Source organism: Lolium perenne, chromosome 2 (assembly GCF_019359855.2).
Source record: "Lolium perenne isolate Kyuss_39 chromosome 2, Kyuss_2.0, whole genome shotgun sequence".
Taxonomy (NCBI): domain Eukaryota; kingdom Viridiplantae; phylum Streptophyta; class Magnoliopsida; order Poales; family Poaceae; genus Lolium; species Lolium perenne.
The window spans coordinates 296,317,974-296,390,062 of NC_067245.2; the positions used below are offsets into that span (position 1 = coordinate 296,317,974).

Below are 72,089 nucleotides of genomic sequence, written 5' to 3' on the forward strand. Positions count from 1 at the left end.
ATGTGCCTAGCTCCTCTACTCCTTCATGTGATCATGCAAATGTTATTGAGGAAAATGCTAGGTTGAAAGATGAACTTGCTAGGACCTCCTCTCCCCAAAGTAAACTTTCGTTGGATGATCTTTTGAGTAAGCAAAGATCAAACAATGGGAAGGAGGGACTTGGTTTTAATTCCAAGGCTAAAAAGGCAAGCAAGAAAAAGACCAAGCCCGCACATGAGAAAGCTAATGGTGAACCCCGAAAGGGCAACACCATTAATGATGATGGTGCGGGAATAGATAATCCTCACTATGTTCTCTTTAAAGATTATTATGGTGATGTTTATGCTAAGTATGTTGGTCCATATGATGGTTATGTTGCTTGGTCTATTTGGGTCCCAAAGACCCTTGTTGCTAACAAAAGAGGACCCATTGAAAAATGGGTACCTAAATCCAAGAATTGATCTCATGTAGGACTATGCCACGGAGGTTCAAAATGGGTACTTGATAGTGGATGTACAAGTCATATGACCGGCGGCAAGAACCTCGTCAAGGAGTTGAGGCCTAACATAAATGATATCACCGTCTCCTTTGGCGATAATTCTACATCCGAGGTATTGGGTTTTGGCAAGGTTGTGGTTGCACACAACATTACTCTTGTGGATGTCATGCTTGTCAAAACCCTTGGTTACAATTTGCTTTCCGTTTCCGCCCTTGGCAAGATGGGTTTCGCCGTCTTTATTGATAATGATATTGTGGTCCTCTTGTGGAGCAAGACTCTAAAAGTCGCATTCGTTGGGTATCGCGAACACAACTTGTATGTGGTGGACTTTTCGGGGACCACCACGTCAAGTGCGATGTGCCTATTCGGAAAGGCGGACGTGGGTTGGTTGTGGCATCGCCGCCTAGCCCATGTCAACATGAGAACTTTGCAAAGTCTTCACAAGGGGAACCATATTGTGGGACTAATGGAAAATGTGTCTTTTGCCAAAGATCGTGTTTGTAGGGCTTGTGTTGAAGGCAAAATGCATGACTCTCCGCATCCAAGCAAGACCATCATCTCTTCCAAGAGGATCTTGGAGCTCCTTCATGTGGATCTCTTTGGTCCCGTTACTCATGCAAGTCTTGGTGCGAAGAAACATTGCTTGGTGATTGTCGATGACTACTCAAGATACACTTGGGTCTACTTTCTCAAGACAAAAGATGAGACTCAACAAATATTCATTGACTTTGCTACCGAGGTGCAACGCCAACACAACCTCCTCATTATGGCAATAAGAAGTGACAACGGCTCCGAGTTCAAGAACTACACACTCAATGATTTTCTTAGTGATGAGGGGATTCGTCATCAATATTCCGCTGCTTACACCCCTCAACAAAATGGTGTTGCGGAGAGGAAGAACCGGACTCTTATGGATATGGCAAGGTCTATGATGGCGGAGTATAAATCCCGCTATAACTTTTGGGCCGAAGCCATCTCCACCGCATGTCACTCCTCCAACCGGCTCTATCTCCGCAAGGGCTTGAACAAGACTCCTTATGAAATACTCACCGGCAACAAGCCCAACATCTCATACTTCAAGGTGTTCGGTTGTAAGTGTTTCTACAAAATCAAAGGAGTTCGTTTGTCTAAATTTGCTCCTAAAGCTTTGGAGGGTATATTTGTTGGTTACGGTGCCGAATCTCACACTTATAGAATCTTTGATGTATCCTCCGGGATTATCATTGAATCTTGTAGTGTGAAGTTCGAAGAAAATGATGGCTCCCAAGTGGGGCAAGTTGATGTTTGTGCAGGTGATGAAATACCTCAAGATGCCATAGTAAGAATGGGTGTGGGATTTTTCCGCCCCATTGAGGGACACGGTGTGGCGTCTCGGGAAGAACTATGCTCTACCACGGTGGAGCCCTCATCTTCTCAACCTCAACAAACCCCATCAAGTGAAGCAAATGATGCACCAACCCAAGAACAAGAACAAAACCCTCCCCCTTGTGTGCAAGATCAAGGACAAGATCAAGGACAAGACCAAGAACAAGATCAACCACGGGTTCATGATGGATCCGATGAGTATCCTTTCAACATTCAAGATCAAGCACATGAGGATGAGCAACCTCAAATAATTGAGGAAGCTCATGTTGAAGGTCAAGACGGGGACCCAAATGGTCAAGATGATCAAGTGACACCTCCAAGGCCAAGAAGAACCAAGGAGGAGATCGAGGCCCGTCGTTTAGCAAGAAGAGATAGGACCCTTGAAATTCGTGGACACACTCATGATAAGGTCCTCGGTGATGTTCGAGCAAAAGTCTCCACAAGAAGGCAATTGGCTAACTTTAGCAATCATCATGCCTATATCTCCGTAGTGGAACCCAAGAAAGTGTTTGAAGCTCTTGAAGATTCGGATTGGGTGGAAGCTATGCATGAGGAACTCAACAACTTCAAGCGCAACAAAGTGTGGACCTTAGTAGAGAAGCCAAAGGAGTGCCGCAATGTTATAGGCACTAAATGGATATTCAAGAACAAGCAAGATGAGTTTGGAAATATTGTGAGGAACAAGGCAAGATTGGTGGCTCAAGGTTTCTCTCAAGTTGAAGGAATTGACTTTGGAGAGACCTATGCTCCCGTGGCTCGTCTTGAGTCCATCCGTATCCTTCTTGCTTATGCATCGCATCATAACTTTAAGCTTCAACAAATGGATGTGAAAAGTGCTTTTCTTAATGGTCCTTTGCATGAAGAGGTGTATGTTAAGCAACCCCGGGGTTCGAGGATCTCAACTTTCCTAACCATGTCTACAAGCTTGATAAAGCACTTTATGGTCTCAAGCAAGCTCCTAGAGCTTGGTATGAGCACCTTAAGGAATTGTTGGTAGACCGTGGGTTTGATGTTGGGCTAATCGACCCCACTCTTTTTACTAAGAGGGTCAATGGGGAGCTTTTCGTTTGCCAATTATATGTTGATGATATTATTTTTGGCTCTACTAACAAAGCTTTCAATGATGAATTCTCAAAGCTTATGACCGATAGGTTCGAGATGTCTATGATGGGAGAGATGAAGTTTTTCCTTGGTTTTGAGATCAAGCAATTGAGAGAAGGAACCTTCATCAACCAAGCAAAATATCTCCAAGACATGCTCAAGAGGTTCAAGATGACCGAGTTGAAGGGTGTGGCCACTCCTATGGTTACCAAATGTCATCTTGCTCTTGATCCCAATGGTAAAGAAGTGGATCAAAAGGTATATCGCTCCATGATTGGATCCTTGCTTTACCTTTGCGCATCTAGACCGGACATAGTGTTGAGTGTTGGTGTGTGTGCAAGGTATCAAGCTTCTCCTAAGGAGAGTCACATGATGGCTCTCAAAAGAATCTTTCGATATTTAGTTGATACCCCAAGATATGGTATTTGGTACCCCAAAGGCTCAAGTTTTATTCTCAATGGATATACCGATGCGGATTGGGCGGGTGACAAGGATGATAGGAAATCAACTTCCGGGGCTTGCCAATTCCTTGGTAGGTCCTTGGTGTGTTGGTCTTCTAAGAAGCAAAATTGCATATCTCTCTCCACCGCCGAAGCCGAATATGTTGCCGCCGCAAGTGGATGCACTCAATTGTTATGGATGAGGCAAACTTTAAAGGAATACGGTGTCATTTGTGACAAAGTGCCTCTATTATGTGACAATGAAAGTGCTATCAAGATTGCCTATAATCCGGTGCAACATTCAAGAACGAAGCATATTGAGATCCGGAATCATTTCATTAGGGATCATGTTGCCCGGTGATATTGAGCTTATCTATGTTCCTACCAAGGATCAACTTGCCGATATATTCACAAAGCCTCTTGATGAAGCAAGGTTCACTTATTTGAGGAATGAGCTAAATATCATTGATTCAAGGAGTATAGCTTGACCATCTTGCAAACACACCTTCTGTCTCAAAACTTTATTTGGTTTAGATGTGGGCATGGAAATAGGGGAGTGCGGTTTAAATTATTGAGCTATTCCTCCCCATAATGCCAACATTAAAGATTTCATTCTCGTTATATCATATTTTGATATGTGAGCTTAAATGATGAGTATTGGTTTGGACCCAAGATATATCTTCGCGGTGCCATACCATAACACTCATATATGGTGGCCTAGGCCACCACACTCTTCTTTGTGAAGAGTTGGAGTTGTTTGGTTTTTCATTGGATTTTATTGACATCTCCATGTTCTTATGGGAAATCACTCTAGTTTGGCCTTATTTGCTCATATCTTGCAAACTTGAGTGACCATGTACCATTAACAGTTTGTATCTTCTAAAACCTAAGCCTACTCTCCCCTATAAGCCATTTCCATCTTGCTCATTTGTCATGTTTGGTAAAAAACTTGGAGTTTGAGGTTTTTCGGTCGGATGATCTAGGGTGCTCCATCTTATTGGTAAATTTGTACCTTATATGTGACGTGATACTTTATTACATCATATATGGGACTTGCAAATAACCAACGAAAGATGGGCTGGATTTCCGGTGATTCCGGAATTTTCCGTAACCCCTGGATAATCCGGCCCCTGTGCCACCCCGGAATATCCGGCCCGGCCGGATTATCCGCCCTAAGCTAGGGCCGGATTATCCGGCCCGGGCAGATCTTGAAAGGGTTGAGTCGAGGGCGCAGGGGCAAAACGGTTCAGACCTTCCCCCACGCGCCTCTCTCCTCTTTCTCCTCTCAAGGCCGCCGGATCTCCTCCTCCTCGCCGGAGACGCTCCATCCGCCCCCTCTCGGAGTTCTTGGGTGGATCGGGTGCACCTCCTCCCTAGCTACCTTCTCCACCAAGCGGTTTCCACAATGGATGTGGGTATGATTCACAATCTCTAACCCTAGATGTTGTGTTTTATATGTGCTATTTTCTTGGTGGAATTGGTGTCTAGTTGTTCCAAATCATGAGTAGTGTACTCCTCTTGCATGCTATGAGGCCGATCTAGTCTTAGACATGTTTTTGATTGGAAATCTGCACATCTCGCAGTGGCCGGATTATCCGCCTCGAGCAGGCCGGAATATCCGGCCGGGCCGGATTATCCGCCCCCAGGGGCACCGGATTATCCGGCTCGGAGCTTCATCGCCGCTGCAGTTTTGCTTCAATCTATCATGTTTAGACTTGTACCAACTTATAGCATGCTTCTCGAGTATTTTACTATATCTTACATGACTTATGAGCATTACCTTCTCTTTGCTACCCGCCTTTGCTTCTCACAGGTGGTGCTTCTCGGGGTGGTCGGAGACGCCGGAGGCATGATCGATCTAGTGACGAGTTTGCACCCAATGCTCCTCGCAAGTCTGGTCACTTCAAGAAGGAAGAACAAGGAAGTGAGGGAGAACTACAAGGCCATGGATCCGAAGTGTCTTATTCCGCTCTCCGCTTGAAGAACTGGTATGAAGATTTGCCAAGAGATGAAGAGATAGAGGGCAGGAGATATTGGTGCATGGAGCAAATGTACATCTACAAGGACATCTATGAGCCAATGAAGAATCTCGAGACCCATGCAAGCCATTGATGTGGACATTCTAGCTGAAAACGATCACTTTGAAGATGCTATCTCGGGTTGTTGGAAGAATGGGCTTGAAAGATATCATGAAGATTCAATGTGACTATAGCCCAGAGTTGGTGAAGCAATTCTTTGCCACTTTGGCAATCAAGACCGATGAGGAACGCACTATGGAATGGATGTCCGGCTCCACACATCGCAGTTGCCACTCGCACCGCTTTGCCGTATTCTTGGAGTCTCTATTGATGAGGGTCGTCGTCTTCATGGACCACAACGAGCAGATAAGAATGCTCTTGCAAATCTCTATACCTCGTAGGGAAGGATTGGTTTTACAAAGGGGCTGCTTCTCATATACGATCGGTTGCTTCGGTTCTTTCGGGCAACCATTTGCCCAAGTGGTGGTAACAATGATGCTATCCGGGGAGTTCTTGTAGATCTTATGCACCTCAGCTATAAGTGTGCTCGTGATGGTGATGAAGTGAGGGACTACACTCTTGATATCATGGACTTTATCTTCCATGAGATCCGTGATGCCATGGTCTCCCGGGACCACCATACCTTATGCACCCTACATCCAGCCTTCTCATCAACAACTACGTGTCCGTGAGTGAAGATTTGGGTGGGTATCCGTTGGTGAAGCACCATGTCAAGAAGGCCTACAAGCTCAAGCCGGTCTCTTCGCTGTTCCCGCACCCGACTCTTTCATGGGTGATGCTCGTTCTAGTGGTGTTGCTCCTGGTCGTCATCCCGATGTCCCGGCTATGAGGAAGCAAGTGACCCGGCTTAGTTGGTTTCAAGGCGTCACATCCTTTGCATGAACATTGAGATCCATAAGGAGAACTATGCAGCTAGCCGTGAGCGTTACGAGATTAAGCATACTCGGGCGGTTATTCTTCACAAGCTCGGTGGTGAACAAGGTCCCCGCCTCAGCCTCCACCTCACCCGGGTTACACTAGGTGGCACTCGCACAGGTTCCATGGAGTGATCTTGATGATTGCCTTCAAAGGTCCAACACCTCTCGTCGCTCTCCGGATGCTCCCGACATCGATGAAGAGGAAGAAGAAGAAGAAGAGGTGCAAGAGTCCGATGATGATTATGCCTCCGAGTGATTCCCATGGGACGTGTAGCATCGCGCTTGTCCCCTTTTTGGCGTCTCGATGCCAAAGGGGGAGAAGTGTTCTATTAGGATTCTCGGGGATTTGCATGGTTTGGGCACAAGCATAGGCGTTTATCATTCTTATATTGCTTGTGTTCCCGCTTATTTGAACTATTTGGTTTATTTGTGTGCCGTTCAAAACTATGTGCTATGTGGTGTGAGACATTGTTATGGTTTTCGGATTTCTATTTGTTGAGATCAAGGATATTTCATTATGTGTGATGCTATATCTCCGTATTATATATCTACACATGGGTATGACTTCCTTCATCCTATCTCAACTTCATATGTGTCAATGTCTTTTGTTAGAGCTCATGTTGGATATCTCTTGTGTTGAGGCACCATACTTCTATGTGTTGTGTATTTGTATTCAAATGCAAATTACTTATATGCACACATGTAGGGGGAGTGCCTCTATGTTTTGCCATCATGCTTGTCTCTATAGTGATTCTATTGCAAATCCATATATTGTCATCAAACACCAAAAAGGGGGAGATTGAAAGAACATCTCTCACATTATGTTTTGTGTGTTTGATGTCAATATATATGATACACTAATGTTTGTTTAAGTGGTACAGGATTACATAGATATTTATTCATGTGTGTTGGATTTGATCGTGTGTCAAAAAGGTTTCAGAAAAAGTTTGGCCAGGCCGGATAATCCGGGCCGGATATTGTCGAAATATCCGGCCCCCCTGTTTTTGGCTAAGTGTTTCAGGAATTTTGGCTCTGGAAGGGGGCCGGACATTTGGCCGGATAATGTCCCGGTATTGTACCAGGGCCGGATTATCCGGGCCGGATATTTTGGAAATATCCGGCCCCCGTTTTTCGCTAAGGACCGGAAGAAAATCAACTACGGAAGGTGGCCGGACATTTGGCCGGACTTTGTCACTCTTTTGCCCCGAAGACCGGATTATCCGGGGGGGGCGGATTATCCGGCCCTTACTTAGGCCGGATTATCCGGCCCCCCGGAAACTGCAACGGCTCCATTTTGAGTGGGGGTATAAATACCCCCCTTCTTCCTCCTTGCCTCTTTGCTCAATCATTGCACAAGAATTCTGCCAAGCCACCTCCATTAGAGCCAACTCAAAGAAAGTCAAGATTTGCAAGATCTCCTTCCTCCCCCAACCAAATCTCTTGATCTTTGGAGATTCGAAGGAGAAGACACCGATCTACATCCTCACCGAAGCGTTCTTCATTTCCCCCTCTCTTGTTTGAGGGATCTCATGCTAGTGTTCCTATTTGGTTCCCTAGTTGATTCGTGTTGATGTATTGTTGTTGTTGATTGTTGTGTTGTAACAGATTTGGGAGCCTCCAATTTGGTTGTGGATGTGTGCCCCAAGAACCTTGTAAAGGCCCGGTTTCCGCCTCGAGGAAATCCCTTAGTGGAAGTGGGCTAGGCCTTCGTGGCGTTGCTCACCGGAGATCTGAGTGAAGCCTTCGTGGCTGTTGGTTTGGCTTTCGTAGCAACCACACTCCTCCAAACGTAGACGTACCTTCTTGCAAAGGAAGGGAACTACGGGAATCATCTCCGTGTCATCGCGTGCTCCACTCTCGGTTACCTCTATCCTATTCTCTCTCTATTGCTTAGTTATCTTGCTTAGTTGGTAGCCTTGTCATAGGTAAATTCACTTAGTTGCATATCTAGAGAATTTACCATTTGTGTCAAGCCTAAATTGAAAAAGAACTAAAAATTGGTTAGCACCTATTCACCCCCCCCCCTCTAGGTGCGGCATACGATCCTTTCACCAGGGATGGGCTTTGTCCAAGGAGGGCTCATAGACCGTGTTGGGGCAACACTGGGCTGTACCGAAGTCACACATGGTCTCTTTCCCTTTGATTATTTCTATTACCGACTGTTTATTTCTTTTAACTAAATAGAATTTAGTTGATGCAGCTAGAATGGTAGTAAACCATATATGCATTGGGTGATCGACTATGAAACATCTCCTTAGTACAACTTCATCGGTGTGGCAGTTTTAATAGTTCAAATTGCATTTAGTTAAATCCTTCCTAAATTAATCACACATATGTTTGGTAATTAGTTACACGAGATCTGCTGTGGAAGATACACGCACTATGTTGGCCAATTTGGTTCTTTTATAAGAAAAGAAGTTCAAATCCTTTCAGGTTATGTTCATTATGAACTGGTTGGAGTCTTGGTCCACGTTGCAACATAAGGAGCTCCAAGAGCACATATTTGGCGAGCGGTGCCATACTAGATCAAATTATCAACATCAGTGCGGCTTTATCAATAGAATTTGTAAATAACTAAGTTGTCAATGTTTTGATTTGTTGGGCTTAAGTCTTTACGCCAAGGTTTGTAGTAAACGAGTGGCGATGTTTGTCAGGCTTTATTTTCTAAAGATTTTTTCACTATGAATTGTGACGCAACATTCCCACATCAATTTATTCCTTCTCCAAAACAAAGTCTTATGTACAAAAAACAAAGGAAATAAAATAACGAACTACTTACATAATTACAAACCAAAATCTGATCACTCAAGGCAGCAGATTGTCTCTATGCTTTAATTTGATTTTATGCTGCAAATATGAAATGTCATGCACAAACTTGCGCTTCCACCTAGTGAAAGAGGGCCTTTCTTGTCGATTTTTTCCATTTCGCATGAGCCAAATATTCCAACATGCAATGATTAGAACCTCCATAAAGAACGGTTGTCTGAAGTTTCTAAAGAAATTTGGAGCTACATGGATCAATAATTTGATGAAAACATAACTTAAGTTATCAATGTGTTAGTATATTGTTGCTTTTTCATTTTCGTTAACTAAGACCTTCCAATCTTGCATGAGGATGAAATACCCTGAGGAAGAAGTGAACTATAATTTCTCGGAAGACCCTGGCCAGTTTACTACACAACTTGGCTTCATTATACAAAGCATTATAGAAATAGACAAAGAAGTTGCATTGGATGATGGCGACAAGGAAACTAGGGTTCCATTTTTGATAGATGAGACTACTGTCCAGAAGAAGGGTTCTGAATTGGATGGATCCAAGATGGATACAGCTAACAAGAGCCAATGTAAAGCACATGAGATAATTAAAAAGGAAAAATCTAAGGAAGATATTGAGAAGTAGCTATCATTAAGGAATAAGAAGAATGAAGATCAACATGCAATGGATAGGTGTGAAGATATGGGGAAAAAACTTGGAGACTCTTCCATGTATCGAACTTCCCCACTATTTTTAATACTAAATATAGTTTCTTGTCTCATATTAATAATTGTATAGGTGTTAGCTTATTAAACAATTGTAATTAAGTACCTAGATATAATATGTATCTAGCGAATATTAGAAATGAGATGAGTAATAAGACTTACAGTGGTTAAAAAATTGATAGTTTTGACCCTAGGATTGTTTAGGATTTAGATTTTGATGATGTTGAGGAGGAAATATTGAATGATGAAGATGATGATTTTGATTCTACTATTAAACTCATGGCTTATTGCATAGAAATAGATCTAGTAGAGCCTCACCTTCTGCTTTTAGTGCGAGTTCTGAAATAAGATCTAGGAATGACCCCCCCCCCCCCCCTAAAGAAAAACTAGTAATGGTTATTTTCCCATGCTTATATCATGTTTGTTTATTAGGAACAATATTAATGAATATATAATAGATTTTATTTTCATTTAAGAAACCACGAATTCCGAGTTTGATGATTCTTAGCTTAATAGTGTAGGAGGTAATTTCTGTTATATTTGGCTATGTGAACCATCTAGAGGCGCATCTGGTGGGCTCCTTATTGGTGTTAGAGAAGACATAGTTGGTGTCGATACATGCATATATTTTTACCAAAATGGTTTTAGTGGATAAGGAGACACCATTCAAGTGGAACCTTGTCCATGTGAATGGTGCTTCTTGTGCTAAGGAAAAGCTTCAATTTTTAGTTGAGTTGGTTCACATCCTCGATAGTAACTCCCTTCTGTTTATGCTTGCCGGTGACTTTAATATAATTAGAAGAGCATCAGATCGTAATAAGAAAATGTGAGTCACTTCATTGCCGAATGCGCATTTGAGAAAAAAAGAAGGAGAAATGATGGCCAACGCGTCTGCAAAGGACAGGTCCAAGTACTCCCCCATCAAAAACTTCGGCAACGAGAACTTCCTTAACAACAAGATCCCAACAAGGGTGTTGTTGGTTCAAGAGTATGGGCCCGGAGTTGAAGAAGAGGAGCAACCAGGTGAGGTAGTGGGAGCGGCCACCATCACCACCACATCCACTCCCTCCGGCCCTAAATAATTGTCGCAGGTTGAATGAATCTGGATATACTTTAACATATTTTTTTGCCTAAAAATGTGACAAGTGTTCAGAGCCAGAGAGAGTATTAGAAAGACTAATCCAGAAGCCTAAACAAATTCGAGAGACGGACGTCAGAAGTTGTGGGAGGCATACAAAAAAAAAGTTTGCATCATTTCGATGTAAAGGCCAGAGAATGTTTCCCTTTTTTATTAGAGAGAAAGAAAGGCATGGAGAAAATAGCTTCGTGGGGAAACCCTCCTATAAGTCGAAAAGAAGTGGGTCTTGTTCTTTTACTGTCTTACAAAAAGTGTGTCGAAGACACTTTCCGATGCTAGGTTCAATAATTTTACTGTCGCTATCTTTTCTTTCTTTGTTTGTTTGTTTTCTTGTTGATCCTTCCTACCAAATACTTCCACTTGGTCCTTTTCTGGTAGAGGTTCGATGTTAAAATGTGAACTCGAGAAAAGCTCATGCGGAAACGATTTTTGTTTCATGATGAGTAGAACCAAGGAGCGCAAACACCCACTTGCGACATGCTAGCACAGTTGAAAAATTGGATTGCGACGTACACCTGAATATTCTGTTGGTTGATCGAGAGCCCAAGTTGCCTAATAATTAGCATTCGTATTACTAGTCTCTTCACGGGGCAAACCCATCATCATGATCTCTCACGAGAAATAACACTTTCTCAGGTACGGAGGCCAAACAGCTAGCTGATAATGCGACCTGCAAAGATAGCACTAACTTAAGCCTCTGCAGGCTCGCACCATGGGACAGGCAGGTGCTAGACGCTGAAAGACTGTGGGTCAATGGCTTTTGTTCTGTTTCGAGGGACGCCATGATTTGTAGCTAGATACATACGGCAACATCGATCGTGGTGGTACAGCGCCGGCCAGTTGGAGCGGACGCGGATGAGACGATATAGGAGGAGGAGGACGAAGACGGCGCCAGTGCCTTTGTCGCAGGAAAACGGCCAAAACCCGGCGTGCTCACGTGCGTGTGATCGCATTGCTGGCCACGCGACGAAAACCAGCGGCCGCCGCAACGTTTGCGGTGAGCTCTGCTGATTTCGATCGATCCTTGGCACGGGCTGGCCGGGACCCTGGAGCCGGGATTTTCTGCTACGAACCGATGAAGCCTAGTGGAGGAACCACCTGAAGATTAGATCAGTTTTGACCAGTGCGTGCTCCACGAAAACCAACCAGGGGCTGCATGCTAGTCGTCCACACTACACACGCTCGCACTGGACAAATCGCCGTTCAACCCCAGGCGCCACCTCGCTTGACGAGTGGGTTCTATCTCTAATGTGGGCTGCTATTTCGTGCTGGACATCATTCCCAGTTTACAAGCCCATGACATTTTCTTGCCGCTTTGACCAGGCCACTTTTCCCTTCTTCATGTGGGGTCACTCCCACTGTACAGCTTCAGAAAACATAAAATGCATTTCAACGAATCTTCAAAATACAGAGTATTCCTACTATCCAATTGCACCGCACAGCATTTACTCACCGACTTCTGATCAATTCACGCGAGACAAGTAACTCACCAACTTCTGATCAACTCAATGTGGTATATACATCACACTGACGGATGGTCACAAAACTTTCTCTGCCTTCTTTTTATTCATGATGATGCACAATGGTCTATACAAATCTAATAATCTGGTATCCATTTTTCTATCCACTAGACTTTACTCGCTAGCATCTTCTCTAGTAACGCTCTAAACTTTTTTTGCCTTTGTTCAAAAAAAAAACTTCTTTTTGTCCAATGGGACAAATCCGTCTCTCTTGACGGCAACAGGGGGGGTCAGAGGAGATCAATTGGTATGAGGAAACACAAGGAAAAAACTTCATCCCAACCAGCCAACTACTTTAGCTCATTTCTCTAACAAAACTATGCCTCAACACACCGAAGAATCATCCCACCATCTTAGAATCAAATTCTTCCATAAAAAAGGAAGAACGCTAATTGCGGATATAGAGCACCTTTCCCTACAGTGATAGAATCTTATCTTGGATCCACTCGAATAGCCTGAGAATCTTTTTCGTCATTTCAGTGTTCTTCGAAAAGTAAGACTCGGCATTTTCAAGCATCACAGTGGCATCATGTTGGACAGCCTCCACAGTTCTATAGTAGTTGTTATGCAGTCTTGCCCTGATCACCTCAATGGAAAACTGGACAGGAAACCTAAAGAAGAAATTGTGCAGGAAAACAACTTTTAAGACATATATTATTTTCATAAACAAAAAAGCAACTAATAGATTCCATACGAAATAGTTCTCCAAACCAACAATGGTGAGGCAAGGAGTCAGATCTTAAAAAGGTACTCGGTGATATTTTTGGAGTGTATGTAATGCAACAGAACCTTCCAGGACAGGTACAATGAAAGTTCGTTATGAAATAAAGATGCACACAAATACACACGGCCTCCTGATATTCTAGATACACCTACGAGCATATATGGATGAAAGGAGTAAATAGCGAAAAATTTAATGCAAAGACACCATGTACAAAACAGAACGGTATGTTCACCAATCTTGTTTTAAAGAATTATCAACAAATCTGTTCTAACAATAACAACCATGACTCGTACTTGAAGTGGAAAACATGCCTTGTAGAGGTAGGTACACCTAGCAACTACTGATGTCAATTTGCAAAATCTGATATCCACGGTTGCTACAAAATTCACCAACCATAAAGGTAGTTTGACAACGTTTACCCTTAAATTAGAGATGCAAGTGGGTCAACATTAGGGTGGTCAACCCTATTATTGACCAACTTGCATCTCTACTTTAAATTATATACCGTATGGGGATTAATTTCCATTAGTCATTATTTACACTTGTCTTTGCTAAATGAAATAAGCACATCCAAATTTATCGCACTAAATGCATTTATGCAAGAGTTACCTGTTTATGAAATCTGATTTCCCTGTGACAGTATCTAACTTCAGAACGCCATAGTGATCCTGAACATCCATTAAGAAATAATGTAGGAAGTTAAAACAACAACAAAAAGTAGCCAAAAAGCATGAAAATATATTAACTTTACCTTGTTTGTGTGAGACATTTTCTGTAAAGTGGTCACTGCTGATAACAATTTATTCCTGATACTGGAATCAATATGTGGATGTTTCCATGGAACCATCGGGTTATCAGCATCATGGAGCTCCCAGGGGCTATGCAGATGTTCAGAACCATCATTCTCGTATTGTATGACATATTTCTCCCATGGACTCTCAGGAAAATCAGTTGACTTAGCTCTTATTGCCGACACCCCTCCCTCCCACCAGCTTCCTCCTTCCTCCCCATCATCCGCCCACCAAACTCTGCACCTATCTCTGACAACCCAGTTCGGCACAATAGCAGCTTCAAACCGTGTTCTTTCCACAAGAAAATCAGGGAAATCAACCGGCTCAAGCAGTGTGATGGTAAATTCTTTCCCAAATCCGCTTGAAGTGTCATCGATGAATTTAAGTTTTAACTTACAGCAGCTTTCACCAGACCCTCCATAAGTTGTATACAAAAGACCCTGAATTTTGCAAAGCTCTACAGCTTTGAGGCCTTTAATCCGATTCCATGGGCAAATACCCGATAATCGCATTCTACTAAGATATTCTTCATGGCCCTGCAAGAAAGAACAAGCACACAGAAAATATCATAAGAATACCTCATAAATATTACTTTGGGAGTCACAATGGCCTGTGTGTTTAAATGTAATTCACTACGCATGCTTTTCCTTACCATAAACTAGTTAACTTACAACCGGGGTGCTTAGAAGTGGGAACTTGTGGGGACACATGATCTCTTTTTTTTTAGCTTTTTTGCAGTTCAAAGTAGTTTCAGACCATAAAATAAAACATAAAATAACATTACCTGGCGCAAGTACATAACCTCATCGTCATGTTGAGGAATATAACGGTAAATATCTTCATGCTCCAGCAACATCAACCAACATTTCAAGGATGCTTGTTGCTTATTATCCAATTGATGTGTATCAGGAGAGTTGCAACCCCCTCTTTTGTTCCTAGTAGACCTTAAACTAGCAGTCTTTGATGTTGATCCCCACTCACGCCCATCTGTAACAATTCGTCTCCCGCTAGTTGATGCTTCATGGGACGAATTTTTCACATGAGAGATAGTATCCCTTGCTCTACCATTATCAGTGTATGCACATGACCTCCTTACGCTTCTTCGTAAACTACCTGTAACAGTTGCAACAGGGCTGCAGTCTGGAGGTTGATGCCCACCATAATCGTTGGAGACGTTGGAGACGGAAGTACTATCTCCATTTCCATGAGAATCTGAATCCAAGCTTTTCTTTTGCTTACTTAGATTTTTCCTTCTGTACACTGCACCGTACGTCTTTGCAGATTCGAAGTGCAATCTTCTTGAATCATGCAAACCAGTACTTTTACCTGTGAATTCCTGGAAATTTCTAGACGCACTAGGGAAGGCAGTGCTATTTTTATCGGTGGCAGAAGCCTGATCATGCTGCATGGAAACTTTATGATGTGGAAAGTTCATGTCACTCCCTACTGCAGTAGCCTTTGACTTGTCTGATGAACTTGTTCCATCTGTAAAGCCTCTTGAACTGACCAACTTCAGTTTAGAGGCAGGCTGAGAAGTACTGTCGAACTGTTGGTTGCATTCTTTGTTATTTACTTCCTCTGCATAGGTATCATCATTGTTAGTTATCCTTTCTTCACCAGGAAAATTACCTTCACTATGAACATCAGTGTCGTGGTTTTCATGGATGCTATCCAGACAAATTGCATGTTGACTCCTTTGTACATTCTGCTCAACTGTTTGCTGGCTGTCATTACCATATTCATGAGGTGTCTTCTGACTACAAGACTCGCCAACATCCTGTGAAACTGCATTATTTGAAGAGGGTCGTGTGTCTCCAGTAGAAGAATCACCAAACCTGCAGCGCTTTGATCGCAGCTTAACCTCGCCCCACTTGATTGTGTTGTAACTATGAACAGAAGATAGAGAGGTTGCAGTTTGACCTCCATCTGCTGGTAGTTCAGCCTTGCAAGCAGAGGAACCTCCAGGCTCAAAAGCTGGTTCCGGCTCAACTGCTCCGTGTCCAGTCGCCGCAAGTGGCACCATTGAAGGATATTGGATTTCTGAATCGCGGCGTGGTATCCTCAGGACCAGTTTTCTATTATTTCCACAACTTTCCTGAGTTTCAGGGAAATGAGAAGGCTGTGCAACATCTGAATCATGTTGGTTACTCTCTCTACCAAGTCTTGGCTGACTATACCATGCTGACTGCTCAGCTTCAGTGCTTTCTGTGTTAAATTCAGTGTCTGAGAGACTGTTCTCTGAGTCATCTTCATAATCTACTGTTGAAGCTCCTACCTTTGTGAAAAAACTGAGCGCATTGCGAGCAGCACGTCTTTGTGGCCGCAATCCCCTAAATTCAGGTGATCTTTTCCTTTTACTAAGGCGCCCAGTCTTAGATTTGCTACTTCTATGTGGCCTTGACACATTAGCCACATCATGCTCATCCAAATTTCTTTTCTTAACTCGCCGACCAGATGAAGTAACAAGATCAGCCTGTAAAGGTGAAACAAAAGGAAAACAAGTTGAAAGGTTAGAATGTAACATAAAGGAAGTTGAAATGATCTTGACTGTTGCTTCTTACATCAGATTTTTTCTTCTTTCTTCTAGATCTGCGAAGATTAGCATTATTTCTAAGGTTATTCTCATCAATCTCTGCACTTGAGTATGAAGCATCAGAGGAATCCCCACTCAAAATTTCCTGTTCCCCTTCACTAGACTTGTCATCCAAGCCATCGTACTCAGAATCAGTATCATCAGAGATAACTTCATTTTCTGGTTCAAGATCAATGAAGTCTGTTATCTCTGGAAGTGGTTCCCACCTATCTGGATCAATAACTGGGATCATTTGGTATTCGCCAGTGCTTGCATTATAAGTGGGGCCAACAGCAAAATTTACAGAGGGAGGTCGCCACTCTATACCCAGGGTACCTAACCGACGTTTCTGGTACATGCTTTGAAAAGGCTCTGGGTATGGTATCATACCTGCAATTAGCAAATAACAATTATAAGCACGTGCAACCAGTAAGATTACTATACTGTAAGGAGAATAAGAACATAGAGAAGTTAGATACCAGAGTCACACAAAAGGTCTTGAATATTTCTCCTATAAGGTGTGAGCTGTGTTTCCTGGATACATTAAGCAAAAGCAGCATAAAGAAAACCTGGTAGCTCATGATGCACTTAAATAACAGAGGAAAAACAGTTTCACAGAGGCACATGTGATCAGGACTCAATACCCCTTTTTTGGGAATAACTAGTATGCAATAACAGAACTTGAATGTCGTATACTTTGATGATTGCCATCAAATTCAAACTTTCAGCCAATCAGCAGTGCAGTTCTCACACAAGAAACAAGATTTGACAGTTTTCATAATCCACCTTGCTTAGCTGTTGAGATGGCAACACTTCACAAGTAGACTGTCATGGCAGTAGGATGTGGTATTCTTAATAACATAGCTGAGAACTGAGTTCTAGCTCAGTGGCAAGGCAAGCGAGTGCGCAGCTAGCCCACCCAGGTTCGAATCCCCATCCGCGGTAATTTCGCAGGAGGGGTGAATAAACCGGGTTATCATCCATCCGCGTCCATCCGCGGGGAGAGTCTCATCCTACCTAACAACGTATAGCCAAGGGAGGGATCATTCCCCCGTTGGTCAACGTTAATAACATAGCTGGCACTCACAAAGAGGCTACCAAATAGCAAGGAGTCGAAATCAAATCATTTAGTATAATGTTACTTCACTAACAAGCAAAAATGAATACTATCACGAAAGCATGAGTCTAAGAATTTTGTAGAACGCAGTACCCGATGAAAACTTCATGCGTCAGATCTTCAGAACATAACAAAATGATTTTTGTTCTGTTTTAGAAACAGATATTTGAAACAGCTATCAAATTTAAAAAGAAATCTACATTTCAAATACACGAAACAACTCAACCATCTATTGAGAATGCAAAGGACAGATGATTCATATTGGACGAACCTGATCAATAGCATTTCCATTTGTATCTTGAATAAGGGGTCGATAGTCTCCAAGAAAGAACTATTGGAAAAAAAAAAGAATAGTAAGCATCAATGAATGAATAAAAGGTGGCATATTTCTTCAAACAGGGAGAGTATCCAGTGTAAACATATCTGGGTACACTCATGCAAACTCTGAATATGAGCTGCTGGATGAGCTTCCGGTGGACTAAGTGTAGGGGATTAAAGCACCACAGGGATGGATAATTATGTAAATAACCCCTAAGGATCTAACAGATTATAAAGCTAAACCATGATGAAACTGATTTAAGTCGAATCTAGCCGTGCTTCATCCAACCGTAACACATGATCAAAAGATGGTGATAATTTGCATGCTTGTAACCAACATTAGTTTGCACTAGGCATTGTCCCCAATAAAGTGATCAGTAACAATTTGTGTACCTGATCACATTGCGCATCCTTCTGGGACTCACCCTGTCCTGTACCAATAATGAATATTTGCCCGATTTCATCAGTGAGGATAAGTGACGTTCCATCCCTAAATGACCATTCAGCAACACATCAGGACAACATGACAGATAAATAAAATTCAGAAATCTATGGTAATTGATAAATGGTTGGCATAGTAACGATGTCTGTTTCTATGTCAAGTTGTTAACATTCCAACACTACACAGAAATAAGTCAAGTCAGATCATGAAAAAAGAAGGCATCTATGATGGCTAAAGGATCATGGCTTCCAAAAGTGATAACTGCGACTCTCAAGAAACTTTGATATTGAAGAACAGTCAACTACGACTCAAACTGTATCCATAGATATTCCTCAATCAAAGGTCCATTTTCATTCAATTAATTTATTTCCACCTCTACGCGATTGATATATTGAATACTGCACTTCTCTGGCTGATCAACGCAATCTGATCAAGTTATTTGTGGAAACGAAAATAGAATATGTAAAAAAAAACAGCAGAATAAAAAAGGGGGATTACTTCTGAACAGACCTGTTTCTCACACCACAAAACATTCTCAAAAGTTTTACTAGGAAAGCATCCCAATATTACTAAACTTGCATGGAACATACATAAAATTTAGAAGTAATCCTCTCGTGTGCTATTACAAAACTTAACACCAATAATTTCAATCATATGTCATAGTTAAGAATTTACATTTTCTCAAGGGCCAAAAGAAAAGGTTCCTTTTCTGAGAATGCGAAGAAATTTTGCAGTGACACTTACGGAGAGAACTTCCCATCTACTAGCTTAAAATGGCCAGTTTCATAGATCTGTACAGGTTTTCCTTCCCATATCTGGATAGGGAAAAAACATGTTTTTCAAGATTGAAATAGTGGTTAAAATTAAAAAGATATTATTAGGAACTTACATCCCAGATGATTGTCTTTCCATCATACCCAGCACTCATTGCTATACGGGGGTTGAATGGATGCACATCAAGAACAAATGTCTGTTAAAAACAAATTTAATGAGAAAAATACTTTATGAAGAGGTGGATCATTCGAGAAAAAATAAGTTAAATAATTAAGAGCAGACAAAATTATTAAACAGAAGAGAAATCACAACGTAGTTTAATGCATGCAAAATATTAGAAATGTACATGGAATTTATGCAACTTTGACAGAACTACACCAACAGAGGCATTTCTATACCTACAATGCTCATTACAAAGATCAACAGTGACATAGGACAAAGAGTTAGTACATCATCACGAGAAAAATAGGTTTTTAATGATTCATGTCAAATGGACAGATCAAATATAAATCAAAACATCATTGAGGTTAAGGGCGATACTATTACAACTAGTCAATGGAAACCTTTACACGGCAAGAGTTTACAATGCGACTTAGATTTTCATATTCTTCATATAATTTTAAGTTTAACACCTCCAAAACCACCATGTCCCCAAGTTTTTCTGTTCCACTTATGCTTATAATATTTAATCCTAGTTTTTCTGTTCCACTTATGTTTTATTATCATTAATCCATGCCAAGAAAACACAAGTTACTTCACTGTATTTCATTAGTTATATGATGAATGTAGGGTGGCAGTAATGAGTTGCCAGCAAAAAAGTTTCACACATACTTCATACAATTTTAAGTTTAGCACCTCCAAAACCACCATGTCCTAGTTTTTCTGTTCCAAATATGTTTTATTATCTTTAATCCATGCTAAGAAAACACAAGTTTACTTCATTGTATTTTCATTAGTATATGATGAATAAGGTGCCAGTTATGAGTTGCCAGCGAAAAAGTTCACACATATGCACCTAGCTTGTACAAAAATGTCATGTGCGAAAACCATACTGTGTCAACATGCAATAACAAGTCATTGAACAGAAGTTACATTAATGCATAAACTCATGGTGCACGCTTACCGATTCCTTATGGCCAATCAGTGAATGTACCAAGCTCCCATCAGAAGCATTCCAAACACAAATTCTGCAATCTGCACAATGTAAGGTATTTTTTAACGGGGTAGATACAAATGAGAACGATGAGACAAAAATTAATCATGCAATGACAAGATCAAGTGTCCACACGTGCTAGGAATACTAGGAGCCACAATGGCAACATATACAAACACTGGAATAAAGAAAGGTCATATCACTATGATCACAGTGAAAATACACGAAGTAGAGGAAAGATACCCATGATAGCAGCAAGCACAAAGCGGTTGTCCAAACTCCAAACAATCATATTGACACCACGAGGAGTTGGCTGATATCTCTGACGTGGACCACCACGAAGCAGTTGAGGAGCCATTGGAGGAGGGGGAACCTTGAGATGGTAAGCACGTGTCCAGCGTCCAATCTTTCCCTAGGGTTAGTGCAGGGAACAAGTTATGCAATCGATTATATCGAATGGAACTACAAGATAAAATAATAATACTATATAACGGCTACATTTCTACCAGGGCACATGGTAATACAATTGACCAGCCATAAAACCTGCAATAACCATTTTACAAAGGCACATAATTTAGCTAGCTGCTGTAGCAAGTTGCTTTTATACCACCTCTTACCATACAAGATCTAGTGCTTCGACATGTGACACAATGGGAAAACATAATGTTTCAGAAAATAATGGGTATTATTACTGAAGAGAAAATATGTATTACTGTAGTAAAAGCCAGAATGGCCAGTTATGCAAATCACCATATATACAGAATGTATTGAAACAATGTTTGTCAGATGCAACACCATAGAGCTTTAGGTCCCATTAGCTTACATGTGATCTCCGAGATCGTGGAACCCATATAATTGCGCTGCCGTCACGAGAACAGGTAACAATATTGTGTGTGAACCTGACAAAAGGAGACAAACTAACTGCTGAGGCCAACAACATCCACCAGTTGGAGATGAGATTAGAAAAACTGAATGAACTACCAAACCACTAAAAACGTGTAAGGCATGAAGTGAATAAACTGAAGGATTGACTACTACATGACTAAAAAAAATACTTACCATGAATTTCTTAGCTTAAGGTTATTTTCTTCCTTAGTGGTGTGACTGCTGTCAGATGAAAAGGATCTAGATACGACACATCCACTAAACTGCACGTAGTTTACATCATTTTCGTGACCCGATAATACATCCATCTCATGATTTGGTTGGTCATTTTGCTCAGAAAAACTCTTGCAGGCATTCCACACCTGAAATAAACACTTCTGATGAAAAAAAAAAGGCAACTCACCTTCTAGTACTTAAATCAGAAGATCACAGGTAACAAGAACACATACCCTTGCAAAGGTGTCTGAGCTTCCAGTAACAAACACAGTTCCATTAGCATTGAATGCACAACATAAGATTTGGTGATTTGTTGGTTGAACTTGAACAGCACTGGAAGATGCATCACCACTCTTTCCTAACATCAACACCATGTGGTTGGAATAAATAAATGTAGGCATTACCCATGCAAATGAAATAGACACGCTTCAATGAACTAACCAGGGACAACATCAGGAGGTTTTGGTGTATATATTCGTGGAGATTGTTGAGAATATCTAGCATCCCAAATTCTACATGTCCCGTCATCTGACGACCTGCTCCTCAATATTATGTGGCAAGTCAGGGGGAGCAAATAACTTAAATAGGACACAAAACCATATAAAAATATTAAGTACATCGAGCAAACCATTGGTGAGGTTTTAACACAAGAACATGAGAAGAAAATATAACTTTCACACATCTGATAAAATGTAGGCAGAATGAAAATGAAAGAAAAAACATCAAATAACTTATCTAAGATTCGTTCGGTTTGTTCCTGTGTAACTTGGCAAACCTAGCTTTGAACTTCATACAAATAAGCATTTGTTCCAGTGAAACTAATGCAGAGTGGACATGACATATAGTACCAGGTTCACTTTTTTTTCCTTTGTATACAGCTGTTGCCATCCAGTTAAGTATGTAACTATGTATAATCATAAACTAAAATAATTTTAAAAAACAAAATAACTACACTATCAGGAAAAACCTTCCGTTAAAATACTACCATAGAAAAGAAGGAAAAAAAAAAAGAAACACTCACGACAATAGCTGGAAAGCAGCACCTGTCCTTGGACTAAATGCAATGGCAGTTACAACCCCTGTATGCCCCTTCAATACTGAGATCGGTTGGCCATCAGGTATACGCCACTACATTAGTGGACAATCATTAAACATAAAAATAAGAAAAACGATGTCATGACTTCTTTGAAAGTACAGAACCTAGCAATCTTACCACTCTAATAATAAAATCATTGGACGAAGATGCTACCACAGCATTGTTGGAACTCACCGCGAGGTCAGTAATATCACCCTAAATTTGGAAAATGGAAGGTAATTGAATGAAAGGTTGTGAATATTTATATGTTTCATTGCAATAAGAAAAACTTACTTCATGACCTCGGCAGCTAGCCAGACAAAATGCTGTTTCTATTGCCCAAATTTTAACAAGGCGGTCATCAGAACCAGTAATAACATAATGCCCTGTGCGATCAAAAGTAGCTGCAGGGAAACAGGAACAGTGTGAAAAACATTGCAGCAGATAAAGGGGGAAATATACAGATGGGTAACTATGATTGTTTGGACCAAAACAACAAAGCAGCAGCTTGAAAATAAGTTGGGGCAACAATATGATCTTTCGAACAAGCGGGCATTTTTGTTGGGTGAACCCTAAAACATAAGCTCTGTAGAAACTTCCCAAAAATATTAAATTAGCTTGCATATTCAATTCATACAAAGCATGGACAGACATATCAATGTCATTAAGAGTATCAACTCAGATATGAGCAGAACTCCAAATATTAAAGGAAAACTTGGCTCATGAACACTTTGGCATTCCATAGAGCAACAACTTTACTCACAGGTACTACAAAAATGGTGGTATTGCGATGAAGCACAGTGCACTATTTAGAATTTTAAGAGTAAAGAGGGGTAAACAGTTTGATTTTTACCCTTGGCATCAAACATTTGAGTGCCCTCTACCACAGGCACAGCTAGAGGATTCATGTACAGTGTGTTTGTGTGGTATGCAAGATGGCAATAACAAGTAGGCTCACTAAGGTTACACTTCTCTCATATAACTCGTAAAGTTATTATTGTATTGGCCAGTGTGTTCCACAGATGATCACAATTCTGTAGTGTACCTGAGACAAATCAGATTTTTTATTTTTTTAAACAAGGCAAAAGACTTATCATTTTCATTAATTTAAGAAGAAAATAATTATCCAGTTAATTTTGGAAAATTGGATGAAAACCGTTATAAACACGCCCACAAGATAACCGTCATTGAACACGACAGCACATGGATCACCAGCCAACCTGGCTACAAACTTATACTATAGTTTCAGCAAGCATTTGTTTGTTGTTTCAGAAAATGTTGCCGGAATGGAGTTTCCAGGAGACAGTTTTGCCAATATTCAATATTTTACTTCAACATGATTAAATTTGGAAAACGAGAAATTTCAACGAACCACAATACACAGCATTTTGATGTCCCCTCAATCTCTTTATAATCTGCATCTTTTCAGCAAGCGTAGCTGGCTTCGCAATGGCATAGCATGACGCACGGACAGATGGAGCTCGATGATTCTTAGTGAAACCACCAATCTCTCTCAAACTCAAACCATGAACTTGATCAGCCTGTATGTGCGGCCAACGGAGATACCTCGGCAAGCTGGGAGTTTCCTTGTCTTTCCTGGCCCTGTCAGCTGAAGGATCCAAAAATGCATCAGCACACTAAAGTAATAACACTAAATTTGCTAAACACAAACCAAATTTTTAAACTTCAAAACCGAAACACAAAGTTGTGACTAATGGTCTTATACTAGCTCAAGAGACAGGGAGAACAGACATACATGCAAGAAGGGAAAATGAGTTGGAGCCAAGAAGGGTTGGAACATCAGCAGCATTTGAAGACACATCTCCAATCAAGCTGCCTGGGCGGCAGGAACTAACCATGAGTTGATTTAAAAGCTTCAGCAAGTGGTCTTTACCGATGTGGGGATATCTACAAAATAAGCAACATAAAACATTAAAACAAGCAAAAAACCTCAATTGTATGCGATGGTTAAGGGGGAAAAGGCAGATAGAGTTAACTGTTCTGTAAAGGTGATATCATTTTAATTTGTGTGTTTACCCACTATTCTAATTATTATATACCTTATATATCTGGCCTCTATAAAGTAACTAGATTCAGAATCACAAGTTCCATCAGCTCTAGATTAGTCCCACAAGGTACTGAGTGAGGAACGTCATTAACAAATTAGAAATACTGGAGGAAATATGAACTCCACAAGAGAAAACAAATTGAGATATCTCCATTATATACTAAATAAATATTTATCTGTTTCCCAAATCAATTCTAAACAACTTGGAAGCATCTCCAGTTCTTCATTACATGCAGAATCTACTAGAGTTCATCACTGTCATAAATGTTTAGTGGCAACAAAAATGATTCAGATTGACAATGAATAATAATGGATGCAAACTGAACAAAAAGTAGAGTAACATATTTCTACCTCTCAACTAACTTTAGGTAACCCAAAGGAAGTGATACACCATCATCTTTTTCTTCGCCACTATGAAAACCACCACGAGAATACCAAGCATGATATCTTCTAGGTAGCAGCTGATGCTCCTGGAGTTCATTGCACAGTTCTCCAGCAGTCCGCTTGAATGGACCATGTGATAAAAAGTGTATGATGAGGAAGTAAAGTTCCCTCATATCAATATCAACGGGAGTCTCACATGGTACAGCTTCTGAAATCACTTGATTCACAGAATTAACCATCTCAAGTGCCTGGCTTGGAAAATCCAGGGGCACCATACCAATAGTGGTTGCATTACCAGAAGGTTGGTGCTTTCTAAAATCCATGTCTACAACCTCACCTGGAGTTAGAAACAATAATGCATAAATACAAGAATAATATTGGTGGAGAGAAATTGCGTTCTGGATGAACTTAAGAAACAAATAATCAAAGAGGTCATGAAAAACACAAGTAGAGAGAATCAATGCTGAATGGACATAGAAGGTGCAGAATATTATACTTCTCAAAAGTAATGGAGGAGAATACATAATCCGTGGTAACAACACACACACACACACACACACACACACACACACACACACATAAAGACGCTTACAGGGAAAATTTGGAGAACTAGGAGCGAACTAATCTGAAATATTTTTTCTAGTGAAGTGGTATGGGTGAACCATAGTTAACAAAATTGTGCTACGACTGGTTTGTGATATATGGTACGGCACTGCACAAAAGGTACATCTGAGAAAAGCCTCTTCAGAACTGCAGACGCGCTATGATGTGGCAATATAACCATTTTGACCAAGGTAGGACTATATCCTGATATTTCATCATGCATTTCGGTTCAATGGGATATGGTGTAAAACTTCATTTGTACTATACCACTAAACCATTTGCATTTCTTGGTGGAGTTTCTATTTGTTGTTCAATGGGAATCAAGTGATGTTAACTGTAATTTGTTGATAGCCTTACTGATAACCTAGTTTTGCGCACTAGAATTTCAAACTTTACATGCATGTATGCCTAGGAGTTACCTGGTGTTACTGTTCAGGAAAGCAAGAGACAATACAATATTCTAATCAGTTCTAATCAGTTAGCACATTCTACTTGGATGATCAGCCTTTACCAAATAGACATATTCTTCAGATGCAGCTATGCAGGTTTCACATGTTATCTCGAGTTTTGTTTGTTATCTCAAACTTTGCATGCTGGCGTTCCTCTGTTCTGACCTATAAGCATCAAAAGAATGGTTTCACAAGGCAGCATCTGACAGCCATGGTCAAACACCATATCCTGATATTTAAACAACAACAAAGCCAAGAGCAGATGTCTGACATAATATGTGGCTGTGTTAAGGTTTACATATATATATCAATTCTGTTAAATTTACAATCCTATAATAATCAGCAATATATTTCGATATTATATGCATCGGTAAACAGCCTAAATACGGAGTCTAAACTCTCTTACACATAATCACCCTTAAAATAATCCCAGGATTCCTCAATAGAGCTAGCCGTACGGAACTTAACTGGAGAACTAAGGAATAATCACTTGTTCTCACGGGCCCTACACAGATCTAAGAAAATTGTAATAGAAGAGGCCATATACCTCGAGGTGGTTTCATGGAAGATGGTGCCTCAGGAGGGGTTCTGTAGGGTGCTTCAGGGGAGGACATCGGCCATAGCGTACGCCGCCGGCCTCTTCCCCTGGGGCAGCAGGCCCTGCTATGGGAGGGGCCGGCCGCCGGCGGGTTCGTTTGGAGTCGATCGCGGTTGTCAGAGGCGTGCGGGGCGACGAAGATCTGAACTGTCAGGAATTAGGATCAAATCCCCGACAATTTGGGGGAAATTGGGAGATAATAAAAGAATGAATTGGGATAATAAGAGCGAAACAGCTAACCCTAGAACAGAACGAACAACATTGGGGATTAGAGACGCCACGAAACGGTAAATTAGAAGAAAAATAGTTTTAAATGATAAAATATAATTTAAAATAAAAAAAATATACGCGTGGATGCTTATATGTCTTTTATGCTGCTTGTGGTATTAATATGTTCTTATATATATACTATAATAACTTATATTAAGGTGGTTAAATTGCAATCTAAAGATACGTGTAAGACTAATAAACCGGAACAAAGGGAGTATAAAAACATTGCAAAAAACAAATATTGATGTTTTAAATGTATCATATTTTCTACACTAAATATTGAATATAAATGAAAAAATAAAAGAAAACTAAGGGGGGAATAATGAAGAGGTGTAAATAAGAAAGGATGACAAATGAATAGGAAAGGAAGAAGAAAAATAAGAAAAAAGAGAGATAAAAAAGAATATTGCAAGAATAGTTATCATCGCAAATTGCATCTGAAGGTTGTCAACAATATCCTATGTATGTGTTAGTTTGTCCGTTATGATGTGTTGTTCTTACCTATTAAATCAAGTTGGATTATTCCTTTAAAAAGAATACAACACAAATATGTCTTCTGGTGGAATATAGTAACTATATAGTAGTACTATATTTTAGAGCAAAGAGTTCCAAAACATCCATTTTTTTGCTTCCCTCTTTTTGAGTCGGCTAATTTTATTTAATGTTTGTAAGTTACACATGTAACACACCCACATCAGCATTGGTCCACCTTCACTAAACATTGAACATACAAGTTTGTTACCTCGGGAATCTCCTCTCGCTTAAGGATGGAACAAATTGGCAAGAGCTTCAATTAAATCAATTCCACCAAGGAATTCTCATACTAATTTTTTTCTAAAATTTCTCTACTTCAAGGATTTCTTTCTATTGTGTTGGCTAGGTTTCGTTTTTTGTCACCTATAATGCATATAGTGCTTTTTTCAACAACAATTCAAGCATGCATGTTGCTCAACTTCACGGGCAAGAGATTATACAGCCTTTGGCTGCATTTTTCCCTCTCTTATTTTTGTTACACTATTTTTTATCTGCCATGATGTGGTTTTCACCCTTGTTACTTGTATGATGCAGTTAGAGGCCTGAGTATATGTGGTAGATAACAAAATAAACATGTTGAATTTTGACCGGTCTTGATTAGTAATGCTCCATGTTAGTTCTTTACTTCTATTCAAGTCTTGGCATGCAACTTCATCACTTACATTTCTTCGCAAGGAGTTTTTGCAGTGCTTTGCAGTGCTTTCCTAATTACCTTCTCTACGTTAGGGACGTCTCAGTTAAGTGAGTTTTAAGGAGTGTGTTTTAGGTTGTTACATGGATTGGTATTTTGGATTGCATTTGTGGAGAAACTATCTGGTTAAACTTTTATGTTCTATTGAAATGACAATACCATGGTTCAATATTTGCATCTTCTGATTAATTATTGTGTCAATGGCTACTGGCTACATTATATGAGATTGTTTCTTTATCAAGTTTCTGCACTATTTCTCTATCACTACTATTCCGGGCCCCGTTTGACAAGGCAATTTAGTTTGACTAAGTGCATGAATAGTTAGACATGACTTAATATTTTTTCATAACAAGGTTGAACCCTCAGCATCTACACCGAAAAGATGCATACAAACTAATTTATATTTTATTCAACAAAAGGTCTGGCAAGAGTATACATCAAATAACCCAAAGGCACCACACAACACCTACAAACCTGACAATGGGGGAAGATCATGTCATGGGGCCTTATGCCCTGAATACACACAAAAAAGCCCCACCAGTGAGGTGTTGGGGGCATCACTGAGTCATTCTATGGCGAACCTGATACGGGCTGAGCCCGTGTGGGTTGCCCGATCTCACGAATTGACCCGGGTGAGTGTGATTGCGGAGGGGGATTCGTGGGAAGTGGATGAACGCGAAGAACACGGTACAAACACACGCACACAACACAAATCGGTTATCCTCGTTGGCCCGAACCACCAACTCGATAGAGGTTGCGAGAAAATACCCTTCGGTAGAAGTCCCACAAAGAGATCGACGAGTCGAATCCGAGAGATCTAGAAGGGTGAAAAGACCGAGGTTGATAGAAGTGCAAGCAAAAGACCAAACGGTAGAAGTGCAAGCAAAAGACCAACAATCGATAGAAGTCACCAAAGAGATCACAAGGATTCAACAAGGAGGGATACAATAGATGTGTAATCTAAGGTGGGGGTTTCCCAAATCCACTAAGGGATAATAGAGGCATAAGTCAATTCATCTAAACATCATCTCTCCCTCATGAAGGTGGGGGTAGGTTCCTATTTATAGGTAAGGGGCCGAAGGGGTAAGTTACAAGCCAAAGGGGGCTGAGATCTGGCTGAGGTTCGATGGGGCGGAAGTTCCGGCCCCTGGGGGCGGAAGTTCTGGCCCATGGGGGCGGAAGTTCCGGCCATCAGGGGCGGAAGTTCCGGCCGCAGCTCTTCTGTGTGAGCACCTTTGGTCTTGAAAGCATCTGGGCGGAAGTTCCGGTGAGGTTGGGCGGAAGTTCCGGCCTGGAGCGTCCAGCGCTTCTTCCTCCTTCTCTTCCATGCTTCCGTGACATCGGCCTTGCATCCTCGGTGTAAGGGTACATTGCCCCTATGTGTGGTTTTGGTAATTAATGACAACCCCTATGGACTAATGTTTTCATTGAGTTTATATGAAGGAATATTCCATAGGTACTGCTTGTTCTCCATGTGTTGGATTCAAGTATGGATGCCATGAAGATAAAGGTATACCTTGTGTATTGGCATCAAGATCATCGGTATGAAGATATATATGTGATATGATCAAGAAGAAGAAATGAAGATGGAGTTCTTATGTGGAACTCAATATTAGCCATGCTCTATCTTATGTGAGTATGAGAAGATACAAGGTTGAGTTGGGCAAGTTCAAGATGAGCATCTTGAGTGAATCACATGCTTGAAGCTTGCCGTCCATTTGGTGATAATGGACATGTGAAGATGTGCATCAATGGGGCTTTCCCATCATAGCCTATGGGGGAGCGTTTGTGAGTATACACGAAGCGACAATGATCAAGTGATGGGATGCGCAAGGCAAAGGTATGGCCTTGCTAGGTTTTCCTTTTACCGGTCTCAAGGTGGATGTTGGGAGACCGGATTATAGGATAGATAGCCGCACTATCAAGAGGGGCTTTCGGTTGAGTAACTTGATCACATCGTCTTAGGGAGCTCAACCCTTTGCATACTTTGCATATCCTTATTGCTTCTTGGTGTTTCTCTATGTGAGGTTCTTGAGCTTGTTGCTAGCTTTACAACAAGCCCAAGTTCATCGAAAACGGAGTTCACATGCATCTTCTATTGCGTTTTCGAGGTTGGGTGATTTTACCGGTTATTCATGATATAAGGTTCTACCTTTTATATTCATGATAAAATCCCCTCCTACAGATTCTTGGGTTTTCACTTTCTATTAGATAGCATTCGTTGTTATCTTCCAAACAAAATTGGTTTCATGCGATTCGGAGTTCGGGAGCATTTGTTATTAAAGAAAAGATAAAAAGGGAAAAGAATAAAAAGGAAAAAGAATAAAAAAAGGAAAAAGAAAAAGAAAGGGGAGGGGCAGCCGGCCGGGCGTCCGGCCTGCCGGCCCACCCGGCCAAAACCGGCTTGGGCGCTTGTGCCTGCCGGGCGGGGTCCAGTGGGCCTCGCGGCCTAGTCCGGCCCACGCGCCGGTTCCCACCGGGCCGGCCGGCCACCACCGCCCGGCCGGGTTTTGAGCGGACCGAGCGCCGCCTCCTTATCCGCCGCCCGCGTGCGCTGTGGGCCTCGCCCGGCTGCTGGGCCGGTCCGGCCGGACGGGCCACCGGCCGCCTCAGCGCCAAATCCGGCCGGCCGGCCTGGCAGCCGGCTGGGGCGTTTTTCTGGCCCGTTTTTCTGCCCGATTTTCTGTCTTTTTCCCCCAACAGCTATTTTTCCCCTTTAGCTATAAATAGGCTTCTTCCACCTTGAGCCAAATTAGTTCTTCCCATTCTCTCTCCTCCATTGCTACTATTTGAAGAACTTGCTCTTCCCCTTGAATCCTTCAACCATTCTTGCTCATATTTGAGGATTTGAGAGAGGGGATCTAGATCTACACTTCCACCAAACCGTTTCTTCTCTAAGTGAGGGAATCTCTTGGGATCTAGATCTTGGAGTCTTTGGTTGACTTTCCCCCTTGTTCTTCCTCTCCAATCTCATCATAGCATTCGTTGCTTTGGTGGGATTTGAGTGTGAAGGACTTGAACACCTCCGGTGTTCTTGCTTTGCATCATTGCATAGTGTTGAGCTCTCCACCACGATTTGTTCGAGTGAGAGACCGTGAGCTTGTTACTCTTGGAGGGTGACCTCCTAGTTGGCTTGGTGATTGGTGCTCCGGTGATCTCTTCAAGAAGATTGTGAAGAGGCCCGGGCTTCTCCTTCGTGGAGCTTGTGAAGTGGTTGTGGAGCTTGCCATCTCCGGAGCGGAGGAAAAGCTAACCATAAGGAAAGGGCCATTATCCTTCGTGGGTGTGGTTCGGAGAATAGGGTGAGCCTTCGTGGCGCGGGGAATCCTTCGTGGGACCTCCACTCCTCCAAACGTGACGTACCTTGTTGCAAAGCAAGGGAACACGGGAATACATCCTCGTCTCCGCGTGCCTCGGTTATTTCTATACCCGAGCTCTCTTTCCTTGTGATAGCCATCGTGCTTGAAGTACATATATCTTGCTATCACTTGTGCTACATATATCTTGTGCCTATCTTGCTTAGCTCTAGTTGCTATTGTTACACTTAGTTGAGCTTAGCATATTTAGGGTTTGTGCTTGTAAACTAAACGATAGTTTAATTCCGCATTCATACAAGACAAATCCGCAAGAGTTTGTAATTGCCTATTCACCCCCCCTCTAGGCGACATCTCGATCTTTCAATTGGTATCAGAGCAAGGTCTCTCCTTGTTTAAGGCTTCACCGCCTTGAGAGTAAAGATGTCGGCTAGTATAGTGCACAATGACACAATTGTCTTTAATGGCACAAATTATCTTTTGTGGAGAAATTGCTTGCTTTGTAAGCTTCGGACCTTGTGTCCACATATAGAGCAATTTCTAGATGTCGGTTTTTCTCCTCCGATGGATTCTCAAAATCTATCTTTAGAGGATGAGAAAAACTTACATCTTGAAGCTCAAGTATCTAATGAGCTTTTATTCTCTTTGAGACCCGATTTTCGTAGGTTCTTGATATATATAAAGCGAAAATCGTCTCATGAGATGTGGATCAAGCTTAAGGAAATGTTTGGTGGATCCACTTCTCAATTGGTCGGTGGTGACTCAGGAGCTCTCTTCCCCTTCACATCATGAAGAGCTCCAAGTTGCTTCCACCTGGGTCGTGATGAGTTATCATCTTCTTTCACTTCACCAACGTGTAGCAAGACACGAGGTAATGATATGGTGAGTGGTGAGGAAAATTGCAATGTTGATATTATGCTCAATAGTGATGATTCTTCATCTCTATCCCATTGTAATGCTTCCTCTTTGGACTTAAACACATCTAGCATTGAAAATGACCTACATGCTTGTGTTGTTAGTCCTTGCATATCATGTGTAAATTGCTTACATAGATCTCATGAAGATATGCTTACCTTGTCTTGCCCCCATAATCAAAATGCTTATATTTCCTCTAGTTGTTTGTTGACTAACAATGTAGAGGAAACCGAACACTATATGGATCAAGACATGTTTTCAAATGAGGATTCAAGAATATCTTCATCTTCATTCTCCGGTATGCACATGTGCCTTATGGCAAATGGATCAAAGGTATCTCCTACTTTGACTCCTAACACTTCCTCTAATGATGAGAGTGATGATGATGATAATGATGAAGAATATAATACCTTGGTGCATAATATGGCAATGATATATGCTTCTCTTCATGGTAATAAAGAAGCTCGTGCTAATCTCGAATACTCTATGAATATCTTGAATAAATATAAGGAAACCATAGTGAAGTTGGAATCCCATGTTGAAAATGAGGAAATGAGATTCACTCTCCTCAAGCATGAGCTAAAAGATGAGAAGCATGCTAATTTCATGCTTACACAAAAAGTTGAATCCTATATGCATGAAAATGAGAAAACTATTGTTGATGCTTGTGCTACTAACTCTAATTCTTGTGAAGCATCTACCTTAGAGGAGAATGTTGAGCTAAGGGCTCAACTTGAGTTGCTAACTAGCAATTATAGGGAATTGGAAGAAAGTCATAAAAAACTCTCAAGCTCTCATGATGATCTTCTAATTTCCTATGATGGGCTAAAGTTAGCTCATGAGGCAAGTATCACTAAGGTAACATCTTGTGAGCCTCATATGGATGTTAGCACAATCTCTACTACAAATGTTATATTGCCATGTGCTAGTCCTTGTAATCCATCTAGTCAAACTAGTGATACACCTTGTGTTGGATTACTCACTTTGCCTTGTTGCTCTAACAATGAAGCTTCTACTTCCTCTAGTACTTGTATTTCTACTAACCATGTAGAGGAAATAAAAGAGCTCGAGGCTCAAGTCCTTTCTTTGAAGAAAGACTTGGAAAAGCGTCATGAAGGGAAATCCGCACTTGACAAGATGCTAAGTGTGCAACAATCCCCCAATGACAAAAGTGGACTTGGATTCAACTCCAATAACAAGAACAAGTCCAAGAGCAAGAGCAACAAGAAGAAGGGCCAAGACAAAGTCAAGGATCCGGCCAAGTTGGTTTGCTTCAAGTGCAAGGTTGAAGGGCATCATGTTAGATCATTCCCATTGAAGAAGAAGAAGCACTTGAGTGAGAAACAACAAGGGAAACGGCCACAAGGTCAAGGTCAAGCTCATGCTCGACCTCAAGTTGAAGATAGAGCACCTCCCAAGAAGAATCAAGATATTGTTCCCCAAGAGAAGAAATCAATAAAGAAGAGAAAGGGGAACACTTGCTACTTATGTCGTGAGAAGGGGCACTTTGCTTCTTCTTGCTTAGGTGGTACCTTATCTAACCCTATAATTGTTGATAATGATTATTCTCTAGGGAAGGATAAGGATGGCAATGTGTTTGCCAAGTTTGTTGGAACTCAAAGTGGTTTCAAGAAAAGAACCATTTGGGTTGCCAAGCCTATTGTGACTAATCTCTTAGGACCCAACTTGGTTGGGGACCAACAATCTCAAACTTGATCAATAGGTGCATGTGGAGGTCATTGGAGACTTGGCTACTTCATGAAGAATTAAGGGATCTTCATATATTATATTTTTACCAAGCCAAGTCATATGGATTATCATCTATATCTTATATCCAATGTTCCTCTTTGCGGTAACTTATACTTCAACTCTTCATGTTTATTGTAAGTTACTTGCCCCTTCGCATGTCTGGTTTTGTACCAAATATGTGTATGTATGTGTTGTGTCTTACTTGCCTATATTGTGCATTCAAGTATGTTTGTTTGACTCATCATATACTTGTGTATTGCTTTGAGCCTAATGCATCTTGATGATATCTTTTTTGGCTCTCTTTTAAGTGATTAATGGAACATCCCATTTTGGGGGAGTGATATGCTTTGTGCATCTCTCTTTCTTTAAAATGTGTGTATATGAGTACCACCACTTAGTATTGATATTGCAAGATTATCTAGTCACTATGTGGTGTGTCATACTCATGAGAAATTCAAATTCTAAATATCCATTAATCATCTCTAGTTGAATTTTAGTTGCCTCTTATTTAGAAGATATGTTTTATCACATTATGGGGGAGTAATATGTTTTGTACATATCACAAGCCTAGAAAATGTGAACATATGAGGTTATGCCACTTAGAGTTGATGCTCTTAATTATCTTGTTCCTAGGTGGCATGTTTGCTCAAACAAGCTCCATTCCTAATAAAAATATTTTATTACTCACCTTGTGGGCTTTTGTTTGAATATGAAATTCTTGGTGCGGTTTTTTCCTCAAAATATATCTTATTTGGGACACCGTTTGCTTCAAGTTATTCTAATCATTGCCGTGCGTGATTGTGTGACTAGTTGAAGCTATCAAGAATCTTCATCCGTGCATAGTGCTCAATTCTATATACTTATCCTATGCCTTTTATTGTGAAGTTGATCCTTTCTAACATTGTCAATACTCCACCGGAAATTATTTTCAATATACTCATTGTCTTTGACAATTGATAACCTTGTATGTGGTTGAATTTTTGGATCATCTTCACCTTGGATTGTTTCTTATTGCCTTATTTTACTTCCAACAAATCTTTGTTGCTCCCATGTGTCTTCCTTGTCCCTTTGAAAAATGTTTTGATAAATTCTCTTGATTCATATCAAGTGTTTGTTTTGGAAGACAAACCTTTTCCTTACGGTACATTGTGCCATTGTGAAAAGTGTATAGGGTTTGGTTTATTTTGTTTGAACCTTGCTCTTTTGGGGAGTTTGCTATCTCATTCCTTCTTACATATTTTATTAGCTTGAATGAGATAAATCTTTGAGCATGTTTGCTTTATTTCATCCTCTATGCTCAATGGTTTCTTCTTAGTTCATTTGTTGAACTTTGTTGAACAAATCTTTTGAGATTTGCTTCTTAGATATAACTTGGACAACAAATTTGTTTTGTGGCACCTCTATGCCTTATCTAATTCTTTTGGTGTTTTGTCCAAAGTATATCTTTCTTGGATCTTTAAAGGTTTTGGTGCATGCTTATATGTAATTTGTTTATACTTGTAGCATGATTGCTTTCTTTTGATCCATTATGTAGGATATACTCCATCAAATCCTAAATGGCTAAGATGTGCATGAAATTCAAACTTCATCTAAATATGCACATGTTTATGTGGAGTGTGTCCTATATATTGTGGTTAGTCTAACCATGTTGGACCCAATGAGTTTGGGGACCAAGATGTACTTGAATGATGTTTTAGGTACATTGGAGATGCAATGGAGGCTTGTCTCATCTATAAGGAAGGTGTTGTCACCGTATGAGGATTGGAGTCAAGCTAGGATGATCGATGAACTCTTATCCACTACATCAAGCCATTGCCATCTCGGTAACAAGTATCTTATTCATGCACTCTCATATAGCATCCAATCTCTTGTAGGTTGTATCTTGGCATGAAATTATTTATTTCGAAAATATTGCGGTTCTTGAAAAACCCATTTAAAGTAAAACTTCTTATTGAACATTTGAGTAATTTGAGAAGATGCATATGATAGGTTATATATATATATATCATATTTTATGATTCACCTATCACAAATATGCCTTCCAGCAATTTATTGCGTATCAATTCCTCAAAGAGCTCTTGTGTGCAATATTGATGAATTTGTGAAATAAATCCGTATTTGTGATACTTGTTGCCTTTCTCAAAACACTCCAACTAGCTCTACTTCCCTTATTGTTAGTTGTAATGTTTTTGAGGTTTAACTTAGTTGAAGTTCATTCATATATACCATAAGTGAAAATTGGAGCCATAGGCTATATATGCTTCTTAAGCAAACATCCTTTGGTATATTTTATGACTTCATCTTGGATATCTTGTTTTATCTATTTTGTTAACCTCTTGTGTGTGTATGTCTCTTTATGGATCACTTTGTCCACTTTAGAAACTCATATACATAAGAGCGTTAATCCATCATCTTGATATCCTTGTTCTTTGCCGACCATCTTTTACCCCTTTTGTTTTTAGTGGGTTGGTAAAGAAAATTTATGAGTGCTTGGTTTATTTATTTTCTTCATGCACTCATATCTCGTAATTGTTGGACTAAAGTTGTTCTTGATAAGCATACCCTCTTTATCTTAGTTGTGTTCTAAATGATATATAGGGAGTGAGGATTCCATGTTTGTGCATATTGTATTCAAATGCAAACATTATAAATTGTGCACGAACCTTGGGGAGCTTTCTTATTTTTAGAAGCACTATATCTCTCTTATCATGATATCTTTGTTTGTCCAATTGGATCTTTGATTGCTTGCTTTATTTGTTGAAGCTCACTTCACCATGTTATCTTTATGCAATCTTTGATCCTCAATATAGTTTGATTTCCTTCAAGTATTCATCATTGGATATGTGCACTTGATTCCACTCAAATTATGAGAAGTGCACACTTTGGGGAGGAACTCACATTATATTGGCCTTCTAAATTTTTCACCCATTTTGACAATCGATGCCAATGGGGGAGAAGTTTAGAGGGTTTAAGGGAATGGTTTTATACTTAAGCTTGGTTTGTGCTTAAGTGTTTTGCCTCTCATGCATTCCATATTTATATGTCTTGCATGGTTGTATATATATAGTGGAAACTATCCCAAAGGTTAATCTTGACAATGTATGCAATGAATTCATGTTCATCACACGTGCATACATTGTGGGGGGGTTTTCTCTATATATATTGGTTCTACTCACATCCATTGCATTTGTTGTAGTTGTGTGAGTAGAGCCGGTTTTGATATGGACTAGTTGCTTTGTGTTACCTGACCATATCAAATACAACCTCTTGTATACAACTTATTCTCGGATAAGTTGCGTACTTGTCACTAATATTCATTATATAAACCCTCTTATTGTGGTTGTCATCAATTACCAAAATGGGGGAGATTGTAAGGGTACATTGCCCCTATGTGTGGTTTTGGTAATTAATGACAACCCCTATGGACTAATGTTTTCATTGAGTTTATATGAAGGAATATTCCATAGGTACTGCTTGCTCTCCATGTGTTGGATTCAAGTATGGATGCCATGAAGATAAAGATATACCTTGTGTATTGGCATCAAGATCATCGGTATGAAGATATATATGTGATATGATCAAGAAGAAGAAATGAAGATGGAGTTCTTATGTGGAACTCAATATTAGCCATGCTCTATCTTATGTGAGTATGAGAAGATACAAGGTTGAGTTGGGCAAGTTCAAGATGAGCATCTTGAGTGAATCACATGCTTGAAGCTTGCCGTCCATTTGGTGATAATGGACATGTGAAGATGTGCATCAATGGGGCTTTCCCATCATAGCCTATGGGGGAGCGTTTGTGAGTATACACGAAGCGACAATGATCAAGTGATGGGATGCGCAAGGCAAAGGTATGGCCTTGCTAGGTTTTCCTTTTACCGGTCTCAAGGTGGATGTTGGGAGACCGGATTATAGGATAGATAGCCGCACTATCAAGAGGGGCTTTCGGTTGAGTAACTTGATCACATCGTCTTAGGGAGCTCAACCCTTTGCATACTTTGCATATCCTTATTGCTTCTTGGTGTTTCTCTATGTGAGGTTCTTGAGCTTGTTGCTAGCTTTACAACAAGCCCAAGTTCATCGAAAACGGAGTTCACATGCATCTTCTATTGGGTTTTCGAGGTTGGGTGATTTTACCGGTTATTCATGATATAAGGTTCTACCTTTTATATTCATGATAAAATCCCCTCCTACAGATTCTTGGGTTTTCACTTTCTATTAGATAGCATTCGTTGTTATCTTCCAAACAAAATTGGTTTCATGCGATTCGGAGTTCGGGAGCATTTGTTATTAAAGAAAAGATAAAAAGGGAAAAGAATAAAAAGGAAAAAGAATAAAAAAAGGAAAAAGAAAAAGAAAGGGGAGGGGCAGCCGGCCGGGCGTCCGGCCTCTTGCCGACCCTAAGCCGGCCCACCCGGCCAAAACCGGCTTAGGCGCTTGTGCACCGGGGGCGGGTCCGGTGGGCCTCGCGGCCTAGTCCGGCCCACGCGCCGGTTCCCACCGGCCGGCCGGCCACCACCCCGGCCCAGCCGGGTTTTGAGCCGGACCGAGCGCCGCCTCCCTTATCCGCCGCCCGCGTGCGCTGTGGGCCTCGCCGGCTGCTGGGCCGGTCCGGCCGGACGGGCCACCGGCCGCCTCGAGCTTCGGCCCGGCCAAACACTGGCCGGGCAGGCGTTTTCGGCCCGTTTTTCGCCGATTTTCTGTCTTTTTCCCCCAACAGCTATTTTTCCCCTTTAGCTATAAATAGGCTTCTTCCACCTTGAGCCAAATTAGTTCTTCCCATTCTCTCTCCTCCATTGCTACTATTTGAAGAACTTGCTCTTCCCCTTGAATCTTTCAACCATTCTTGCTCATATTTGAGGATTTGAGAGAGGGGATCTAGATCTACACTTCCACCAAACCGTTTCTTCTCTAAGTGAGGGAATCTCTTGGGATCTAGATCTTGGAGTCTTTGGTTGACTTTCCCCCTTGTTCTTCCTCTCCAATCTCATCCTAGCATTCGTTGCTTTGGTGGGATTTGAGTGTGAAGGACTTGAACACCTCCGGTGTTCTTGCTTTGCATCATTGCATAGTGTTGAGCTCTCCACCACGATTTGTTCGAGTGAGAGACCGTGAGCTTGTTACTCTTGGAGGGTGACCTCCTAGTTGGCTTGGTGATTGGTGCTCCGGTGATCTCTTCAAGAAGATTGTGAAGAGGCCCGGGCTTCTCCTTCGTGGAGCTTGTGAAGTGGTTGTGGAGCTTGCCATCTCCGGAGCGGAGGAAAAGCTAACCATAAGGAAAGGGCCATTATCCTTCGTGGGTGTGGTTCGGAGAATAGGGTGAGCCTTCGTGGCGCGGGGAATCCTTCGTGGGACCTCCACTCCTCCAAACGTGACGTACCTTGTTGCAAAGCAAGGGAACACGGGAATACATCCTCGTCTCCGCGTGCCTCGGTTATTTCTATACCCGAGCTCTCTTTCCTTGTGATAGCCATCGTGCTTGAAGTACATATATCCTGCTATCACTTGTGCTACATATATCTTGTGCCTATCTTGCTTAGCTCTAGTTGCTATTGTTACACTTAGTTGAGCTTAGCATATTTAGGGTTTGTGCTTGTAAACTAAACGATAGTTTAATTCCGCATTCATACAAGACAAATCCGCAAGAGTTTGTAATTGCCTATTCACCCCCCCCCTCTAGGCGACATCTCGATCTTTCACTCGGGTCTCCATGGCATCCTCTCTTCCCTCCGTACTTGTCGTCGAGTTCCTATCATCAAGATATGACGGAGTATGAAGTAGTATATCGTTCCACATAGGCAATAGTAGGCACGCATGAAGGAGAAGATTCACCTTTGTGTGCCGTCTTGGCGATGAAGCATATGATGCGGTGAAGACCGAAGGTCGCCCCGTAACATATTCGGGAGCAAATCTGGTCCAACAAACCCCACCCACTAGAAGTCATCACCGTTGTCAAACCGTTGAGCCATATTCAAGGAAGGCATTTTCATAGTCCTCGCCAAGCCTTCTATCGACACCACCACGGCGCTAGACAACACCATCGCCCAGCTCAGGTACATCATATCACGTCCTTCACTGAGACCCAGTTGCGCAACACTGATGAGACCCGCCATCGTCGACGCGGTAGATGCAAATCCACTCCACCTCTTCGAAAATCACTATTTGTCTATGGTCCCAAAAGCTAGGTCCCACTCGCACATGTTGCCCCAAGGAGGAGAATCACGCTAGGCGGCGCCAAGGTCTGACCTAGAACCCCCCCCCCCCCCCCCTCGAGTGATTTGGGAGGGAGCGGGAGCTGCATCGTCGACACCTTCAACAAGGTTACGGCCCCCACGGGTGTCAGCGTCGACAACTCCAACCTCCGCTAGATCCCGGTCTTCACCTGTAGTCCCACACACGCACCTTGATCTGTATCGGCTTGTCCACCTAGCCCTCCACCTGTGAACCGCTCTCTAGCCGCGAGGAGCCAGGCTCATGCCCCCAAGTGCCCCTAGCCAAAGGATCTCGAAATGTGGCGCCATGGCATCGAGGCACTAGGGCCAAAGCAGGAGTACATCCCCGCCACCACCGAGCATGTATCGCCGGATGCCACCTCTCGTTGCACCATCACAGAGAGGAGCATCTCATTGCAGTGTCGTTTAAAATCGAATGGATTTCATTTACAGGTGGCACCGATCTTATTTTAGGTCACTAGAGGAAGAATGTAGCGCGGGCTTTGCCCGGCCGCATCCTCCGGTGGTGGAGATGGGTTAGAGGAGGCCAAGAGGAAAAACACTAGGCCAGCAGCTACGATTTCCCCTGTGTCGCACTAGAGGACGGCACGGGAGACGCGTTTCCGTCTTTCCCCAGTCCCAATATGACTTAACATATACAATTGTTAGTACAAATGGATTTAGTGTACAATAGCTTGGCATGGAGCATAGCAGTATTAGCAGCTATCATGCCCACTCTTTCGCAAACTGATTTTTATTTAATATATGCATAGATTTGAATCTTTCAACATTTTTCCCATTATTTCTATTGTTCCTAGAAAGTAGGCGGCAACCTTTTCACAAAGAGAAAAAGTATTATATTTTTTCATACATCATAATTTACAAGAGGGGTTACCTTTATTACTAAGCTATGGCTCTTTTTAGGTATGATTACATGTACTTGCTATCACACAATTTGTACCTATTGAACGTGAGTTTGTCTCTCAACAAATTCACATTTATTATATCTATATATTTCATCTCAGGGGTATGTTTCTTCATTAAAAGGAGTGCTGAGCTAGCAACTTAGGTTGGCGCGTGCTCTTTTCCTGAAATGATTGACCTCCATCCCAAGGCTTCCCAAGGCTTAAGGCATATATTTTTTTAGAAAGTCAAAGTATTTTAAGTTTAGCTAAGTTTTTATCAAAAATTATTGACATGCAAAATATAAAATCAATATCATTAGATAGATAATAAAATATATTTTATATGGTATCTACAAAATACCGTATTTGTTGATAGATTTTTCTAAAAGTTTGATCAAACTTTACTAGGTTAAAACTAAGCAAATTTGTTTAGTATTCTAAATTCTCGTAGCTATTCTAAATTCTCTTATTTCTTGAAAAAAATTATTATTTAGTAGCCCAATATGTAATAAAAATAAATAAATAAAGGCTATGAGCATTGGGGAAAGATGAATTAACAGCGTGGACTCTTGAGATGGTAGGACCGGATGAAGTACTACTAAAACCAATACTCGATACCATACTGGCTCATGGGTGTAAATAAACCTATCATAAATAATATATTTAAAGTGTATTTCAAATTAGAAAAATGAAATGAAATTCCTGTATGTATCCTAACAGTCAATGTTCCTACATAGATTGTTGGTGGGAAATGATAACTTTTTTGCCCGTATAAAAAGACAAATATTGTCCCGAAAAAGCTTTTTTTCTGCTATACTTATGTAAGTATATTATTGATCAGCTTACTACTCCATCGGTTTAAAAATAAGTGTTAACTCTAGATACATATATTATGCTATCCGTATCTAGATAAAAAATTTAGCGAAGGTAGTACTACAGTATTCTTATGCTACTCTGCAACTCGCCTCGCCGCCGTGCGCCATCCGATATGGGAATCCCGGAACTCGGCATGCAGCCGATGGTGGTCTCGATCACACGAACCAGGAGTGGACGTGCGCATGCTAGCTCAGACAAGGCAAGCCGACACCCTACGAGCACGCCGAGCACGTACGATGAACCAGGCCTGTTTGCTGGAATTCAAGGAGTCAACTAGCTTCTTCATCACTTATTAGTAGTACACGGAACTGAAGGCGACGAAGTACCCGACCCGTCGCCATCGATTCGCCCGTGCCGCTGCCTGTCCCGCATGGGAACGCCGGAGAGTCATGCTCATGTGGCGACCGGCGGCTTGTGTGCTCTCCTGCCAAGTTGGACATGTCGTGCGGCCGTCGTATTTAATGCTACGGCCGGGCCGACATTTTGGAACACGCTTCTTGTTTCTTCTGTTTTACTACGCGAATTACGCACAGTATCGACCAAGGCTAGCAGCAGTGCTTGCATGTCCGTAGGCTGCCTTTGACCACCGGAGTAGTTGCTTTTCTTGTGTTCATACTATTCAATTTATTTATATGATAATTCGTATTTTTGCTCATGTTTTCTCGGTGTTCATGGAGACTCGTCTGCAAATTGCATGCATGCATGAAGCTGGAGCACTGTATATTCGCTAGCCTTGTCATGAACATAATCCGACGTTGCTCCGCAGTGCTCAGGTACTAGATAGTCTTAGGAGTTCCCCACCCAAAAAGTAGAAATAAATTAATCCCACATCCTATGTGTATGCTTACAGCCGTGTGAGTACCTTTATAACTTCGGCATTCGGTTTGGATTGGATTGACTTTCATTAGTTATAATGGAGAGTAATATAGATTAGCTAGTGTCATGTTTATGACACTAATACATATTAACATAGAGTTCATCTTCTAGATAGTTTATTAACTAGCGAGTAGATTCATTTTGTCTTTAAAAGTGTGATGTTGCTATGGTAACATACTAGCTAGTTACCGAAAATATCTTTTTTATTTATTTAATGATATGTCATGTCATTAAGCATGTAGCTGCATGTTACCGTCTAAGCCACTCCCGCCATGACTAGCTAGTTTTAGCAGTGGCGGAGCTTGAAAGAAAAACCTGGGCGGGCGAAACTAGAGAAGACACAGAGAATTGCTCCAAAACTATACATTAGTCCAGATTTCATAAGTACTACCTTGGTCAAGCAGATCATCATACATGAATAGCGACGTACACCTGAATACAACACAATAGCATACAAGAATAAGTTTGACCGCAAGGCAATGATTTACATACTAAAGATCAGCTCCCCGACTTTTTTCGCTTCTAAAATCTTCAATTACGGGGTCTTCATAGCTATAAGTTTCCAGAATTTCATCCTCTATGTTAACTAATGGACTATTTGTAAGATAGTCATCTTCCATCTTATTTCGCAACCTCATTTTAATGATCTTCATACTAGAGAATGCATGTTCAGCACTCGCCGTTGAAACCAGAAGCGTAATTAGCAAGCGGAGTAACCTCTCAAGCAAATTAAAGATAGCACGTCTTCCTGTCTCCACTAGGCATTGCAAAGACCGATTAAGGTTGATATGTTTTTCAACTCCTCATCCCTGGAAGCATCAGAAACAAAATGTTTTACTTGAAGTTGCAATCCATAAATATCTTTTTAGGGGAAATCTGATGGGTAGTACTTTTTCACCATCTCACATATATCATTAGCTTTGAACCCCCTAGGAATCAGGGTGGCACTTTTAGATAAAAGATCCATTACCTTCTCATTGAACATGCGTTGATTTCAAATAGCTGAGTGTCAGTGTTGCACGAAATATTTCCACTCGAAAGTAATGTTCCTTGGTGAGCTGATCGGGTTGATGGCGAGCATGACCACCCTGCATGACATAAATTTCGTCAAAGTTAGGAATCTCAATCGAATGTTTTCCACAAAATTTAGTAACAATGACAATAAACTCTTCGTAACCATCATCTGATCTCAACTTCTCGAGACACTCTTTTGTTGAGGACACAAGACACATATCATTCACAATATCTTGTGACTTCTTCCGTAAAGCTTGGCCAAGCAATTCGGTTATCTCAACTGTTTCCTTCATCAAACATAAGGTGAATATGAACTCATAGGAGGACATGTAGCGCATCTCCACGAAGTGAACCCATTGATCGATCAACAGCTATGTCTTGGACAATAGAGTAAACAACACCAAACATCTCCATAAGGCTGTAAACTGAACCAAAATGAGAACCCCACCTCGTGTCTCCTGGTCACTTAAGCGAGCGGATATGGTTTGCCCCTTGACCCGTCTCGACGGTAGCATTAGCAATTGCAATTTCTAGTTCATCTAGTTGGGCTTGATGGACTCCATGCTTCATCGCTTCTCCTTGAACGGCAACCATATTGATGTTTCCACTGCATGTGATAAGCCGATCTAACGGAGAACACACAATTTTTAGTACTATGTCATGCAATAGAATCCCCAACATCCTATAGGGAGAGGGGTATAGCCTGCATTTTTCTCGCATCAATGGGGTAAAAGTTTTCCTCTAATAGCTGAACATCCCAGGTCCCCGTAGCTGGGTTGATTAACTCTTCTACCTTGTCGATCATGTCATTTCCTCTTCTAGTAAAGACCATTTTATTCGGACTATTCGGCCACCAAGGATCCTGTCATACATTGATGTCTACTGCATTCCCGACTCCCCATATGTAGCCATGTTTGAATGTTGCCATTCCTGTCATCAGACTTTGCCAAGTGAAAGAAGCTCCTTTTTTGAGTTGTGCCCTCATCAGATCACGTGAAAGGTAATATTTTGCTCTAAGGATTTGGGCACACAAAGATTCCGGTGCTTCTAACAATCTCCATATCTGTGTAGCAAGCATAGCAAGATTAAAACAATACAAATCTCTAAAGCCCATGCCGCCTTGTTTTTTTGTGGTACACATTTTCCACCATGAGTACCAATGCATACATTTTTTTTACCATCCTTGTCTCCCAACCAGATCCGAGCATTTGTTGTTGCTATCGCTTTACATATACCTTTTGGTAATTTGAAAACAGACATAACATAGGAGGAAATAGCTTGAGCAACTGCATTCAACAAAGTCTCCTTGCGTCATATAGACAAACTTTTTTGTATTCCACCCACTAATGATTTGGCACACCTGATCCACTAGACGTTTGAAGCAATCAGATATGTCCACTCCAAAATGGGATGGAAGTCCCACATATTTCTCGTTTAGGGCCTCCAATTTTATATGGAGAGCCCCACACACAACCTCTCTATCCTCCACTCTTGTGTTAGGGCTAAAGAAAACAGCGACTTTGGGTCACTCACCAACTGACCTGAGCTGGCACAGTACATGTCCAACACCTTCCGAACAGTGGTAACATTAGGCGCATCCATCTTCATTAGAATCAGTGAATCATCCGTAAAGAGAAAATGAGATACCGATGATGCCCCGCGAGGCCGCGACACACCTTGACTCCTTGAATATCACCACTCTCTTCTTGATGTGTCAACAAGCTTGAGAGTTCATCAGCACATAATGAAAATAAGTACGGTGAGAGTGGGCCCCCTTGCCGTAGCCCCTCGTAGGTAAGAAAGAATCCGGCTCCTCCGAGCTAAACCAAACTTGGTATCGTACGGTGGACACACGTTACATAATCAGATTTATCCATTGTATGCAAACGTGCCTTTTGAAAAAATCTGACGAAAAACACGCCGTGGAAGACACAGTCCATGCATGTAATGATCTCTCAACAAATCATGCTTCGTGGTGTGGCCGGGACGTACACGTTATTAATCATCATGTAGTACACGTCGACCTGCAACGCGTCGTCGTCGTGGCTGTGGAACAAAGAACACGAGGCCGTGTGCATGCACGTCCGTACGTCATGCACGGAGAGGCGGCCCGGCGCTCTCGGCTGGCCAGGCCAGTCTCGTCGATCGCCACGCCATCGATCCTGCGTCCGTCCGTACTTCTAGCCCTGACTGCGCGCATGGGAACGCTCGCTCCCTCCCGAAGACTCAGGCGGCGACCCAAGACTTCGTGCCATGCGCTAGCTGCTAGCCCTTTCTTGGCACTTGGTAAAGGTCGTCGAATACCGGCACATGGCGTGTCGTTGTCGTTGTTGCATCTGTATATTGCTACGCGCTGACATTTTTGAATGTCTTTGTCTAGTCTGAAGACTCTGAACTACTACTACTACTACTACTACTAGAAAGCAAATAATTTGAGCTGCCGCACCTCAAGTGTGGGTTGAGTGGCCTTTTATATTGGGCACTCAGGCACCATGCCATAGCTGGCGTAGGTACACCAGATTTACGGAATCTAAACTAACTAGCCAGGTGCGCCTTCAAATAGGAGGGAATCGTCTCCAACACGTTGAAAGCGACCGAGAAATAAATTTATAATGGACTATGCTATCTAGCTAGCGCACTTGGAATAAACGTACAACTACAAAATTATAAGTGTTACGGTGCAAATAGTAATCAGAGACCATCTGAGCTGTCACCGGATGAAGTGAAGATACTTTATGAACGGTATATCAAAAATTTGCTTAAAGAACTGAAGTAATAAAAAACTATCATCGTTTAAAAGTATGTCATGTAAACAGTTTTCAATTATTTGTTTACATTATTCAGATTTGTTTCCCCTATTTACTTTCAATTGTTTTCAGATACGTGACATTTTCCCTTTGTCCCTGCCCCTACTCGTTTACATGGCATACATAGATGATTTCAGAGGAGACTTGGCCAATCTTTGTACATGCATGTGTAGAAACTTTAAATTAAACTGAGAAAGTACATTTTTAAAAACACGATGATATTTTTTATTTTGGTTAATCCTAATATATATTTATATTTAGTATTCATTGCTATGGAAGTTTGACTCCAACTTTTTTGGAACTATGGTTTTTTTTAAGCATAAACTATGGTTATTTTGAAATGGAGGTGGTATTGTCATGTTTTTATAACTCACTCTTTCTATACGTAGTGTTCAACAAAGTCATTATATGCTTTGTTTCAATGTATATGTTATGTCGTTTAACATGACTACGTAAACATGGATGACATAGTTTCATCATCTTAAATGGTCGTTGATTTACACGCTGTCATTGCAATGGAAAATATTTTTAATTTTGAACAACTAGAATCCATGAAAATCGGCACAGGGCGGTACTTAATTTATGCAAATAGAAGCAACCCCATAAGGAAACGTTCTATGAAAAAAATCTTCAATACTTCTTCTGAAGAAAAAAAGAAGTGTTGCAATACGTGATGTGGATGCTAAAGAGGTCTTATCAGTTAATTCTACATGCAACAACCTTTTTGTTGTTGTTAATGATATTTCATCGTATCATCATTCTCCCATGTTCAAGATTGTACCTAATTATTCACCATCCATCTTCCACCCTTCAAACATGTTATTGGTAACCATGAATTTGAAGCTTGCAGCCCCCCGGATCCTATCGTCTTCATAGGTTAATTACATTGGTTCTTTTACCCATACTACAATACAGAGAACCCAAAAAATCGTATGATTATCACAAATGCTATATGATTCCATTTATTAGGATTCACCATACAGTATGCTCTTAACTTTTACATATTCGTGTAGCGCTCTTGGACATGTATACCTCACCTCCAAATTGCATTGTAGTAGTTGTTGACACGAATGACCCTAAAACAATTAGCGTTGGACACGATTAAATTTTAGAACTACTCTTCGTTTCAAATTAACTGACAAAAATTTGTCTATATTTATATTTGTCTACATATTTAGACAAATATGCATCAATTAATTTGGAACGGATGAAGTATTTGGTAAAAAATAACCCATCTATATATAAGCCTATTAGTAAGTGTAGAATGGTAGGCTACAAATTAGAACGGTCCATGTACGGAAAGACATGACTAGTCAATCCGAGAATGAATCTCCGGTAACCTAGCAGTAAGCTAGCAATAATCTGTCGGCTCATTGGTGCTTCAGAAATCAATTATCTCGTTTAAAAACCACCGTCTGACTAAATTATGGACCTAGCTTGAACGTTATAATTTCTGTTTTTTCGGATGAACCATTGCACTGTATGTGTTCGTGCTCCGATGAATTTAGGCGCCTCTAACCTCATTCGGCGTGTCTATGACGTCAACGGGGTGGAATTTACTGACTTTGTCTCCTTGGTTTTGAGGAACTGGCATGTGAACCCCACGTACGATGGCTCCACATGCCACTGGCTACTTTAGAGCACCTCCAGCCGTCTTCCCGACGAGTCCTCGATAGTTTTTTTTGGGATTTCTATTTCTGTGCCCTTGGGTCCTTAGTTGTGCTCAGTTTTCCCCAGCTCCTTAGTTTTTCCTCAGTTTTACCCTAGCCTTTGTCTGAAACCCGCAGAAGGAGCAGAAGCAGCTCGGACGGCAGGATTTCGTTAAGTTGACCGTTCCGTGCTGACGAGTGGGGTCGTGTCGTTTGTGGGGCCGCGTCGTGTGGGGCTGGTAGGAAGGAACCGCGTGGGACAAGACGAGACCATGTTTGTGTGGCCGTAGCGTGTGTGGCCGTAGCGTGTGGGGCCGTAGCGTGTGGGGCCGTAGCGTGTGGAGCCGTGTGGGTCCGGGACGTGGGCACGAGTGGTTTCTGTCTCTTTCGTCCAGATTAGCAGTTTTCAATGTACATTTTTCCTCTCTCTCGCTCGATCTCATTCATATTTGATAGCCCAAATTGGTAGCAAATCTAGAGCAGCTTCTCCTTCTGTTTTTAACGACATTCATTTCTTTATGCCTTCGTTTTTACCCAATCAGGTAGGAAATCTAGGGCACAAATCCAGAAAAAATATAGGATAAGCTGCATACAGCAGCCAACATAGCATAGATATGTTCACGACAGATCCAACAGTAGTACCGATAAACCCTACAACATAAGCTACATTTTACATGAATTTAAGCTGCTCTACAGATAGAGCAGTCACATACAGAGAGTGCAGTAGGCATGTTCAACGCCTCCAGGTTGCGCCTGTGACTCGCCTGGAGGTTGCGCAGGTGAATCCCAAGTGCTTTGTGTTTGGCCATGAACGCATGCACGTTCACCGTCGTTTCAACTCTAGCGCCGCATCTGCCAATGGATTCAGCATGGTTCACCAGGCAGTTGAAGTCGGTGGCGCGGAGCTTCCTGTTGCAGAAGGGGCACTTGTAAATGCCTCGAGCAAAGGGGCCATCGTGATGGCCGGACTGCAGCCTCCTGAGGACGTGACGAGTCTTGGTGTGGAAGGACTCGTCGTCGCTATCGACGTCGCTGCTCTGCACCTGTCACGTAGCACCAAAGATCGTGCAAAAAACACGGAGTCAATTGCAACGATGATGGAACAGAGAGTGAACAAAGATCATGATAATATGGGCTCGAAAAAAAGAGGTAACCTCAGTTACATTGGACACACTTATATCCAGGATTTGAGTCAGTAAACCAAAGATCATGCACAACAAATTTGTACACACCAATTGTTTACTGACCAAACCCTAAATCAATTTGTGCCCAAATATTCATCATCATCGGCACAAATCTTAAACAAAAGCAAATCACAAATGGATTGAACTAGGGAACAGACGCACCCTAATAACGCTAGATCTAACACAAATGGATTGAACTAGGAACAGACGAACCCTAATAACGCTAGATCTAACACAAAAGGATTGAAATGGGATAAGAACAAGGGAGCAAAGGGTTACCTCCGGCTCGTCGTCGACGATGCTGGTGTCGTAGGGGTTCTCCGGCGCGACGTACGGCGCTGGTTCGTACGGGTCCCAAGCGACGGGGGCCTGGACGGTGGCGGCGGCCGATGCGCCGGCGGCTGATGCGCCGGCTGCTACGTTGGAAGCAGCGACAGGGACCTGGACGGGGGCAGCGGCCGATGCGCCGGCGGCTGATGCGCCGACAATGGGCATCTCATTCTTCTCAATCGCCGGCGGTTTTTTTCGGGGTTTTTTCTTTGGTTGTGGAGAAGATGATGGGACAGGAGAGGCGGTTGCAGTGAGAAAGTGCGTCGAGGGAGAGAAAAAGGGCTCTATAAAGACGAAGGTGGCGTGTACCGCAACACGCGTCCGCTATGCACGGCTGCAGCGTGCACCGCGACACGAGTCTAACCCTGGGACGTTTGGTGTACTCAATTATAACCTCGGGCCTTATACAGAAATTTTATCTGTACTCAGTTTTCCCCTCGAGTATTTAGACTGGCAAGTGCAATATACTCAGTTTTACCCTCAAGTAGCTAGCCAACAGAGAGTCAACAAATGAGATTAACATATCTAATTGAGTCATTTCATGCGCAAAAAAAATCATAAAAATAAAAACATAGTAGCACCTACTCATGGAGTCTTCCTACGCAACCTGCCACCAAGAAAACCTTAACAAACATATATAAATCAAGTTTTACCACAAATTGCCACTTCTCAGAATCACTAGTGTAGCTATGAAGATGCATGGTTTTCCACTCAAACCCCTTTGCAAAACATCTTCCCCAAAAACATAGTTTGTCTAAATGATGCCATAATTGTCACACTCATGTATATTTGAATTGCAAATAATTTGATGTAGCCCAATATGAATTATATTGTACAAAACACGCATTTTTCATTTTGTAATTCTTTTTGTTTGAATCCCTTAGTCTATTTACTATTTATATGCCCTTGGATTGTTAGTACTGCTCAGTTTTGCCCTCAAGTTCTGTCACAAATGCTCTCAGAAGCCCAAACTTATCCTGATTGGTTGAGCCGTTGTCACACGGATCGACTCCACGAACCGTTGATCAACTGATCTAACGGGCAGTATACCCCTCCCCGTCTCTTTGTGGCCACCCCTCTCTCTCTCTTCGTGGCCAACCCTCTCTCTCTCTGTCGGTGGATGCATTATTTTCATCCCTCTAACAATTATCAACTATCTTTCGCTTTCCTTTTTCTTTTAGGGGATATAGTTTTGGCATATAGTTTTAGTAATTTGAAACGGCCCAAAAGTGGTATAATTTTGGTATAAACATGAGGCATACATATTTGCGGATTTCGGTGAATGCATTATTGTCACCCCTCTAACAATTATCAACCATCTTTCGCTTTCCTTTTTCTTTTAGGGGATATAGTTTTGGCATATAGTTTCGGTAATTTGAAACGGCCCAAAAGTGGTATAATTTCGGTATAAACATGAGGCATACATATTTGCGGATTTCGGTGAATGCATTATTGTCACCCCTCTAACAATTATCAACCATCTTTCGCTTTCCTTTTTCTTTTAGGGGATATAGTTTTGGCATATAGTTTCGGTAATTTGAAACGGTCCAAAAGTGGTATAATTTCGGTATAAACATGAGGCATACATATTTGCGGATTTCGGTGAATGCATTATTGTCACCCCTCTAACAATTATCAACTATCTTTCGCTTTCCTTTTTCTTTTAGGGGATATAGTTTTGGCATATAGTTTTAGTAATTTGAAACGGCTCAAAAGTGGTATAATTTTTGTATAAACATGAGGCATACACATTTGCAGATTTCGGTGAATAGATTATTGGGAGCCCTAATTATCAACTTTCTTTAGCATTCCAATATAGTTGGTAATTTTGGTGAATGCACACACTAACTATGAAAACAACTACAAGTACATGTAACTGAATAATGAATTTGTAACAAGGTATCCCTTGTAACAACTTCTAGCGCCTGGTGAGCAATGATAAGAATCCGATCGCAATTATACAACAGAAAAAACAACCAGCAATCAGATTAGCTTGCTTCTTCAACTCGATCAGCTGCCTTAACTGCTTGTTCATTTTCTTCAGTTCTCCCTTCACTTCCTCCAGTCCTACACTGGGAGCATTAGGCATAATCGGAACGGCTCCTCTCTCCGCCGCATTCTCTACAGCAAGTCCCCCCCTCCCAAATTGCGCTCCCCAATAGCGCCAATTGATTCCTGCAATTGAAGCCTCCGAACGTACACATCGATCCACTCGAAATACCTGCATTTCTTCAGGATCTGAAAACAACAACGGGAACCCTAAATCCCAAATTCGAGGGAATAGCAAGAAAATCGAGAGAAAACAGAGAAATTGGAGCGAGATCTAACCTTATCCCCCTCTCTATATGGCAAGCTCTCGCATGCAAGGAACTCACGTCCACGGTTGTCATTCTCGTCCATCTTACAGATCGACCGCTTCAGAGGCTCCTGGCGTGGGCAGTCAGGGCATCTTGTCAAAGGCACAGGTCCATACTGCGGCCATGAAGAACGGGAGGTCGAAGAGAAACTAGACATCACCCGCCTGCCGGAGAAGGGCTGCCGCTGGCGGAGAAGAAGAACAATGGGGCGCGGGGAAAGAAAGGGGAAGCAATGGCACGGGCACGGGCTGGCTCGGGCTCCCATTTTGCAACGGTCACCTGGGTAAGCTGTGGGTCCGGCGCACTAACGTGGACAAGTTATGGGTCCCACGATGATCTGGATAAGTGAAGACGTGTCCACTGCGGGGCACCAACAGCGGCCCCACTTGCCAGCACCAACCAACGTCAACTAAACGGGATTCCTTCCGTTCGAGCTCCTTCTGCGGGTTTCAGACAAGGTCTTGGGGAAAAATGAGGAAAAACTAAGGGCCTGGGGAAAACTGAGCACAACTAAGGAGCCAGGGGCACGAAAATAGAAATCCTTTTTTTTTTTCATCCGCACAGTGTTATTAGGTCCAGCCGCGTCTCTGGTTCCTCGTTTTTTTTCCCCGAAAAAGGCTCTTAATCCATTCGGAGAGCCCAGGCAATCCCCGGCCCTCCGGGTGCGCTCGGCGAGCCCGGACGAGAGAAAACCGGAGACGGGCCCGCTTTGTTGGCGAGAGAAAACGCGAACCCCACCACTTTCTCGTCGCAAATCCCCCTCCCCTCTCGTAGCTCTCTCGCCGCCGGCACCACCCCTCGCCAATCCGTCGGCTGGTTGCCTGCACGCCGCCGTCCCTCCTCCCACCAGCCTATATTCTACCGTCCCTCGTCCTGTCTGCCTATATTCCATCATCGGGCAACTTCTTGCGTCGCGCCTTGCGTCGACCAAGCCCGGCAGGTGTTCGTCCATTTGCCTGGGCGGACATGGACTCAGACGATGAGGAGGAGCAAATGTTCGCCGAGCTTTTTGAAGAAGAGATGTTAGCCGCCATCCGAGACGAGGAGCACATGTTGATCCTAACTTGCTTGTCCGGCTTGTACGCGGAGACGGCCATTGGTCGAAGTGGTGGGTCGGCACCAGGTCGCCGGAAGTGCAAGCCAAGACAGCGAATGGAGGGCTACTGCATGCTCTACGCCGACTACTTCGCCGACTGGCCATTGCACGGTGAGGCTGTTTTTAGGCGTTGTTTCAGGATGAGCCGGAAGCTCTTCCTGAAAATTGTGCATGCCCTTCGAAACTACGACTCCTACTTCAGATGCAAGCTAGATTGCACACATGGCAGGGTTTTCTGCTCTCCAGAAGTGCACGTTAGCTATGCGGATGCTGGCATATGGAGCTCCTGGTGATGCTGCCGATGACTATCTTCGGATGACGGAGTCCACCGCTCTTGATTGTTTCTACCGATTCTGCTGGGCGGTCATAGCAGTGTTCGGGGACATCTACTTGAGATCATCCACTGTCGAAGACATTATCCGGATCCTCGCTTTCAATGAGCGAGCAAGCTGCACCATATGATAGAGAGGGTCCTCTTGCACAACCTAATCACCAGGTGTCGGCATCGTGGGCTCCGTTCATCGCTATGCGTCAGGAGATTCGAGACTCTAGAATACATCAAGTACTAATAAGAATCATTTCCACAAACCGTTCCCACGAAGCGTTTCCTCCCGAGTCGCTCCTCTCTCGAGCGACTCCGGGGGACCCCGCCGCCGTCGCCTCAAGGCCACCCTCCTGGCCGTCGCTGCTGCCCTCATCGGCAGCGGTGGCGGCACCCACCCGATGGTGGGCAGGGGAGGCGCGCCCTGGAGGTCTCTCATGGGAGGAGGTGGAAGATCGGTTAGGGGGCGCAGGGCCGCGCGGCTGCCCCATGGCCGGCGCTTGAGGTCTCTGGTGGGAGGCGTCGAGGAGGAGGGGTGAGGCGTCCGTGGCGGCGCCCTGACCCGCGAGATCTGGTGGATGGCTGAGGCCCGATCCGGTGATCGTGGGGTTAGTGCGGTCCTGCACTGGATCCCCTTTTCTTCCTCTTCGGCCTTTGTTGCATCGGAATTGACCAGCGGTGTTGGGACCGGCTGATCTTGCGAATAATGTCGGTGGTCCTTGGATTTCTTCTCGCGCCAAGATGCAGATCTAGTGGTGTCTGTCCTCATCGATCGGGAAGGCTCCACTGGCGCTCCATTGGGCGGTTCAAGCCTGGAGGTTGCCGGATCGGGTGGAATTCGGTCGAGCGCACCCATGTTTTTTACTCTTGCCGTTTGGTTACAGAGGGAGCGTTTCAAAGCTCTGCTGGCGGTTATTATCATGGAGCACGTTTTCGTTCCGTGGTGCTGGCGGAGAATGACATGAAAGTCGAGATCTGTGGTCTTGCAATGGTGACTCGAGTCTGGGTGGCGAGGAGGAATTGACTTTGTGATCGGTGTCTTTGGAGCAGCGGCATGCGAGTGGGGGCGACTGCACATGAGAAGTTCAAAATCTTACCTTTCACGGTGAAAATCCAAGGTCTGGTCTTAATTGGTTGTGCTTGACAATGTCCTTGTTGAAGGCATTGTTTTGAGAGCGGGGATTTTCTTCAGGGTGAAAACCTAAGATCTATAATCGGGCGATGACAGCGCTGGTGCACTGTTACCTTCTTGGAGGCGTCGCTTTTGGAAAAGCTAAACTTCTGGTGTTGTCATGATGGTGTTAGTGCTGTTGTTTAAAAGATTAGATCACGGGGCTTTTCTTTTTTGGTAATTCTTCTTTCTTTTTTGGCTATGTGCATCCGTAATGTCGCTAGGGCAGTGCGTTGTTGTAGAGACTGGGTGTAATTGCTATCTCTGATATTAATATATACTCTTTGTCGAAAATATGGAGGCTTTGAGGCAACACCAACTAGTTTCCATTTGATTTGTTTCAAAACTTATTAAATTATTTGCTTGCTTTGTTGAAATGTAACGTTTATTTGTAAAAATAAGCCAAATATTGGCCAAATTTGTCAAATTCACCAAATTATGAGTTTATTTGTGAAACTAAAGCTAAAAACACCGATCTTCGGGCGTCTAGCTGGGGGGACGGCTGGAAGTTCGGCGCTCTCCACGCCAAAGTTTCATCCAATCCGGCGCTATTTAGTGCCGAATTTGGCCGTGGGGAGCGCCAACGGCTGGAGGTGCTCTTACTTCCGTGTTGCAAAACAAGCCAAATACGGAGAGTGGATAAATGGAGGCTAAGCTACATGTAGTTCTTTATTTTCAGACATTTGGAAATTATATTTTTTAGTTTTAAAAAATTCTGAAAAAAGTCCTTGATGTAGCCAATGATGGAATCTACAAACATGCAAAATTTCAATGTGAAATTATTAGTACTTTAGGCTACACAAAAATTACAAATATGTAGATATGAGAAAAGTGAATAACGTAACCTATCAGATTTTATTATTTTTACGTAGTCTACAATACAAAGAATTTCGGTTGAGATTTTGCACGTTTGTAGATTTCAACATTGTCTACATCCAGGATTTCTTTCAGATTTTTTTGAAACTTAAAACTATAATTTTCTAAAAAATTAAAATAAAAGGCTACATGTAGCACGCCGTTTGCAGTTTTTGGCCAAAGACGCATACTTTGTGTGAGGTGTGCTCCATCTATACCTCTAAAAAGAAAGTAGTCAAGCATTCAATTACTCCCTCCATTTTATATTACTATAGTTATGAATGATTCGAATGTATCAATAGATACGGTCGAATTAGCGAAAACTAATATGGAACATAAAGAGTTTTTTTTACAACGGTTTTACTATGTCTCAGTCAACTGAGAATTTCTTAAGTCTAAGTCACTTACTAAAAAGTACTTGAGTTGCACTTTTCTGTCCAGAAATGTGTAACTGGAGCAAGTTGCACTTTTCTTTAAATTGCAGTTGCACTTTTTTGAGGTGACTTAGACTTATGAAAATCTTTAGTCAACTGAGACATAGACACACCCTTTTTACAAAACAGACGAATTTTCAGTATTGTGGTATATGCTATGCGTATCCCGTGTGACCACCGATGCATCATGCATGTGTCCGTGTCCATGTAGGCCCTGCCGCGCCAACACGTTTGCGTAGTGCCGTGGATATACGCCGTGGGTTCGTGTTAGAAGTCCCGGCAGCAGCAACACCGCACTCCCGCAGTCCCATCGACATAGGCCGGGGCAAGGGGCTCCGGCGAAGTGGACGTGGGCTGACCCGGCCGGTCTTTGCTTCCGCGTTGCTGGCACCGTCTCCGACTCCGACGTGCGTGCCCACGAGGGTCTAGCGTGATTTTTTGACACACCGAAACCAAAGCAACGAGAGAAGTAGGAGAAGACTAGCAGCGCAGGAAGAGTGGAGGAGAAAAAGTCAACGTCAGCTCCCGAGGTCCTCCCCCGCCCCATCCCCTCTTAAACTGCTCCCTACACAACCGCCGCATCATCTTCCTTACCTCGTCCTCACCCGCTCTTCGCTGCTTGCTACCTTGCTCAAGACCGGCATCGAGCTAGCCTCTCTTCGGCGCTCGCTCTATCTATCTGCAAGGTCAGTCTCGCGCTCTCTCCCTCATTCACTGCCCGTGGATCGCTTGCTTTCGTGGATCGTGTTAGATCGAGTTTCGTTTGAAATCGCGACCAAAATGGCTTCTCTGCTCAAGCCTTGGTAGCTAGCCTCACATCTTTCATACCATGTTCTTATGCGGAAATGCTTCTGTTGCGTGTGCACGGGAGGTTCCGTTCATGCTTGTGAGTTGTGATTCGCGCCACACTATTTTGTCGAATTTCGTCCAGATTTATTGTGTTTTAGTTTGGTCCGACATACTGAATCACCGGGTTCCATCATATTGTCTGTACCTTAGTGGATCGAATCATAACTTGCTGAGCTAGGATACTATTATGCCTACATAGTTAAACTTAATACATCAGGGTTGTTCAGCTTCAGCTTTCTGTCAGAATTTTAGATTCCAACAATGAAAAGAAGCGCAAAACGAACGATGATCGGTAGTTCCGGCCCTTTTTCTTATTCTCTCTAGCCCAATTTGCTGGTGTTTTATAAACTTGCGTCTTGCTGTGCACACAAATAATTGACATTTGAGTCATCAAACACTAAGTCAATAAGTATCCCATAGACCTCTCTTTTGGATCCATCTATTTTAGCATCCGGAGTTTATAGGCTTCTTCTCACAGCCTGCTGCACATATTTCTTGCAGAAACTCCTTCTAGTTTGTGCTGTCAACATGGCTTGTTGCTTTCCATCGCGAAGGGGGCCTCGAGATGCTGTTGAAGGTGATGATGGTGAGAATCCTCTGCATACCTTAATTAGCCCCGCGCATGCCATTCATGCTCAAACAAATCTCCGTTCTTATACCGTTTCTTCTCTTGTTTCTTTGTCTCAGGTATGCATAGTGTGAAGGTCTTTTCTTACAGTGAGTTGAGAAAGGCAACTCAAAACTTTAGCGAGGCTAATAAGATTGGAGAGGGCGGTTTTGGCTCCGTATTCAGGGTAAGAAAAATACGCATGAGCTGCTGGATCGGTGTCTGGATGTCCTAGCGCCTTCTGCTAACATTTCATTTTGCTTCATCAGGGCAAGCTCAAAGACGGCACGTTTATTGCAGTGAAGGTGTTGTCCGCGACTTCGAGGCAAGGCGTTGGAGAGTTCTTAACTGAACTTACGGCAATTTCTGACATTAAGCATGAAAACCTGGTCACGCTTATGGGTTGCTCTGCTGAAGGGTCCCATAGGATCCTCGTTTACAATTATCTTGAGAATAACAGCCTTCAACAGACATTGCTAGGTAACGCTTTGATCTACTGAACATGTCTGGGGATACTCAGATCCTTCACAGGTTAGGTAGCATACTTACAGATGTTCTGGATGTGCTATTTCAGGAGCTAAGTACAGCAGCATTCAGTTCAACTGGGAGGCTCGCGTGAAAATTGCCATTGGTATTGCACGTGGACTAGCATTTCTTCATGAGGAAATCCGTCCTCACATTATCCACAGGGATATCAAAGCGAGCAACATTCTTCTCGACAAGGACCTTACGCCTAAAATCGCTGATTTTGGATTGGCGAGGCTCCTCCCTCCCAATGCAACTCATGTGAGCACCCGAGTTGCTGGTACATTGTAAGCATAACCCTACCCCTGATTTTACAGTCTTTTTCACAGCCAGCACTTTCTGTTCTGATTTGTAAGTTCACTTATGTTCAGGGGATACTTGGCTCCTGAATATGCTATCCGAGGTCAAGTAACGAAGAAGTCCGACATCTATGGTTACGGAGTTCTTCTCTTGGAAATTGTTTGTGGCAGGTGCAACACAAACACAAGATTGGCTAGAGAAGATCGATTTCTCCTTGAGAAGGTAAGCTCTACTTGTTGCACATAATAGAACATGTAAATACAAAATGACATCACTTTCATACCGAAGCAACTAAACCATAAGTTCACAGACCAAACGTCCAAGGAGTGATGCTGAATTCGAGAAAATCTTTTGTATTGCTTTTTGCAGACGTGGGCACTCTATGAGCAAGAACATCTAGATGAGATCATAGATGCTGATATAGACGACGAACTGGACATCGAGGAGGCATGCAAGTTCTTAAAGATTGGCCTGCTGTGTACGCAGGACGCGATGGCACGCCGTCCCCACATGAGCACCGTTCTCAGAATGCTCACAGGATGTAAGAACGTCTCCATGGAGAAGATCACAAGGCCCGCCATGATCACCGACTTCTGTCAACTCATACCATCAGGGGCGGAGAAGACGCGCTCCAACACATCGGGATCCTTCACCACCACAGAAACGACAGACCCGTTCTCATCGTCAGACACGGCCACGCAGTCCTCTATGTGAAGAAATTGGACAGAATTAGCGTTGTTCGATGTGTACATTGTCGTGTGATGTTATGAACCTGAAGAGTACCATGTCTCGACGAGAGCAGCGACGAAGGGAAGTAGAACGAGAGAAGCATAGCTCAGGGGGGAAACCAGGACTCTGCGCCGCGCCAAGGGGGAGCAACGCCAAGCCGCACGTTTCACGGGACCAGAATGGACAGGCCAGCTTCTTTGGAGAGCTGGTAGTGAACAACTGGAAGTGAGGCCCACCTGCGCTTCTACTTCTTTCCATAATTTTGTCGTGGTTTAATTTAAATATACATGATAATCACAAAAAAAATTATGGAACGGGAGAGTAACTAACTCCCTTTAGCAGCCATGAACATTTGAACGACTCTAGTTCCTCCACATACTTCTAGCTCTCTATCCGTTTTTTTTCTTCTAATTCTCCCGCAATATGCTGAAACATTTGTATTTGTGGTTGTGAGGTTTATGATTGAATCTCGTCGCAGAGTTCTATACACTATACCTCGAGGTTCTTATCAGTTGGTATAAGATTTCAGTTTTCCTCTTCAATTTACAAATATTGCCCAATTTTATCGTGATTCCTTGAGAATCCTTAGTGACACGCGTGGGTCTTCTTAGATCCCCACAAAGTGAAGTACCAAAGAGGCAAATTCTTGGAGGTTTTGAACCGTTAGCCCCGCGGAGATATCGATTTGAAGCACCCAAGCATCATTGGCGATTGCCTTCCGAACATTTCAAGTTTTCCGCTTGGAGAAGGCCCAGAGTACATCTCTCCGCCATGAGGGTGGATAATCCCACTCTTGATCCATGAGCCTCAACTACTAATTTCATAGTATCCAAATCCACCTTTATAGTCAGCTTGTTACGGTGTGACCTTTGATGCCATCAAAGTAATCTTCCAGTTTTCGCTGATTGGCATGATCTCATTGTTTAAGGAATAGAGCTAATTCATATGATACAACAATGTAAATTTGATAACTTGATCGTATTGCTATACCTACTTGGGTGTGTGTTCATCACATCATTTTTCTGATGATGTGACCCAATTATTAACAACATTCAATGTTCATGATCAGAAAACCTTGATCATTAGTTAATCAATAAGCTAGTTAAATGAGAGGTTTTACTAGGAACTCTTGCTTGTTTATTAAACATACAAATATTAATTTTTCTGATTAATACAATTCTAGCATGAGAAACAAACATCCATTAACACGGAATAAGGTAATAACCATTTATTATTGCCTCTCAGGCATATTCCCTTCACACTCTTCCCCTTATTTTGAACAACTTTGGAAACACTAAGGGTCTTATGACAAATTTCCCAGAAAGCTTTGTGGCCCCAATCCGATATAATGATATTGATCTTACGCACACGCTCCAAAACCTTTCAAATACAACGGCTATCTTTCCCATGAAATACCATGGGTTTTCTCTCACGATTAGAAGACTAAAAAGATCTCACTTCCAATATGAATATGTCATTTTAATATCATATCACGAAACGAGTAAAGAGTACTTGTCGGTAACGGAATCGAACTAGGTATAGCTGATACCAATGATCGGATCCTGAACAAGTAAAATATCGCAAGATAAAAGGATTTGGTTACGACATTTATTGTTCACGTGACCACAAGTTTCATCGTTGTGAATGAGTGGGGGTCATTATGGATTTCTAGATCCCGTTGATGATTATTGATCGGAGATGTGTCTCGATCATATCCACATTATTCACGAGCCGTAGGGTGACACACTTAAGGTCCGTCGACTCTTTTGAGTGGATACAGAACACCAGAGAAAAGATTAGACAACACAGGGACTGTTTCGAGAATCACCGGAACAGTCCCATGATATCGGAATAGTTCAAGGGGCTAAATATTAATATTTATTAATTAAAAGAATTGAAAATATTAAATAAAAGAAATAAAAATGTTTTATTCATCTATGGGTGAAAATCCCTTCATATTTAGTCAAGTTTTATATCAATTATGGGGACCGTTGAGTTTGTGAGTGGAGTGTCCACCCACATGATGAGGGAAGAGGTGGGGGCACCCTCTAGGGGCCGCTGCACCCCTTGGGTCTGCTGCCCCTCCTCCTATATATTGATGGGTGGAGAACCTCTTCCTTACACACTATTCCATAGGTCCTTTGGTTGGTCTCTTCTCCCTCTTCCCGCTAGTCCATCTCACGGGCTATGGAATAGGCGAATCCTTACTTAAATAGTTTCTCCACCACCACCACCACGCCTTAGTGTTGCTGGAGTTTCCCAGTGGATTCACTACTTCCACTGCCCCGCTGGAACGAAGGATCGAAGGTCGTCATCAGGCCGTATGTGTGACCAAGTACGGAGGTGCTGCTTGTTTGCAGCGCTCATCTTCTTCACGATCTTGAGACCGGCAAGTGATCCTTTACACCACCCATGAGAACCGGTCTTGTAGATAAAACTTTGTTTCTTCAAGGGTGAGTCAATCTTAACCACGGTTTATCCGTTACTTGCATATCCTAGATAGGATCTTGGTGCATTTATGGTTGCAACGGTATGATTTTTGTTTTGTTTTTCTATGCAACGAACACATGAGAGTGGAGATGTCGTCTCTCTGTGTTGTTGCCACTATAGAGGTGCGATATAAGTGCGCAGCTGCACACCATAATAAGATGATCTAAACTCGCAAAGATGATAAATATCACAAATGTAACCATAGGACGTCCGTTCATCTGTTGACAACTCAGAATTAAAATATTCGCCTATCTACAATCTTCAAGGGCCTCTATAGAGGTGTGATACGTTGCAGACGTATCTATAATTTTTGATGCTCCATGCTTGTTTTACACCAATTTCAACATGTTTTGTCTACACTTCGTGGCACTTTTATGCATTTTCTCGCACTAACCTATTAACAAGATGCCACAATGCCAATTCCCTGTTTTTTGTTGTTTTGTATTTCAGAAAAGTTGTACATGAAATATTCTCGGAATTGAACGAAACAAAAGCCGAAGTTGCTATTTTACCGAAACGAAGACGGAGTCCAGAGGAGAGACGGAGGGGGGCCAGGGGCTGGCCAGACCATGCCTAGGCGCGGCCAGTCCCTAGTCCGGGCCTAGGGGTGGTGTGGGGCCACCTGGCCTCCACCGACCTTGCCCTTCCGCCTATAAATTGCCTCCGACGAGAAAACGCTAAACAACCAGCTTTCGTCCACGAAAAGTTCCGTCGCCACCGCCATCATCCAGACTAGTTTCGGGGGTCCAAAGTTCCTGTTCCGGCACCCAGCCGGGACGGGGATTGACCCCCGGAGCCATCTCCATCGACTTCACCGCCTCCACTTCGACTCCATGATGGTTCGTGAGTAGTTCTCCCTGGACTACGAGTTCTCGGTTGTAGTTAGTTGGTACTCTCTCTCCCATGTACTTCAATACAATGATCTCATGAGCTGCCTTACATGATTGAGATCCATATGATGCAGTTGGTGTTGTGTTTGTTGGGATCCGATAAATTGTGTAATTGTGATCAGATTGTTCATCATATTATCACACTATTGTTATTTAAGATCTTGCATGCTCTCCGGTACTTGTAGTTACCCTGATCAAGTAGTTGCATGTATCTCCAAGAGGGAGTATTTATGCTCGATAGTGGGTTCATGCCTCTAGTTTTCTAGAAGAGTGATAATTACTTCTAAGATTGTAGATGTGCTGTTGCTACTAGGGAGAAAACAACAATGTTTTGTCTAAGGATAATTCTATTGTTTACTTTACACACATTGCTTAATGCGATAATCTGTTGCTTGCAACTTAATACCGGAAGGGGTTTGGATGATAACCTGAAGCTGGATTATTAGTCAAAGATGGAGTTGGATTACGATCTATGTATTATGTTGTAATGCCCAATAAAATACCACAGTAACCTTTATCTTATCATAGCATGCATTTTCATGCCCTCACAATTATCAATTGCCCAGCTGTAATTTATTCACCCAACACATATTATTTAGAGAGTTACCACTAGTGTAGATAGATGGGAACCCCGGTCCTTCTGTCATCATCATTGCTCTACTATCAACTCTGCACTGGAATATTTTCTGGTGCCATTGCCTCTGTGTTACTGCTACTGCTGATGTGTTACTATTGTCATTGCTCTCATATTACTGGTGCTTTCACACCACTCCTGTTATTAGCGCTTTTCCAGGTGCAGATGAATTGACAACTCAGCAGTTAAGGCTTATAAGTATTCTTTACCTCCCCTTGTGTCGAATTAATAAATTTGGGTTTTACTTCCCTCGAAGATTGTTGCGATCCCCTATACTTGTGGATCGTCAAGACTATTTTCTGGCGCCGTTGCCAGAGAGACATAGCTCTACTCATAAGTTCACCTGGGGAGTATACTTTACATGTCTCTTTGTTTGTATTTTTTCTTGTCTAGTTTATTTGTGCTTAGTTTATTTATTTTTAGTTGTGTTTTGTTTAGTTTACTTTTGTCTAGTTTATTTTTGTCTTGTTTTATTTTTCTTATATACCCAAAAATCCATAAAAATTTGAAAAACCGAAAATCTAAAAACTGCTGTTATGAAAGAATATGCTAGAACTTCGATGGAACATTTTATAAAGTATAGAGAATCATATAAGGGTAAAGTCATGAGGGGCGTGTTAAAAAGGTTGGATCAAATTGCTTAAATTTTGCTTAAACGCTATGATATAAATTGTTGGTCTGCACAGAATACTAAACATCTTAAATTCCAATGTGGTTTTAGTAAAGAAGTTTTAATTGTGAACTATCATTGGAATAACTATATTCATCTTGGGTTTGAAGAAGTAGAATAATTTGTTTTATTTATGGGAGCTTCTGAAATAGAATCTTTCATGTCTAAAAATTATGAAACATGTGTTGCTTGTAAAGACCTTAAAGATTTGGTCTCTTCTATCCTTGATTATTGCATAGAAAATTTCAGCAATAACGGTTATATCATAGATTATAAAGAGAGACTCAGTAATGCACAAGAATGTATCCACAATTTGCAGAACCTGTGGAAGAAGGAATTGCTAAACCTGAAAGCTCATTAGATGAAAAATAGGAGGAGAGTGATGAACAAAAGGAGGAATAATGGATTAGCTACCCATGCCTACCTTATGATGAGAGTAAGTCTTTATCCCTTACATTATTTGATTGTCCCACATGCTTACCAAAGGAGGATGAATGTTATGTTCCTGTGGATTCTCTTGAAATACTTACCTATGAGTAAAACTTGCGATAATAATTATGCTCCTGTTATCTATGATAATCCATGCTATTTTGATAAATTTTATGATAATCCTTTATTTGTGTCTAACTTTGAAATGCAGGGTACTAAAAAGTTTTGCTTAGAAAATATTTATGATAAAGCTCTAGATGATGGTCCTATATTGGTTGATAATATTAATTGTACTATTGTTGAAAAGGAGATTGGGGGAGTCTTGACTTTATCTTGGAGCCTCATACCTCTTGTGAATGATCAATCATCTTGTTATAAAATTGTTAAAAGAGGGTTGGAATGTTTTAATCCCACTATTTTTGAGCTTGATAAAAAATATGTGTTTGTAGATCATGAAAAGCATGCTTTATGTGATAGTTATATTGTTGAGTTTATTAATTATGCTACTAAAAATTATTATGAGAGAGTAAAATATGGTTGTAGAAGTTTTCATGGTACTAAAACACCTCTCTATATGCTGAAAGTTTTGAAGTTACTCTTGTTTTATCTTCCTATGGTTGTCACTTTGTTCTTTGTGAATTTATTTATGTACAAGATTCCTATGAATAAGAAGTGGGTTAGACTTAAATATGTTTCATATTTTCTCCTTGATGCTCTCTTTTGTTTCGATTCATATTTCTTATGTGAGCATCTTCAAAAAAATTACTGAGCCTAGCTAAAAGCATTAAAGAAAAGCGTTTATGGGAGGCAACCCATTGTTTTATTTCTGTAATTTTTCTTTTATGTTGAGTCTTGGAAGTTTTTACCTCTATAATAACCTCTTCTTATCATTTTTATTTTATTTTTGTGCCAAGAATAGCCTCTAATAGAAGAAAGTAAGATTTGGGAAAGTTGTTGTACTGAAAACAGATTCTGTGCTGTCACCATAAAAATTCTTATTCACAGCCAGAGCGAAATTTTGAGCTGCTAATTTTTTGTGCATATGCCCCAGGTTATCATATAACTTTCGTTAGTTGACCACTTTTCGAGCTGAGCAACAAAGGATTTTTGGAAAAAATCGATCTTTACCTGTTGTTCTGCTTTGACAGATTTCTATCACCATTTGCATTTGCCGCTTGATCTCTTTCTTATTTTTTGAGTTTTTTCTAGAGAAGGAGCTTTTCAAAGAAGTTGCTACAGTATCTAAATATTTTAATGGATGTTTGATTTATGTTAGAACTGAATCAAGTGGATTTGTTATTTTGATTGCACTAATGCTGCTAATGAGAATTGTGTGAAGTTCTATATGGAGGAAGTTTTCAAGTGTAGGGAGAGAAGAATGATGTGATGAGATGAAGGATGGACAAAAGCTCAAGCTTGGGGATGCCCATGTCACCCCAAGAAATATCCAAGAGGTACAAGCGTCAAAGCTTGGGGATGCTGAAGGCATCCCCTTCTTCATCAACAAAAATATCAGGTCATCTTTTAATACGCTATATTTTTATTGCTTCATATGTTATGTGTTATTCTTGGAGCGTCTTTATTTGTGTCTTTAGTTTTCTTCTATTTTGTTCACTATAGCATATGGTTGGACCCCAACATATTTGTTTTGGAGAGAGACACGCTCCGTTTTAATTGCATAGAACGCTCTAGTTTTAACTCTTATTGTGCTGCGGGTGTTCTAGTTTCCTAGTACTGTGTTTAGCTCTTGGTTTTCGATTCTTATTTTTTCAGAGCTCGTTAGTATTCTTTATTTATGTATGATTAGCCCTCTAATCCATATTGATTTTCATCTCTGAGATCTATTTCAAATAAGTTGATTGGTGTTGGAGACGAGTAAAATGTTTCATGTCTATAGTGATGCAAAAGGAAGCTTGTTTAGACTGTGGCATAGACTTTGGCATGTCATGTTAGATGTTATTTTAATCATATTCTTAGTAGTTATTGTTGTAGCATGACTTGTCTCAAATATCTGAGAGTTCTTAATGCGCCATTGAAAGAATCATGTTTTGTTTCCATCATACAAAAGCATAATATTATGGTATTCTCCTTTAATGTTGTTATTGGGTCGACTTGGCACATGCTTACACCAAGTTATGACTACAAACCAGTCACCTAAAGCCTCTATGATCATTTTGTTTTTGACTTGTAATATCACTTTATGCTTTGATTAATAATGTTTTGTCGTTATGCATGATTATGGTCATTATTGCTCTCTTAGTTGGTCGCTTCCAGTCTTTTGCTAGCCTTCACCTGTACTGAGTATGAGCTCTACTCGTGCATCCAACCCCCAAAACCAAAGTTGCCAATTGTGTCCACCATACCTACATATATGTGGTATTTCACCGCCACTCCAAAGTGAATTGCTTGTGTGCTACCTTTAAACCTTCAAATCTACTACCTGTTTTGTGTTTGTTTTAGCTCATGAGAAAGTATTGAATGGTTTATTGTCTTTTCATGACTTCACATTTTGACTAGCATGCATAATTTGCTAAAATCCTTAATATTGCAAAAAGAGCAAGGCAACTGGGTGCCCATCCCAAATAAATATAAAATAAACAAATAATGCTCCGCACATTATGTACTCGAGAGATCCTAAATAATGGTGTGCATTGAAGAACTACATGGGAGCCGCTCTTGAGGTCACTATATGAAAGGATGATAGATTGTTTGATGCCATTCGTTGACATAGATATGCATACCTCTCAAAATACATATTTTCAACACTCCTATTGCTTTCAAAATAAAAATCTCTAGCACATGAGTAATCTTGCTTTCCTCTGCGCAGGGCCTTTCTTTTACTTTAATGTTGAGTCTTCATCTTCTTACTTTATGTACCACTAAGAGAGCATAGTTCTCATTCTGAGTATAATGTGCATAGTCCCAAAATCTATTATTGATTGATTCATGATTATATTTATTTCTTGTTCTGAAATTATTTGTATCTAGTCACCCCTTAAACTTTAAAGGTGTCATGGAATTTATGTTTTGCTACTTCATAAAGGACAAGTTGAATACCACTTTGCTATGTTTTTGCTATGCTCATAAACAAATAGTTGCTTTCAGCATATTATTATTCATGATCTTTTGATTCAGTTACTTCTCATATTGTAACATAGAGAGTGAATTTGGTAATCAGATGGGTACGTGAGTACCGTCTAAGCATCGCTGGATCAGCTTTGAGATTCGTTTTCTATCTCACGGAGACGACACGGCGTGAATAGCTCTTCTACCTAAAAAGCCGGCCCGTCCTCGTTGTCCTCTAGTCATGCCCACCATCACACCACCACCCGCACTCCTCCACTTTTCCCTGATGAGTAGCAAACTAACAACTGCTCCTTCCCCAAATCAATTCAGTTCATGGAGAGCTCCCAAGCGCTGCGCGTCTCGGCCCGTGGCGCAGTGCGCCTGCTCCCGCTGTTTCGCTGTAGGCTCCGGTGCCGCCACCGCAGCAGGGCGTCCGTGCTCCTCCCCGTCCCCATCGTGGCCTACGTCGCCGTCGCACAGCATCTGGTCCTCCCCGCCATCCCCGTGCCCGCACCACCGCTCAGAGGGCCCCAAGGAACGCCGCTTCCTTCCGCACCGCCGCCCTCCGCCGCGGCCGCGCGGAGGCCGCCGCGGCCGCGCGGAGGCCGCTGCGCGCCTCAGCCTCCTCCACCTGCTCCTGCTCCCGGAGTGCCCCACCTGATCTCGTCGCTCGCAACCATCCCGGAGTGGACAGGGGATCTCCGATTTCTTGCTATCATCGCCCCTGGATCCCCACGGATAAGACGAGCTCCCGTTGAATCGAGCTGGACGAAGAGCTCCTATGGACTCGAGCTCAACGACAAGATCCGCACCAAAATAGGCTTCCACACCCGTCGCCGGACCCAATCAGCTCCTATCTCCGCCCCTCCTCTGGATAGCAGCGATTTCCGCTGTCAGCTTTCGTGATTTCCATCGCCTCTGCGCGATTCCGTTTCTACATAGCGCATCAGCAACAACAAGTAGCATGAGCAGTAGCGCATGCGAGCTAGCTTGCGCAGCAGCTCCAGCCACCAAGCCGCCCTTGCCCCACTCCTGGTAGCTAATCATTGTTGGTTAAGCTAGACAGGAAAATTATTTTCCTGGTGATCAATCGAGGAGAAACTGTTGAAAACAAGATGATTTGGGTTTGGCTCTGCCTCTACTGCTGATTTTTCTCTTTCGATGGATGCGCGTGCGGAGAGTCAGGGTGCTGGAGCTAGCTAATTAAGCAACCTAGCTGGTAGGTCAACAAGAGAGTCTATGTAGCACAAGTGAGGAGAAGTTATTTATTTGTTATGTGATCAATGTTGAGAGTGTCCACTAGTGAAAGTATGATCCCTAGGCCTTGTTTCCAAATACTGCAAACATCGCTTGTTTACTCTTTTACTGCATCTTTACTTCCTGCAATATTACCACCATCTATACCACCTGTGTTTTACTATCTCTTCGCCGAACTAGTGCACCTATACATCTGACAAGTGTATTAGGTGTGTTGGGGACATAAGAGACTTCTTGTATCTTAATTGCAGGGTTGCTTGAGAGGGATATCTCCGACCTCTACCTCCCTGAGTTCGATAAACCTTGGGTGATTCACTTAAGGGAAACTTGCTGCTGTTCTACAAACCTCTGCTCTTGGAGGCCCAACACTGTTGATACATCTCCGACGTATCGATAATTTCTTATGTTCCATGCCACATTATTGATGATATCTACATGTTTTATGCATACTTTATGTCATATTTATGCGTTTTCTGGAACTAACCTATTGACGAGATGCCGAAGGGCCAGTTCCTGTTTTCTGCTGTTTTTGGTTTCAGAAATCCTAGTAAGGAAATATTCTCGGAATCGGACGAAATCAATGCCCAGCATCCTATTTTTCCACGAAGCTTGCAGAACACCCGAGAGCCGCAAGAGGGGAGCCCTGGGGGCCCCACACACCAGGCTGGCGCGGCCAGGGTGTGGGCCGCGCCCCCCTGTTGTGTCACCGCCTCGTCGACCTTCCGACTCCGCCTCTTCGCCTATATAAAGGTCCCTGACCTAAATCTTCGATACGGAAAAGCCACGGTACGAGAAACCTTCCAGAGCCACCGCCATCGCGAAGCCAAGATCTGGGGGACAGGAGTCTCTGTTCCGGCACGCCGCCGGGACGGGGAAGTGCCCCCGGAAGGCTCCTCCATCGACACCACCGCCATCTTCATCAACGCTGCTGTCTCCCATGAGGAGGGAGTAGTTCTCCATCGAGGCTCGGGGCTGTACCGGTAGCTATGTGGTTAATCTCTCTCCTATGTACTTCAATACAATAATCTCATGAGCTGCCTTACATGATTGAGATTCATATGATGATGCTTGTAATCTAGATGTCATTATGCTAGTCAAGTGGGTTTTACTTATGTGATCTCCGGAGACTCCTTGTCCCACGTGTGTAAAGGTGACAGTGTGTGCACCGTGTGGGTCTCTTAGGCTATATTTCACAGAATACCTATTCACTGTTATGAATGGCATAGTGAAGTGCTTATTTATATCTCTTTATGATTGCAATGTGTTTTGTATCACAATATATCTGCGTGCTACTCTAGTGATGTTATTAAAGTAGTTTATTCCTCCTGCACGGTGTAATGGTGACAGTGTGTGCATCGTGTAGTACTTGGCGTAGGCTATGATTGTGATCTCTTGTAGATTATGAAGTTAACTATTGCTATGATAGTATTGATGTGATCTATTCCTCCTTTCGTAGTGTGAAGGTGACAGTGTGCATGCTATGTTAGTACTTGGTTTGGTTATGTTGACCTATTATGCACTCTAAGGTTATTTAAATATGAACATTGAATTGTGGAGCTTGTTAACTCCGGCATTGAGGGTTCGTGTAATCCTACGCAATGGTGTTCATCATCCAACAAGAGAGTGTAGAGTATGCATTTATCTATTCTGTTATGTGATCAATGTTGAGAGTGTCCACTAGTGAAAGTATGATCCCTAGGCCTTGTTCCTAAATACTGCTATCGCTGCTTGTTTACTGTTTTACAGCGTTACTACTGCTGCGTTACTACTGCTTGTTTACTGTCCTGCAAAGCACTTTTCTGGTGCCGTTGCTACTGCTTATTTATACCACCTGTATTTCACTATCTCTTCGCCGAACTAGTGCACCTATTAGGTGTGTTGGGGACACAAGAGACTTCTTGATTTGTGGTTGCAGGGTTGCATGAGAGGGATATCTTTGACCTCTTCCTCCCTGAGTTCGATAAACCTTGGGTGATCCACTTAAGGGAAACTTGCTGCTGTTCTACAAACCTCTGCTCTTGGAGGCCCAACACTGTCTACAAGAATAGAAGCTCCCGTAGACATCAAGCTATTTTCTGGCGCCGTTGCCGGGGAGGAAAGGTAAAAGGCTCTCATACTCCGGTCCCAGGTAACTAAGTACTTTTCTGTTGCCGTTGTGTGTGTGCTCGAAGCTATTTCCTTTAGATCCTGCAATTGCATCTTTTTGTTTCTTGTTTACACTAGTTAGGCATAATGGACAACAATGAGCTTCTTATTCTATTTCCTGATTTAAGACATGGATGGTTTGATGCGAAAATTAAAAAACCTATGGAACATATTAGTATGAACGCTTTGAACACCATTGTTGCTAATGATACGGAAAATTTTAAGCTTGGGGAAGCTGGCTTTGATGAGCATGATATTTTTAGTCCCCCAAGCATTGAGGAGAAAATTTACTTTGATGATACTTTGCCTCCTATTTATGATGATTATAATGATATTGGTCTTTTAGTACTGCCTGTTATGGAGGATAAATTTGATTATGATTACAATATGCCTCCTATATTTGATGATGAGAATAATAATGATAGCTACTTTGTTGAATTTGCTCCCACTATTACCAATAAAATTGACTATGCTTATGTGGAGGGTAATGATACTTTTATGCATGTGAATAAAGATGTTTTATGTGATACTTATATTGTTGAGTTTGCTCATGATGCTACTGAAAGTTATTATGAGAGAGGAAAATAGGGTTGTAGAAATTTTCATGTTACTAAAACACCTCTCTATATGCTGAAATTTTTGAAGTTACACTGGTTTTATCTTCCTATGCTTGTTACTTTGCTCTTCATGAACTTGTTTATTTACAAGATTCCTATGCATAGGAAGCATGTTAGACTTAAATGTGTTTTGAATTTTCCTCTTGATGCTCTCTTTTGCTTCAACTCCTATTTCTTGCGAGTGCATCATTAAAACTGCTGAGCCCATTTTAATGGCTATAAAGAAAGAACTTCTTGGGAGATAACCCATGTGTTTATTTTGCTACAGTACCTCTATTTTATATTTGAGTCTTGGAAGTTGTTTACTACAGTAGCAACCTCTCCTTATCTTATTTTATTGCATTTTTGTGCCAAGTAAAGTCTTTGATAGTAAAGTCAATACTAGATTTGGATTACTGCGCAGGAACAGATTTCTTGCTGTCACGAATCTGAGCAGAATTCTCTGTAGGTAACTCAGAAAAATCTGCCAATTTACGTGCGTGATCCTCAGATATGTACGCAACTTTCATTCAATTTGGGCATTTTCATCTGAGCAAGTCTGGTGCCATTTTAAAATTCGTATTTACGAACTGTTCTGTTTTGACAGATTCTGCCTTTTATTTCGCATTGCCTCTTTCGCTGTGTTGGATGGATTTCTTTGTTCCATTGACTTCCAGTAGCTTTGAGCAATGTC

General features: G+C 42.0%; 2 protein-coding genes across 2 annotated transcripts; one reads left to right on the top strand and one right to left on the bottom strand.

Moving 5' to 3' along the window:
- Positions 1-12,493: 12,493 nt before the first annotated feature.
- LOC127336149 (uncharacterized) lies at positions 12,494-26,917 on the bottom strand. The gene is made up of 23 exons (XM_051362923.2): positions 26,597-26,917; positions 24,965-25,334; positions 24,302-24,453; positions 23,918-24,154; positions 22,840-22,949; positions 22,684-22,761; positions 22,492-22,598; positions 21,912-22,006; positions 21,704-21,828; positions 21,429-21,616; positions 21,193-21,268; positions 20,613-20,781; positions 20,340-20,410; positions 19,332-19,412; positions 19,187-19,257; positions 18,394-18,490; positions 17,954-18,013; positions 17,045-17,099; positions 16,555-16,955; positions 14,778-16,466; positions 13,954-14,529; positions 13,812-13,870; positions 12,494-13,089 (listed from the first exon to the last, which is right to left on the bottom strand). Exons 1-23 carry the CDS (start codon positions 26,661-26,663, stop codon positions 12,894-12,896), a joined length of 5,130 nt encoding a protein of 1,709 aa, XP_051218883.1. The 5' UTR covers positions 26,664-26,917; the 3' UTR covers positions 12,494-12,893.
- A 29,759-nt stretch (positions 26,918-56,676) lies between these two features.
- LOC127336148 (cold-responsive protein kinase 1) lies at positions 56,677-59,729 on the top strand. Its single transcript, XM_051362922.2, has 7 exons — positions 56,677-56,894; positions 57,559-57,643; positions 57,745-57,851; positions 57,934-58,144; positions 58,239-58,476; positions 58,561-58,711; positions 58,859-59,729. The coding sequence occupies exons 2-7, from the start codon at positions 57,586-57,588 to the stop codon at positions 59,201-59,203; spliced, it is 1,110 nt and encodes a 369-aa protein (XP_051218882.1). The 5' UTR covers positions 56,677-56,894; positions 57,559-57,585; the 3' UTR covers positions 59,204-59,729.
- The last annotated feature ends 12,360 nt before the right edge of the window (positions 59,730-72,089 follow it).

What these genes read in the sequence shown, in the direction of transcription:
- LOC127336148 (XM_051362922.2), top strand. Translation starts at nt 57,586, where the DNA reads ATGGCTTGTTGCTTTCCATCGCGAAGGGGGCCTCGAGATGCTGTTGAA. An exon ending in TGCTGTTGAAGGTGATGATG is followed by an intron (nt 57,644 to 57,744) that starts GTGAGAATCCTC and finishes TCTTTGTCTCAG; the next exon opens with GTATGCATAGTGTGAAGGTC. An exon ending in CCTTCAACAGACATTGCTAG is followed by an intron (nt 58,145 to 58,238) that starts GTAACGCTTTGA and finishes GTGCTATTTCAG; the next exon opens with GAGCTAAGTACAGCAGCATT.
- LOC127336149 (XM_051362923.2), bottom strand. Translation starts at nt 26,663, where the DNA reads ATGTCCTCCCCTGAAGCACCCTACAGAACCCCTCCTGAGGCACCATCT. An exon ending in GTAGATGGGAAGTTCTCTCC is followed by an intron (nt 18,491 to 19,186) that starts GTAAGTGTCACT and finishes ATGGTCATTTAG; the next exon opens with GGATGGAACGTCACTTATCC. An exon ending in AGACCTTTTGTGTGACTCTG is followed by an intron (nt 16,956 to 17,044) that starts GTATCTAACTTC and finishes TGCTAATTGCAG; the next exon opens with GTATGATACCATACCCAGAG.